At 31.7% G+C, this 72,089-nt stretch overlaps 5 protein-coding genes across 5 annotated transcripts; 3 read left to right on the top strand and 2 right to left on the bottom strand.

Annotated features, from left to right (window-relative positions):
* The first annotated feature begins 4,038 nt into the window (after window positions 1–4,038).
* Window positions 4,039–5,049, top strand: LOC133669938 (RING-H2 finger protein ATL74-like). The gene is made up of 2 exons (XM_062090272.1): window positions 4,039–4,096; window positions 4,202–5,049. The coding sequence occupies exons 1-2, from the start codon at window positions 4,039–4,041 to the stop codon at window positions 4,807–4,809; spliced, it is 666 nt and encodes a 221-aa protein (XP_061946256.1). The 3' UTR covers window positions 4,810–5,049.
* Window positions 5,050–21,458: 16,409 nt separating this feature from the next.
* On the bottom strand, window positions 21,459–30,821 carry LOC133669937 (uncharacterized). The gene is made up of 4 exons (XM_062090271.1): window positions 30,660–30,821; window positions 30,500–30,566; window positions 21,719–21,805; window positions 21,459–21,577 (listed from the first exon to the last, which is right to left on the bottom strand). Exons 1-4 carry the CDS (start codon window positions 30,819–30,821, stop codon window positions 21,459–21,461), a joined length of 435 nt encoding a protein of 144 aa, XP_061946255.1.
* A 2,080-nt stretch (window positions 30,822–32,901) lies between these two features.
* LOC133669936 (uncharacterized) lies at window positions 32,902–34,047 on the top strand. Its single transcript, XM_062090269.1, has 3 exons — window positions 32,902–33,025; window positions 33,257–33,342; window positions 33,526–34,047. Exons 1-3 carry the CDS (start codon window positions 32,902–32,904, stop codon window positions 34,045–34,047), a joined length of 732 nt encoding a protein of 243 aa, XP_061946253.1.
* Window positions 34,048–43,260: 9,213 nt separating this feature from the next.
* On the top strand, window positions 43,261–47,092 carry LOC133669429 (uncharacterized). Its single transcript, XM_062089556.1, has 8 exons — window positions 43,261–43,444; window positions 43,697–43,751; window positions 43,833–43,935; window positions 44,333–45,472; window positions 45,674–45,736; window positions 45,829–46,049; window positions 46,376–46,467; window positions 46,704–47,092. Exons 2-8 carry the CDS (start codon window positions 43,707–43,709, stop codon window positions 46,813–46,815), a joined length of 1,776 nt encoding a protein of 591 aa, XP_061945540.1. The 5' UTR covers window positions 43,261–43,444; window positions 43,697–43,706; the 3' UTR covers window positions 46,816–47,092.
* Window positions 47,093–60,510: 13,418 nt separating this feature from the next.
* Window positions 60,511–64,807, bottom strand: LOC133669816 (probable LRR receptor-like serine/threonine-protein kinase IRK). Its single transcript, XM_062090126.1, has 2 exons — window positions 62,754–64,807; window positions 60,511–62,251 (listed from the first exon to the last, which is right to left on the bottom strand). Exons 1-2 carry the CDS (start codon window positions 64,199–64,201, stop codon window positions 60,802–60,804), a joined length of 2,898 nt encoding a protein of 965 aa, XP_061946110.1. The 5' UTR covers window positions 64,202–64,807; the 3' UTR covers window positions 60,511–60,801.
* Window positions 64,808–72,089: the final 7,282 nt, after the last annotated feature.

The following is a 72,089-nucleotide window of genomic DNA, read 5'->3' as shown; positions in this document are numbered from 1 at the left end:
TTTTCAACCGATTTGAGGTTTTTTTTTTCCTTAAGGAATTAGTTTATAGAGGTTATAAGAGTGTTTTTAGGTAAAAATAAGTTAAAATTTGTTTTTTGAATCCAAAAGTCCCTAGTCTAATTTTCTTGCCACCTCCCTGATGATCGGAAACTGGGTTAGCAGGTTGCACATAGTTTGCTTCTCTTTTTTTTTTTCAATAAAAAGGTAAATGCCATGTTTGTTAACCTTTAGGTCAAATACTCATGTTTTTATATATTTTAATGATAATAATAAAATGAAAAATGAACTAATAATATGCATTGTTGAGAATAAGTTTTAAATATGTTTATTAAAAGAACATGTCAACAAACATAATGGATTCCATGATTAATCAAGCAGTACAAGAAGGAAGTAAAGTGAAAACTTAGTTTAAGTATTTATTTTTAAGTGTTTAATGTAAATCTTTATATCATACTCAATAGCATAATTAAAATGAACTTACACACTTCACTTTACATGCATTAAAGGATTGATAATTAATCTGATATAATCTAAGATAGATGGTTTTAAAAAATCATCTAGGTTAATTAGTCAAAAGTAGAATTTTTCATAAATCAATCAACCATTTGGTATGATCAAATGAATCAGTCAACCGTTTTAGGTATGCGTGAGATTATAACGACTATAAATGACCATATATATATATATATATATATATATATATAAAGAGAGAGAGAGAGAGAGAGAGAGAGAGAGATTTCAAACATATATAATATACAATCTATTCTAAAAGTAAATACACCGTAAAATCATCAATCATTAATTATACTCTAATTGATGCTATTAAACTTTTATAATCTAGCACAAGAGTATTTAATATCATTCTCAATACACTTAAACACCTTCAAATCTTATAAGGGCTATCTTGTGAAATATTGAGATACTAGAAGTTTCAATTATAATATCCATTTTATGAAGAGATTTAATTGGGATAACAAAATCACTCTTGTAAACCTTCAAGAGTTTGGTAAATACTTTTGGTATTGGTGAGATAATTTCTCCAAACTTGCTAGCTATGGACTGTTGTTTTCCTTCACTTTTCTTTTCTTCTTTTGCTTTCACTATCTTTTCTTTTCAAAGCTTGTTAGACCCTGTATGTTAGACTCTTTTAACCTTCACTCCAAGGTTTTTTCACAGTTTGTTTCTCCATGTTTTTCCCTCATTTTCCTTTTTTTAGGCAATATTTATAAGGTTTTGCTAGGGTTTTTGATGGGTTCGAACATAAATTGATCAAATCTTAGCCCTTTGATCAATACATTTCACAACTATAAGCTTTGTACCTATGATATTTTTTTAATTGTGGTTTTGCAACAAACTTGGTTTTTAGAGGTTCTGGTGGTTTTCCAAATTTAGAGATCAATGAGCTTGTTTCTAGCTTTTTGATCTTGAGATAAACGTGATCAACGTTTGATAAGAACCCACTGAAAAAGCTTGAAGTGTGAACACATGAAAAGATTAGTGGTTTTGTGAAATAAGTATCGCAATTATCGATGATTGAGTTGACAACTTTTAAGGTTTCATCAGAGCAACTCTAACGTCATCGTCGTTAAAGACCACCTGATCTTGGTAAAGGGGGTGCAAAACTTTTGTTTGGTTCCAACCTTACTCAAATTGAAGGTTTGTAGCTTCGCGTTCATTCGTTTGAAAGTGCCTACCTGATCAGCCTAGAATCTAAAAATACAGTGATGGCTGATTGGGGACAAGATGTTATTAAGTTTATTAAAGTAAAAGAGTTATAAACATTTGATGAGAGTAACTGATATTTGTATAGAGGGTGTTTCTCAGTTAAATGGTGGTGGTTACAGCTCTACAGGATGTCGAAAATGTTATATTCATTCGTCTGAGAGTGCTTACTCGATCGACCAAAACTGTCAAAGAAAAAGCTAAATGGTGGCTGAATGACGCATTGTCTAGGTTAAACCCTAGAAATTAAGGTTTTTAATTTGGAATCCAGAAGATTTCATTTTAGTCCATATTCTTCCAATTGCTTTTAATTGTACCTTTAATTGCTTCCTAAACTCTTAATTTCATGCAATTTCACCACTGTCAAACTTAATCATCAGCCCCAAAGTTTAGCTCCATTTTCATATTGGTCATTTGTTTCTGATTTGTGCACTTAGACCCTTAAATGACCATCAAACTTTTAATTTTTTTCAATTTGACCCCTGATTTGATCAATTTCAGCCCCTTCAATCATGCGTCTTTTTTCAGTTTGGTCCTTAATTTTGGATTTCTTCAATCAAGTATATAATTGTTATCAAACTTTAATATTTATATAATTAAACCCCTGATTCGATCAAATTAATTCTTTAAAATTACAAATCGACCTTTAGATTTAAATTTATTCAAAATAAAACCTAAATTGACTTCAAATTTTATTTTTTTTCTTGCTATTAAGTCCTCTATAAAATTAATTAATTTTTTGAAAATTCTCATTGAGTCCTTACCTATCCAAATTTATATTTTTTTTTATCCTAAATAAAAATATTTTCACCAAATGAACCCTTTGTTAATTAAAATTAGGTTGTCAATTTTATCAATCTTATACATATTAGTCCATTAACTTGTCCACTTGTCATTTTGGTGTTTCACCACCAACTTGGACAATCCTCTATGCTTTCTAAATCGCAAAATCCCAGGTCTTTCTTGAATTATTCTCAATCTCAATTAGTGGAGAGTATTGATATGTCTGACAGTGTAATAATAGTTGCTTTTCAAAATGTTTTTTCATAAAAAAATGCATCAAAATAATAATTTTTTTAAAAAAATATTTTTGACATCAGCACATAAAAAAGCATCTATAAAAACACAGTTCCAAAACTGCCCTTTAAATTAGCATTAATTTGCTGTGGTGGGTACAATAAAAATGAAATACTATTTATTTATTTATTTATTATAACAATAATGATTGTATGTTTTCCAAATTGGCTCCAGGGTGTGGCAATATTGGCTTCATCTGAGAATAAAAGGATCCAAAGGAGGCATGGAAATTTACTTTTTAAGTTTTAATTAGAGGAAGATAAGGGGGAGAGATATGGTGCTCAAGAATAAGCATTAACCTTAAGCAACTAATTGTGATTCTCTCGACAAGAAGGAAGTGAAAAGGGAACTACAAAGCACTAATATCTTTCTTTCATTTCGTATCTTCTCTCCCATCTGAAAGAGTACAACTACATGCACTTAAACAGCTTCCCTACCCATAATATATTCCTCGCAAAATATTAATCTCTCCGTACCACCATATCAAATCATCAATTCTTTAATATATATAGTTCATTACATGATTAGAAGCAGAGAAATTATTAGTGTACTAGAAAATTATATATCTTAAAATTTTACTTAACAATTTAAGTTTTTTAATTTGATATAATATTAAAATTTTATTAATTAAACAATTCAAATCTCACTACTGTATTTTATTTTATAAAATATAAATACAAAACAATTCCCTACAAATTTAAAGTTAAAAAAGCTAGCTAAAGTAAGGACAGAACATATCTCTCTCTATCCTTAGTTTCATTCTTGGGATTTTCGTGACTTTCGAAGCCACAAAGTGTGCATTAAAAAAAGCACTTACCTTTTCCTTTTCAATCTTTGAGTGATTGCTAATATGGTAATTATTAAAATTTTATATAATTATTATATTTAAAATTTATAAAATTAATTAAGATATACATAAACTAATTTAAATATCTATATTAAAAAAACACTTAAATTGAATTTTTACCAAGAAGATGCTTTTTTAACGTCTTTTTATCTCGTTGGAATTCTGACAGACACTGCCATAACTCAAAAAGGCTCATCTCTCTCGTTTTGGTTGAAAGCAGATCAACAGGAACAGGACTAAAAAAAAAAACTCTCATAATTTATTGGCTTGCCTTCACCTCCTCCTCTTGAAGCATCAAAAGCCATGATTTAGCCTTTAAATCCCTCCGTTACAGTCAGCTCAGAAATCCAGGGCCAAACAGAATTCAAGGCCTTGTTCTATATACGAGTGAAATGAACTCCTTACTTTCAGTCTCCTTTGTGGTTCGATTTGAAGCTAGGAAGCATTGGAGTCATGAATTCTCCAGCTTATTTGCATAAATTCATAGTAGGTCTAAGGAAATTGTAGTAAGGCTAAGAGGGTATTGGTGTGATTCCGAAGTGTTGCTGGATTGAGCCATAATAGCTATGGTTACTCTACATCATCGTCCACACCGGCTACTCCTGGATACAGAATCAAGCACACGACCGGCAGCAAATGAAAGCAGGGCGCGCAACACTTACAGCAGTGATGCCAATTTTGATTCCAACATGGTGATCATCCTGGCCGCTTTGCTTTGTGCATTAATTTGTGCACTTGGACTAAATTCAATAGTACGATGCGCCTTACGATGTAGCCGGAGGTTTGCTTTTGAGACTCCTGATCAGACTGCCGCGCGTCTGGCAGCAACAGGCCTCAAAAAGAGCGCATTGCGACAAATCCCAGTGATCATATACGGGGTGTCAGGGATACATACTATTGCTACGGATTGTGCAATTTGCCTTGGTGAGTTCATAGATGGTGAGAAAGTACGAGTAATGCCAAAGTGTAACCATGGTTTTCATGTTGGGTGCATAGACACATGGTTGGTGTCGCACTCCTCCTGTCCAACTTGCCGGCAGTCACTTCTAGAGCAACCACCAGAAAGTGCTGATGCCGCAGAATTTGAGGTTGGGATTAGACATCCGGGAAATGCATCTGCAGGAAATGATGTGCCCGTTGCAGGAGATCACGAGGCAGGTTGATCCTGCTTTGAAAGTGATATTCGACACCAAAGAACAAGGGAAAAAAGGTCGTCTTTGCTTCTCTATTGTTTAGTTTTTAAGACGTTCAGTTTGTTTATGTAATTATGCACAGTGATCTAGAGATCTTGGTTGAAACTTCAGTGGCTGGCAACACTTTGGTTTTACAGGCATGCCACTTGCTATGTGTTGAAACTTGAAAGGCCATATAATATTATAGCAAATGCACCATATTTTTTGCAACACGATCTAATTAATTTCTCTCAAAATGATCTCTGATTGTGCATGCTGCTTGCACTCTCTTCAAAGAAATTCATAACCCTATTTTTTACTGTTGAAACTTAACTAATTATGTCTTGAATTTACTTTATAAAAATAATTAATTCGAGTTTTATAAATCTTAAAATTATTAAAAATTTATATAATTATTAATTTTAAAACTTCAAGTGACTAGTCGAGATCCATGTAAAATAATCTGGATACCTACAAGTACTTAAAAAAAAAAATGAAATTCATAACTTTAAAAAAGAAACCCAGATTGGACATGGGATTAAAAGAGGCTCATCAGAACAAATTAGAGGCAGCAGTGCTCCGTCCGGAAAAGTGGATTTTTTTATACCTTCACTGAAAATCAAAGCATCTGACTTGCTGCTTATAGTATCCATTTTGAAGTGAATATATGCCTTTCTATGGGAATATCAATTTGCTGCTTATGATCTTTGGTGGCGCCGGCACGTGCCACCCTCATGGCGGATGTTTATCACGGTGGTTATAATGTTCCAAAGGAAACTCAGTTCTTTGATTAATTTGGATTCCTTCCATAAAATTGAAGGAGCATCCAACCCGTTGAAAACTTTTCACGTCCCCTTCACACACACTTTGGACCATATTCCAGTTCGTGCAGAATGCCTAATAACTTTAAATTGTTGTCATGCTAATTAAAATTTTTTAAAAATAAACTAATACCCTATGCTCATTAATTATACTATGAATTGAAACAAAATTACTTTTAAAAATATCAATAAAATAATTAAATTACTCTTAGAAGCAAAAATTCTTTAACTGATGTCAAGGGGATTTTTTGTATTTGCGCTATGGGTTTTTTAGTTATCATCAAATTGACTAGGGGACAATTTGATATTGTAATAAATATAAAATATAAATTAAAAACAAAATGGTTGTCGCGGGTAAAGCACTAACCAGCAGGTAGGAGACATTTGCGCTCATCTAGCGATGCATGCGACATCCTTGAGTATCCAAATGTCGCCTTCCACAATGACATTGAAATCGTCTCAGCGGTCACTTCTGTGAAACCCGAGAACAAATTATACAAAAAGGGGGGATTTATAATAATTTAAATTTTTATAATACAAAAGTAGTGTAACTACAAAAAAAAAATAATGATAATAATTATGGTGATAAAATTTAATAGTTTTGGAGAGAGAGAAGACTGAGAGAGAGAGAGAGAGAGAGCAGATGCAAGGTGACCGACCACTGGAGGGGAAGAAAGGAGAGGAGGAGAACTTATGATTTCCTTGCTTAATTATTTGAGATGTGTTGTTATAATGTGGTTGCTAATTAGAAAAAAAAAATGCACACTTATAAGGAAAAGGAACCCTTTGTTCCTTTAGGTAGGTTCGATCAAAGTAGAAATGAATTAATTAACTTGGTACAAATGACCTTAGGAGGTCACAATGAGACAGGTTGCCATGTATAAGGTGAAGGCATGGTTGTATGATACTTAATCTCATTCTCATCTCACAAAGCCATCTCCTTCCTTCCCATTTCCCAGAAAAATTCTCAATCTTCCTCAATAATTAATTCTCAATCTTCCTTTTCTAGAAACCATCTTCATTTGAGCAACGACAGCAAGGTAAATTCCATCTTCATCTTTGTTTAGTGGGTTTGAAAGTCTATTCTAAGTCTATTCCATCTTCATCTTCATCTGTCCCAGAAAATGTCTCCATCTTTAAGGATTCAGCGTTTAATTCCATCTTTATTCTCTCTTTGCTTCTGCACAAACCGTCTTCATTAGAGAAACGACAACAAGGTAAATTTATGTTGCATACTTTTTTTATTCCGTATATATTGCTTTAGATTTCAAATAATCTATTGCATACTTAATTTATTCCGTATGAATTGCTTTAGTTGGTTACCCAAAAACTCATAATCTTTTGACTGTTGCTTTAATTGCTTATGTTGCTTTAGTCTGGATAACGTGATAAATATCATGGGTTGTTAAGCTTTAGTTGCATCTGTGACTATAGATTAATGAGCAACAGAAGTGATATAGATTAATTGCTTTAGAAGTTCTGTCATAGCGATATAGATTAATTGTTGAGAGACTGTAATGGTTAGTCCCTACTACTACCCCTGTGATTTTAAGCATAAATTCATATCTTTGTTCTGTTTTGTTGATGTTTTGTTTAGATAATGAGTTTTGTTGATTTATTTATTTGTTTTTTGGTTTTATGAATTGTGTAAAGTGGGTTGTTTTTGTTTCTTTGTTCTTCAGGCGTGGATCTTAGATCATTAAAGATTTGTGAGCTTGGGTTGTTGACGTGCAATGTTTAAGTTTAAGGTGATTTTATCTTGTTCTCTAGCAACAAGTATTATATGACTTTTATTGTGCAGCCTAATAGTATTAGTGTATTACAAATTGCATTTTTTTTCCAGATGTAAATATACGTTTCAATTTTTATTGCGCAGCCTAATAGTATTAGTGTATTATAAATTGCATTTCCTTTTCCAGAAGTAAATATACGTTTCAATTTCATGCTAAATTATTAGTCTTTTGTTTACTGTTGATAAAAAAAATATATATATGTATTGCTTCTAATTAATTTGATTGCGAATTTGATAAAATATGTATATAAATTATTGCAAAATGTAGGCATATTTCGTATGTATTGCAAAATGTATCATAGGCTTTTTTCTTGCTTTTGCATTAACTTGAAGAATAGTAGGCAAGACAATCTTATGCTATTTTCGTATGTATTGCATCTGCATGTATTGCAAAATGTATCATAGGCTTTTTTCTTCCTTTTGCATTAACTGACAAAATAGTAGGCAGGGCAATCTTAGGCTATTTTCGTATGTATTGAAAAATGTATCATAGGCTATTTGCAAAATGTATCTACATAGCTGAAAATAATTGCTTGATTGATGTTGTTGTTGTTTTCTTAATTTCAGATGGATAATGGGGAAGATCCTACATTAAATGAGTCAAATCCTTCAAGTTCGAAACCAAATTCTTTGTCTATTCCAGTTTCAGTTACTACCTCCAGTACAAATAGCAACACTAAAGAAGGTAATCTACCTTCTAGATGTAATAAAAGAAAAACATCTCAAATTTGGGAAAAGACTAGATGGTAATTCTAAAACTCCTAGGGTTGCATGTAAGTATTGTGGAAAAGACTATGCATGTCATACTATACTTAATGGGAGTAGTAGCATGTGAAGTCATCTAGGTGTAGGCAAAAAATTTCCTTTTGTCATTAATCGAAAACAAAAAACTTTAGTTTTAGAACCTAAGCCTATAATAGAGGGGGTGATAATGGAGAGGAAAATTTGGTGACTGTTAAGGCAGTGAGTTATAATTATGAAGAGTGTAGGAAAACCCTTGGAAAAATGATTATACTTGATGAACTACCTTTTAACTTTATAGAAAACCAAGGATTTAAATCATTTTGTAAAGTAATGCAACCTAGATTTGATGTTCCTTATCGTTTGATGATTTGGAGAGATTGTTTGAAGATTTATTTAGTTGAGAAGGAGAAAGGATCAACGTTTATGTTTAACAATTGATACTTGGACATCAATCCAAAATATTAATTATATATGTTTGACTGCTCATTAGATTGATGAAGGTTGGAACTTGAATAAAAGAATTTTAAACTTTTGTCAAGTTTCTAATCATAAAGGTGAAATAATTGGCCAAGCGATTGAGAGTTGTTTATTGGAATGGGGAATTAATAAGATTTTAACAGTTCCTATAGACAATACAAGTTCAAATAATTTGACAATAAAATATCTGAATAGAGTAACAATTAGGTAGGCAACTTATATATTGTCAAATGACTTCATGCATGTTAGATGTTGTGCACATATTGTTAATCTTATTGTATGTGCGAGATTAAAAGATATTGATGATTCAGTGGTTAAAATTAGGAATGCAATAAGGTTTGTTAGATCTTCTCCTTTTAGACAACTTGTTTTTAACCAATATGCGGAGAGGTTGAAAATTGGGAGTAAAACATCTGTTTGCTTGGATGTTGCAACTTAATGGAACTCTATATATATAATGCTAGATGCGGCTGATAAATTTGATGTGGTTTTTATGAGGTTAGAAAAAACTGATCTTAGGTATTTAAGTTACTTTGAGGTTGATTCAAAAGGGAAACGAAAAAACTTAGATCCTCCTGCTTTAGAAGATTGGGAAAAGGCTAGATCTTTTGTCAAATTCTTGAAACTATTTTACACGGTTACATTGAAATTTCCTGGCTCGTTGTATGTGACATCTCATTCTTTCTTCCATGAATTGATTTTCATGTACACAAAGCATATCTCAACTTTGTAGAAGTGAAGATGTTTATGTAAGTAAAATGGCCAAGAATATGATGGCAAAGTATAAAAAATATTGGGGGGATCAAGATACACAAATTTTTTTGTTGTATGTGGATGTTGTGTTAGATCCACGTTTCAAATTGAAGTATGTGAGATTTTGTTTTGGAAGATTGTATGATGTTGAAGAGGTTGAAAATTTTACAATTAAGGTTAAAGATACTTTGCTAAGGTTATTTGAGCATTATATGAATGTTGATGAGAATGTTGAGGTTGTTCTTTGTGTTGGAACTAGTATAAATGAAAATATTAATGTTGATTTAACGGTGGTAAATGATGATATGTTGGATGACTTAGCTTCTCAATTCAAAAAACATTTAAAGGAAGAAGGTGGTGTTCAAAAACAATAAGGTTGAGAGGTATTTGGGTGATGATAGTAAGGATCCTAATAATTTTACATTAGATATTTTAGGTTGGTGAAAGTGTAATGCTACAAAATACAAGATTCTTTCTAAGGTGACACAACACGTGTTAGTCATCCCGGTATCTACAGTTGTTTTTGAAGCAGCATTTAGTACTAGCGGTTGTATATTAGATCCATTTCAAAGCTCTTTATCTCCATCAACAGTGCAAGCACTTGTTTGTTGTTAGAATTGGTTGAGTTTAGCACCAATTCGAATCAACATTAGAACCTTTATGGATTATATTGAAAATTCTGAGATAATTGAGTCATCTAATTTCTCTTACAAATTTAAATATAGTTATTTTATAATATTGTTTATTTACATATGTTTAATCTAACATTTTAATTTATGTTTTTGCAGAATTTGGTGAAAGTTTAAAAATCTCAACTGATTGTTTGTAAGTAGTATTGGTGGCTTGGTGCAATCTTAGAATATAATTGTTTTGAGTAATTAATTTATTTTACCTTGTTAATTTCCCTTAACATTTTGCATAATTAATTTAATTCTTTCAATAGTTGAACTCTAATATGTTGCTAATTTGCTAGTGTATTTTTATAGCATTATCTTTGCTGGAATTTTTGGATGCTCATGCTGCCGTTACTGGAATTTTTGAATGTTGGTGTTGCTGTGTTTTTTTTCTTCAAACTATGCTAGATGTTTATGATAATTTATTGCTGGTTGCTAATGTATTCTCTTGTGTTAACTTTTCTAGTGCGAACAGACTTTTAATTTGAGGTGTTCAAATTTGATCATGCATCTTGCATATTGAAATTGATTTATTGCATTGCATCTGTCATATTTAATTCATGTCCAGATTTTAATTCATATTAAAAGTCAGCCAAGCTGTGAATTAATTTAGGTTTCTATAAATTTTAAAGCTCAATTTAATGTAAGGCTAAGCTAATTTAAAAAAAAAACAAAAAAAAACCCATATATGATGGGATTATGTTACCCGGTTTTTTCCCAAAAAAACTAGATTTAACCGAACCGGATCCGGATCAGTTCGGTTTGAACCGGATTCCGGTCCGATTCGGTTAATATTTCTCCAAAATACTGAAATTTGGTTTGGTTGGTTTTTTTAGTCTAAATCAAACCGAATCGAACCGTGAACACCCTTAGCTGTATCTAATGAGGAAGAAGGGATTGGAGAAAAAAATTGGAGATACCCTGCGCATTGACGAAACAGGTCAGGTTCGTCGCCCTGATTCCTGAGGGAGTTCGGACATGATGACAATAGATTCCAGGGAAGGTCCCTTCAATTAAATTAAATTAATTGATTAAATATAAGCACGAGATGCTCACTTCATGATATTTTATTTGGTTTGCTTTTTGTGTCATTGATTTGACAACACGTGTAGCCTCTCTCGGCGGTGTCGTACAACCTTCTGAAATGGTGTTAAAACCCTTTTGGTGGGTGCTTTCTAGTGGTGAGGTACTATCCATAATGAAATGATAATGAATTTTCTATGGACTTTTCTTTCTTCAACTCTTATTATGATATTGACAACTTATTTTTTATTGTCAATTATTGTCATTTTCCACTTTATTTTAATTCTTTTTTAAAATCATATTATTAAATTAAATTAAATGAGCTTATTGAATCTAGTCAAGTAAATTTCTTAGGTCACTTATTTTTCTTGCTTCTTTGAAATTTTGACATCACCTAAATATGCTCTTTTTACTCTGTTTACGTATAGCATAGGTCACTTATCTAGTTAAGACCATTACATCTCATTAATATTTTTTTATCCTTTATTTTTTGGCATTTAAAATAAAAATAAGAATAAAAATTAAGCATAGTTTTGGTGTTACCTTGTCTACTAAAAGATCTGATATGCTTTCTTTTTCTTTTTTCAATTCAGCCTTTTTTAAATTTCTATCCTTTTTATATTTTTTTGATTAAATCCATTTATGGCCCAATTAGATTAGATTAGTTTTAAAATTATGATAAAAAGATCAAATTAAAAGACAAAGCACTTAAATGTAAGACATAGAGAAAATACATAGTTATTTTCAAATTCAAGATAATTTTTATTTTGGTTTAAAAGTTCTTTTTTTATTATCTTTTAGTCATTGAATTTGAAATAAGAGAGAGTTCTTCTTAATTGTGGCAAAAGAGAGAGAAAATCATTGTTGGTCGTATTCCGACGATAAAAAGGCTGATCTAGGTGTACCAAGTTCTATTCGATGATGGGTTCTTGTTGAATTGTCTTTGAACCTTCATCTTACATGAAAAAGTAAATCAAGATCAAGAGAGAGAAAATTTATTGGTTTGGTTTTGTGTTTTTGGACCTTTTTTATTCTTTTTCTATAAATTAGTTTTAGGAGGTTATGAGGGTATTTATTAATTTTTTTAGGCAAAAATATGTTGAAAATAGATTTTTAGGTAAATAATCTTCCACCCTAATTTTCCAGCCACCATTATGATAGCTGAATTTTAGACAGGTGACACATTGCTTACTCTTTTTAAAAAAATTTAATAAGGGGTGTGATAAGTACTTTAAACTATATTTTTATTTAGGTTTTATATCATTAAATTGCACTTAAAGTCTCATTAAATTCTCTAACTTATGCATGTTTTATAATAACAATTTTAATAATATAAAATATCTTTAATTTATAGTAAATACTCGTTTTAAATGCAAGTTTGCAAAATAGGCATATCTCACAATTTATATTATTGATTTATGTGTTTAACTATTGAAATTGAGAAGACAAATAGAGAAGTAAGCTTAGAGAAGAAATTCTAGTTGGGCTGGTTCAATTCAAACTAGAACATCATTCGATTTTTGGATCATAACTGGAGCTGTAGACTTAAATTTAAGTATGGTTTAGCTTGATAGAAAGCTAAGACATAAACCTAAAATATTAATGAAAGTCTAAGATTTAATATTGTCATTTTTAAATTCCAATCTTAGCAACAAAATAGAAGTCTAAATCTGTCCTAGAGCCATTGTTTGGTGTTCAGTCCATATCTCTACTTCTAAAAGTTCAAAAGATCTTTTTTTTTTAAGAGAAGAAAAATACCCACAACTTTCATGAAGACCATTTGTTTAAATTATGATGTTATCATTGACGTTTTATCCAGTCACCAAATCAATAGTTAGCCACCAAATTAATAGTTTTAAGTTTTAGCCTATAAAAGGAGGCATTTACCATACATTTAGGTATCTTGATTCTCATATCAATATCATGCTCTTACTTGTTAGCCACCAAATCAATATTTCTAAGTTTTAGCCTATAAAAGGAGGCATTTACCATACATTTAGGTATCTTGATTCTTATATCAATATCATGCTCTTACTTTCTTTCTTTTCATTTTTGTAATGTTCAAGTTTTATTTCATGTTATATTCTCATTAATCTTTTGTTTATGCTTATAATTTTCTTTACTATACTTAGTTAATTTACATCATAGCAATATTTTTATCTTGTTTGTTTATGTTTTTCTTCTTCATTATGTTTCGCTAATTTATATATATGGTTTTGTATAATTAACCTCCTTGTAGATCGACCCAAGTCTTGTCAAGTTATTTATTACTTTGACACTCTTACACTTAGAATAAGATATCAATAATTTAATCATGTCAGGGTGAATGGAAAATTGTACGCTCATTAAAAAAAATAAGATAGACTAGGTGTGTGGGCCTGGGCTTGCCTCTAAAATCACGTGAATGGCCTGACTTTTTTTTCCATTTCTTTTGGATTTTTTACTTTCAAAAAAAGTTTTTTATTGATTTTTTTTCTTCATTCCGTCCTTCAATATTTGGTTAGTTTCTAATTGGGCTTTATAATTTTTTATTGATTTTCTTTTTATAGGTTTAGCAAGGTCTCATATAAATATCTCAACATTTAGTTTGCGTTTAATTTTGTGAGCGTCTATTTTTTTCGTATAATTAAATAAAAAAAGGTTTAAGAAAAAAATAAAGTTATTAAACTCAGTTAAGTCTATGACCTAGATCGTGGGTTGATAGGTTAACTTGGGTTCATTGAGAATTGAACCTCATAATTTATTTTGATTTATTCTCTATGAGATTATTACGATCACAAATAGACATTTTAATATTTAGTTTGTGCTTGATTTCTAGAGTATTTTTACCAGTTGTTTGTGTTTAATGACATTCTAAAGAGCTTCCAATGGCTCAAATATTTTTTTTATATACATATATTCAAAAAAATTTATCTGACTCGCAGCGCAGTATATGGCATTAACCAAGTAATTACTTAAAACATCTAAAACAACTAGACTTTCATATGTTACTTCATTGTTTAAATGAACATTGAAGCGCTTCTATTCTTTTTTTAAAACTTTTTTTTTCTGTTATTTGAATCATTTTCTATCATAATTAGATGAAATTAGTTTTTCAATTATAGTAAAAATACCAAATTAAAAGACAAAGGATTGAATTGTAAAACACAGAGAAACAACATGGCTAATCTGACATCCGCGATAATTTTTATTTTGATTCAAAAGTTAGTTTGTTTTTCAAGTTTATGGATTGAGTGAGGAGAGAGAAAGTAGCTAAAAATGGTAGAGAAAAAAAGAAAGAAATTTATAGGTTGTTATGATTTCAATAATCTAAATGGTCAACTTTTATATCATAGGGTTCTATTTTATAATAGGAGTTCGATTGTAGTGGTCCTAATAAAAAACAATGTTGTTGTTTCGAAGAAAATTAGGATTTTTTTATAATGATGATATTATTGATTGTTTTATGAAAAATTATGTATTAACATGATATGAGAAATCTTGATAATAATATGCTCATTAATATTAAATGAGAAAAAACATTTTTATATATTTATTTTATTTTTTTAAAATTAAGAGCCCGTGATGAAAAAAAATATTAAGAAAAATATATTAATAAGAAAAGCAGGAATTATACTAGATTTTTTTAATAAAGTTTAAATTATTTATGCTCTAATAAAAAAACAATTAAGATCAAATATCTTAATATGTATTTTTATTTATGTTTTTTTAATTTAGTATTTTGTTAAAATCAACATATTCATTATTATTTATTAACATATATAATTTTTAATTTATTTTATTTAATACAAGTACCATTATTTTAGTTAGGGTTATTTTTTTATGGTAGAAAAACTTTAACAATACCTATCTTTTCTTTTCTTTTTTTGCCATAATAAAAGAATTGTTTCACCCCACGTGTCAAACTAGTTGAGAACTATAGCCACAAGGAAGTCGGGCGGATTAGTTGGAATGGAGTGAAGCCCCTAGATTGGATTGTCTAGTGCTGGTAAGTCTCTGGTGTTTCACTAACCACAGGAATTATTTCAGTGCAGAAAGTTGAAAAGGAAAGAGTCCTCAGTTGAATGCCTCTGTCTCGCTTCCTATCAAACTACTATTGGCCCAAGGAGAATTTTTGAAGCCAGCAGTAGTGCATATTACAGAGAGAACATGAAAGTTTAAAGTCCACTCTTCCCTGCATATTTCCCAATTGGAGTGGAAGAATATGGAACACCAAGAATCATGATTTTGTGCTGAAGGAATGGAATCTCAAGTTCGTTTCTTTCCTCCTTTTTTATTTATTTATTTAATATTTTTTTGAACTTTTGAGGGTCCACAACAGTTCATTTACGAGCTGAGCTGCTGCCAGAACTCGAAGTGCCGAAAGAAGACTTGATATTAAGCATCACTGGACCACCCCTTTTGTATATGAATTCATCCATATCCATCCATCCATGTTTATCTCTACAAAATCTCTCTGCAAATAATTGTTTCTCCTTTATTAGTTGTTTAGTGAGGGATTGAAGTCATGTCTATGAAAACCTACCATGTCAAAAATAAGTCCCCCTAATACAGTACTTTTGCCACTAGCACTACCATGTGTTGGATCCCCTTTTTTTTTATTTTGTATTTTTCTTTTAGAAAAACCCCAAAATAAAAACCATTTAAATCATTTTCTTAAATATGTATTTGGGTAAAAAATTGTTACGGTGAGAGGCGAATAATGCTAATTTGAGGGAATCTAGTGATGACATTGGTGTTTAGATGAGAGGAATGGGCGTTGGAAGCTCCTTAATGTTCAGTCATTGAAACGAACATGAAGAGGTGGGAAAAGTCTGTTAGGTTCTCGAAATCTAGGAGATCATAAGCCTTTCATTTTCATTCGTTATATCCTTCAATCTGTTACAATGCATGTATATATAGTCTTCTTCTTTCTACAGGGTTTCAGGAATCTTCAGAAGAAAAACTAAAACGGTGCGTACAACTGAAAGTGATACTTATTTAACAAAATTAAAATGGTGCATTTGGCTATAATTGAAACAGTGCGTATGGATCTGCTACAGCTAATTCGGTTTGAATTTATAAAATGACTTTATTCTTCTTCTTCTCCTTCAAAGGGTATCAAAAACAGGCAACAGTTTAGTTCACAAATTATTACAACATCATGAGCACAAGCAATTTTGAAGTCTTGCTGAAGAAAAATTGAAAAATAAACTGAGGTTAGTCAAGATTGGACAAACTGAATGATTGAGAATAAAAACGAACAGGCTAGTAGAATTCAGGAGTCTAGCTGAGGGTCTAAAGAGAAAACTAAATATCAAGTAAAATTAAATAAATTGAAGAGCCGATGATCTAAATGAAAGAGATGGAGAATTGAAATGGTTTAATTGATTCAATTAGGAGCTTAATTGAGAAAAAAAAAATCAAGATTAAGAGTTGATGTGATCAAAATTAAAAGAATTAAATGTTCAGCGATTGAAGCGTAATGGACATGGCAATTTGAGGGGTGAAATTGACTCAATTAGAGGTAAAAGTGAAAGCAATTTGAAGTTTAAAGATCCAATTAAAAATCAAATTAAATGATTATGAGATGAAGACCATTTTGTAATGTATTTTGAAGTCTAAAAGTCTAATTAAGGATGACTAGGGGTGAAATTGAAAATATTCTTAAAATTTGATTTGATTTGGGACTCTACTGAGAATTCTTACAAATCAAAGACTAAAACCGAAAAAAGGTCGAGGGACCAAATTGAAACCCTAAAGGAAATAAGGCTGATGAAACGACGCCGCGCGTTTTAATTGAAACTTTGGGTTTCATATTAAACGGCATCGCTTTGAGCACAACAGGGCAAAAAAAGAAAGGAAATAATTAACAAAGAAGAAGACGATGTCGTTTCAAGTCACCATTAATTGTCTTCTCCCTTTACCCCAGCCATTTTTACGAAGAAGAGCCTGAGAGAGCACCAACATTGCAAGCTTGATTCTCCCTTATCCCTCCACCAAACAAGACAAAGAACCCGCCGACCTTGCAGCATGGATTGTGTATTACAACTCTAGCATGATCTTCTCCTGTCTTGATCTCCAAGGCTCCCTGCAAAATACAAGCCAGGATTGCAAGTTGTGGCGTCCTCCCATTGCCGGCTCTCAAAACCAGACAAGAGGACGTCCTTAGCTTGAATCGAAAATATGGATGGCTTTCCTACCATCCCATTTCTCCTATAAAACCCTACCCGAAATGGGCGAGAAAAAGCAACAAGAAAACCCTAGGAATCAGCCAACCTTCATCCCCTTTGTGACCCATTTTTACTTGGTTTAATTGCTGCTGCCAGTTTCCTAGAGTTATTCCTTCCCTCAAGCTTTCAATTGTTTTTTTTCTCTTTTAATTTTTTTCAACACTAGCTGGTAGTTTAAAAGGGAAAAGAAGATGAATTTCAAGTTTTCCGCTTATTTATAAAAATACTATCAATAAGCTTATATGTTATTTTTTGTTCTATTAATGATATTATATTCTTGTATTATATTTTCAAACTTAGATTACCTGAAAGTTTATCTGAAGATAAAAAAAATATATCAAAAGAATTGTTGTATACTTCTAATCTAATTCAATAATCGAATTAAAAGATATATTTAATAGCATAAAATTGATCAATAAATAATTTTATATTAAAATTTTAATTTGTTTATTCAATTATTTCTAGAACCATATCAGTTATTTTACTAAGTATTCAAAACCATTTTTTTATTCTAAAATATATTTATTTTTCTATAATTTCACAATAACATTATCGATTTTTAATTGGGATTAAACCAACACTTCTTTTATATATATATATATAGTTCTTTCTTAACTCTTATTTCTTATTTTCATTATAATTCATCAAAATTATTTTATTTTTCTCCTAATACATCTATTTTAATTTTTTTTTCTAAGTTTTTTATTTGTCGAAACTAGTTATCGATTTAGTATGATATATACTTCATTTGTTTTTTTAGACAATGTGGGTAATTAAGTGCCAACATGCATGGATACAAGGACCCAACATGGAAAACTTTCTTCTTCTTGCTAGGATCACAAAAATAAGGAGTATCTTAACTTTCACTTTTTAGACATGGTTTGTAAGATGTGATTAATAATAGAAGTAGAATGTTGGGTAAAAAGAAAGCTATATAATAGTTTTAAAAGCATTTTGCCTTGAAATAAGAAATTTTATTGGTACTAGGTATAAAAAAAAATAGTAAATAAAAATTAATAATTAATAATTAAGTAGTAAATATAAATGGATAAATAAATAGTGAATTCCACCGTTTCTATGGTTATTTCTATAAATCTCATTTCTAATTTAATCAAGTAAAGAGTATATTAATAAAATAAAAATCAAATAACGACATGCCTCTTTTATAGAGAGAGGGAATGGATAATCTTTTTAAAGGTTTATACCAAAAAAAAAAAACACTCTAAAAAAGTGGATTTAGTAGAATATTTGATTTTTTTTATATTGTACTAGGACTTATCTTTATCACACTTTTTTTTTTCCAATTCAATAAGATTAGATCATTCAAAAAAAGAGTTTAGAAGTACATAAGTCCCCCTTTCCCATTTCACTTCTTTTATTTTTTTTTGGGTTTATTTTTATTTTGTTTGTAACTTATGTAAGTTTTAAAAAAAATCCTTTGGGATTGTTAAATCATCGATGAAATAAAGCAACGGAGCCACCAAAGTATTTTATTTTTCTTAATTCCTCCTAAGAAAAGGGTGATCATTTTATCATTTACTGACCTAAGCTTTATAGACTCTCTATTTTTCTTTGGTAAAAGTGAATTCTCTTATAAAGTTGTATGCAATGCGCAAGTAATGCCTGTATTGTTGTTCAATTCTATCCTTTTTTTTAATTCTTTATCTCTTCTTGTGACCTTCTTATATGAGATAAAGTAACCTTCTATTATCTTGTATCATCAAGGTAATGATTCATGAACCTTTTGTTGCTTTTATGAAGCACAATTAAAAGAATTTTTCTCGGAAGCGGAAGAACTACTAAAACTGTGTGAAATCCTCACAAGGGTTTATGCATAAAGAATAGGCAAACCTTTGTGGGTTGTATCTGAAGAAATGGAAAGGGATGTTTCTATGTCAGCAGCAAAAGCCCAAGTTCATGGAATTGAATGAAGAAATAAAAACTATACAATTTTTGTTTTTGAATTTTATTTTATTTTTTTAGGGCTATATGGACTCGAACCATAGACCTTCTCAGTAAAACATATCAAACTAAGTATTCTCAAAATGATTCGAACTGTTTTAAAGACCTAACATGCATTTCTTTTGAATTGAGCTCTTCCATCAACTGATATAAATAATCAATTAGTCTACCATAATTCTCTTGACAAGAAGATAAAAAGATGGCTCCATGTACTTTGATTTTCTCTTAGATGCATCCAAGGTAGACAAAAAGACTTTAAAAAGAATGATAATGATATATTACATAGATAAGGAAATCTTACATAAATTGTTATTTGATAGTTTTTTGCTAAGATATTTGGATATAGTAAAAGTTAAGAAAGCCTTACAAGAAATCCATTAAGGAATTTGTGCCGCCTATATAAATGAACATATGATGGTCATGCTAGAGAGCATGGTACTTCTGGATGACTATAGATTGAAAATGCATAAATTATATCAGAAGATGTCACAAGTATCCGGTGTACAATAATAAGATTAAGGCACTACTAATTTCTTTATTCAACATGATATCACTTTAACATTCACAATGTGAATAATAGATGTTATTGGGATAGTTAATTTGAAAACTAGTAATGAATATCAATGTATCCTGGTAGTAATTAATTACTTCATAAAATGGGTAAAAGATTGCTCCTATATCCATGTGACTTAAAAGGTGGTTAAGTGATATGTTGAGAAATACTTAATATGTCAATATGACTCATGTGAAAAGATAGTGATAAACAACGCTAAGAAATTCAATGGGAGAATGATTATAGAATTACATGTGAAATAGAATATTAAACACTCAAACTCATCTCCTAATAGGTCACAGATAAATGATGTTGTGGAAGTTGCCAATAAGAATAATAATAAAAAATTTGTAAAATTATAATCACCTATAAAGGTAGGCTTGAAATGCTCCTTTATGCCTTCAATATTGCATAACAGTAAAGACATCAACTAGATTTACGCCTTAGTATCTAGTTTATAGAATGAAAGCAGTAATGCATTTGGAAACAAAGATCTCATATTTAAAAGTCTTAATAGAATCTGAGTTAGAATAGTTTAAATGGGCTAAAATATATAAGTTATCTTGACATGACTAAGTCTACTTGATTAGTCTAAAGACAACCTGACTGATTGATAAAAAAAAAATTGAAGATGAAATTAAAAAAAATGATGAAATTAATAGAAAAATTTTTCTCAATCCTACTCCTTGCTTAGTTTGAGTTTAAAATTAATTGTGTGGATATTGTCACAATATAAAGACAGCCTGGAGGACCATTAAAAAAATACAAGGATGGAATTGAAAAAAAAAGAATAAAACTTAAAAAAAATGGAAAACAAAGGGGGAGGGGGGTGGCAAATGAAATTTTTTAGTGAAACTCAGTATTGATATCCAAGTCTTTTGGTATAAGAAGTAATTTCCAATTAATGGTCCTATAGTTTTTAAAAAGTTTTAATAGCGCCCTTGTCAATGTTGAGTCTGTTTGAGTATGTTTGAGAGTGTGATTGCGGTTGTTTTTCAAGGTACTTTTCATTCAGAAATATATTAAAATAATATTTTTTTATTTTTTTAAAATTATTTTTGATATTAGCGCATCAAAATGATTTAAAAACACCAAAAAATATTAATTTAAAGTAAAGAAAAAAATAAAAAATATTTAAATTTTTTCAAAAATATTTTTAAAATACAAAAACAAACATAACAGTTATTATCACATGTATATGAGTTTGGAAGGAAAGCTAGTAAAACATGAAAAGTTGAAGGAAAAAGAATCAGAAAAATGTTGGGATAATTAAAAATCCCGTCCTCTAAGAGAATTTTGTAGACTTGAGAACCAAAGTTACTCTTAGATTCACGAGATAAAAAAAAAAAAGGTCATAACTAATATGCAGCAAGGGGCAAAAAAAATCATGATTATGTCTGTATATGTAAAGCAGAAAAACTACTGTAGCAACAAAATTCATTTCAATGCTTGTTGAAAAAGATTATAGCTACTAATAAGGAATCTGTAACATCATATCACATTCTTTCATTTCAGAGGCACAAATTCCATTAGTCCTCTTCATTACTTCTAGCTAACTCGTTGGGATCCATGATTTTTCTCTCGTAAAGTGAAAGTGCAAACCTTGCCTCCTACATATTATCAGGCAAATTAGTCTGTACAATTGTGTCCTCCAGGAAACAGATCAGTTATTGCCATACCACGCCCTGCCTCGTATGTGTCATCTACCATGACATCCACCAAAACTTCAGGCTTTGTCTTGTTCTTACCTATGTATTGAGAGGCAAATGTACACAGGTGTCACAGAATTGCACAGAATCAAAGTGAAGGAGGGTAAAGAAATAGATAAATCATAAAGGTACAGAACTTGGCATCGGCAGAATGCAACTTTTACTCAAACATAAACTTGCATATGCGCTTCAGTCGCTTAAGCTTCTTGCCTTTGTTCATGTGAAATCTAGTAGGTGTTCTTTTGGCATCTTTGGTTGTAACCTCTCCTGCAATAAGTAGAACAACTGTCAAGGGTTATTTAACAAATATGCTCTGGAGGGCCAGACAGAAACTTGCATATTTCCGAAAAAGGTAAATACGGACAAGCATTGACTTTGAAAATCTTGACAAGAATTTCTAGCATGGTGTGAGTTAAGCCAATTCCACCCCCACAGCAACAAAAATTCTTTGGAATATCTAGATTTCTTTTCCCAGGTAGCCGACAGACATCACACTACCAGAAAACCGGAGAAAACCAACGGAATTACCGACAGATATTTTCCGTCGGTAATAATTACCAACGAAAATAATTCCGTCTCACAATCTGTCGGTATATACTGACGGACTACATCCGTCGGCGACACGGTCGGTATATACCGACCGTTTCGCCGACGGGGTATACAGTTTGTCTGGAAATATGCAACGGCGTGGTGACGTCAGACGATTTTACCGATGGAATTACCGAGGGATTCAAATTAAGATAGCTGTACAGTGACGTGACACTGTCACCGATGGAATCACCAACGGAGCCATCGGAAAAAACCATTATATACCCACATGTCTGCCGACACTTTCTTCCTCTGTTTCTCCTTCTTCTTCTTTCTCATCCCACCTCTCCCCTCCCAAACTGCAGCTCCCCTCCCAAACTACAGCCAAACACCCATCCCAACTCTCCACTATTCTCAACACGAGCACTCAAGTTTCTTATATCTTGTACGTGGTCACAATATCCGTTTCTTGTAGATTTTATTATTTTTTTGTAAGTAAATCTATCCTTTTTAGTTTTAATATTTAATTGTGAATTTTATTGTTTTAGTATACGTATTTTGTTAACGTTTGTACTTGTTTAATTGTTATTTGTCAAAGAAACTTGTAGTATGAATGTATAATTTTGTAGTTGTTATAGTTTGTTTTAGATTTTGTCAAATTATATTTGTTTGTAGATTGTTGAAATTTTGTTTGAATTACACCGAATTAAATGTGTTGTTGTGATGAAATAAATAATTAATAACTTGTTTAACGAGTCTTGTTTAATTGTTATCAATTCTATTTCGAAGTTGTGATTTCTGTAAATTTATATATGTATAAATTTGTATGTATGAACGTTGATAGTTGATAATTGATAATGAATAATTAACATAAGTGTTGTTTTAGTTTGTTGGATAATGTCGGGGAAAACCAATATTTTTGTTATGTTTTATAGAGGTTCAATAGAACTCATGGATGATCGTTCATGGATGTATCGGGACTCACCCAAGGATTGCAGAGGATGGATTATTGTAATGGTGTCCAGGGTTTTATTAATTTCCCAACATCTATTCCGAGGAATTTTACTGATGGCGGTATCAGGTGTCCATGCAGGAAGTGTAAAAATTTAAAGTTTCTGCATCAAGATGTTGTAACGATGCATCTTCTAACCAAAGGGTTCATGGAAGATTACCTGTGTTGGTATGCTCACGGAGAACTATTTGTTCCTGATGAGAGCATGGAAGAACAGGTGACTGGGTCAACTTTTAGTGCTAGCAACATGCATGAAGTTGGAAATGAGAACAGTAATCCTTACAGGAATATGGTTATGGATGCAATGAGAATGAGTGAAGGTAATGTCAGGGAATGTCCAATCGTAGAAGAAGAACCTAATGCAGATGCAACAAAGTTTTTTGATCTGTTGAGAGATTCTGACGAACCATTATGGGATGGCTGCACGAACCACAATAAATTATCAGCAGTAGCACATGTGTTCACCATCAAGTCAGATCACGGGTTGAGTGAGGTCGGTTATGACAAGATTATTGAATGGGCGAGAAGCATTTTACCTGAAGGGAATAGGCTGAAAGAGAACTTCTATGCTGCTAAGTCCATGATGAAACCCCTCGGTTTAGGATACCAGAAAATTGATATATGCCATAACTTCTGCATGTTATACTACCTTGAAAATGTTGAGATGATCGGGTGCATGACATGCGGGCATTCCTGTTACAAACCCAGAACTGGTAGAGGGAACACTCTCGTGGCATATAAAAAACTTAGATACTTCACAATCACATCTAGACTGCAGAGGTTATTCATGTCACTAAGGACTGTTGAGCGCATGACATGGCACCAATCACACCATGCGGTTGACGGTGAAGCCTGGAAACACTTTAACAGTATGCATCCTCACTTTTTAGCTGAATCAAGGAACATGCGTCTTGGGTTGTGTACAGACGGATTCAACCCATTCGGGTCATTTGCTGCTCCTTATTCTTGTTGGCCGGTCATATTGACGGTTTATAACTTGCCACCAGGGATGTGTATGAGGCCGGAGTTCATGTTTTTATCTATGGTCATACCAGGTCTGAGCAGTCCAGGTCGGAATATAGATGTTTGTCTTTGTCTGTTGATTGATGAGTTGACGCAATTGTGGTCCTCTGGAGCTTTGACTTATGACATCTCGAGGAAACAAAATTTTGTTATGAGAGCGGCTTTGATGTGGACTATCAATGATTTTCCAGCTTATGAAATGGTTTCTGGTTGGAGCACGCATGGAAAGCTAGCATGTCCATACTGTATGGGGAACAACAAGGCATTCACGCTAACAAATGGGGGTAAAGCTTCTTTTTTTGACTGTCACCGTCGTTTCTTGCCACATAACCACAAGTACAGAAAGAACAGAAAGGATTTCTTTGTTAGCAGAGTTGAAAATGATGTTGCACCCCCGCGTCTTTCCGGTGAAGAATTGTTTGATGTTGTGTCAGAGTACGGTGAAATTGTGTTTGGTCTCCAATCAGGTAAGCAGAAGTTTCCTGGTTTTGGTTTGACCCATAATTGGGTGAAACGAAGTATGTTTTGGGAGCTTTCTTATTGGAAGACCAATCTTCTCTGCCATAACCTTGAGGTCATGCACATTGAAAAGAACGTGTTTGAGAACATTTTCAACACCGTCATGGATGTGAAGGGGAAGACAAAGGACAACATCAAGGCTAGATTGGATGTAGCGCTGTTCTGTAACCGTAAAAATATAAAGTTGGTTTGTGATGGGTCACGGGTCGCAAAACCAAGAACAAGCTTCGTGCTAGAGAAAAACGTACAACTACTAGTCTACAAATGGCTTAAGAGTCTGCGTTTCCCTGATGGACATGCCTCGAACATTTCAAGGCTGGTTAATACGGAGGAATGCATATTATATAGAATGAAGAGTCATGACTGCCATGTGTTTACGCAAACACTCATCCCATTAGCTTTTTGTGATTTGTTGCCAAAGAATATATGGGATGCACAAACGGAGATTAGTCATTTCTTCAGAGATATATGCTCCAGCAAGTTGAATGTTGATCACATTGAAAGGCTTGAAAAGAATATCATCGAGACAATATGCAAACTTGAGATGATATTCCCTACATCATTTTTTGACTCAATAGAGCATCTCCCCGTACATTTACCGTTTGAGGTAAAAGTTGGAGGACCGGTCCAGTACAGATGGATGTAACCAATCGAGAGGTTAGATATTACAGTTGCTATGACATTTATAATTAAATGTTTTTATTTTTATTTTAATGTTTTTAATTGATAATTTTTTATTAATATATATATATGCAGGTACTTGTTTAATCTTAAAAAAAAGGTTAAGAACAAGGCGCATGTTGAGGCGTATATTGTTGAGGAGATCTCAACATTTATCTCATACTATTTTGAACCTCATTTGAGAACGAGGATAAACCATGTTCCATGGCATGATAATGGTGGTGAAGTGCATTCAAGTGGGAACTTGTCAATATTCTCCAATCCTGGACGACCCACACCTAAAAATGTCGTGAGGGGAAGATATTTGTCTGAAATAGAGTTCAGACAAGCACACAATTATGTCCTATTTAACTGTGATGAGCTGAGACCTTTTATTAAGTAAGTAGATGTTCGACTTAAACTTTGTCAAGAGTGTACTATTTATGTTTTGTGATACCATACACTCAGATAATTTGGAACGATCTTACATGCAACATCGACGATACTTACTGTCCAATAACTCACAGCTGACTGAATCCCAGATCTTTCAATTACAAGATGAATAATTTGCCACATGGTTTAGAACACATGTAAGTCCTATCACAAACTCATTATCTCTTGCAATGTAATTAATTGTAGTCAATGTTACATAATATTCGTTTATTGATTATTGTAGTATTTAATTTACAAGCTAGGTTTATCAAATGGGAGGTAGTGCTGCTATTTCACTGTCTTTACTATGTCTGAGCCCTGAAAGAAAAGTCAAGTGCTATAACGGGTATTTTGTCAATGGATATGTCTTTCATACTGAAGAATATGGGCATGGAAGAAAGACATACAACAACGGTGTTTGTATTAAGGGATAGACTTCTAGTGAGTTTGAAGTTGACTACTACGGTAGATTGGAAGAGGTCATCGAATTGCAATATCATAGCGAGCAAAATAGAGTTTTTATTCAAATGCTATTGGTATGACACAACTGACAGAGTAGATCCTCACTATGGTCTCGTTGAAATCAACTCAAAAGCTAGACACCACAACGTAAACGATGTTTTTGTTTTCGCAAAGCAATGCCAACAAGTTTATTACACATAAACCCCTTCCTTTAGAAAGGACCGATCAAGAGTTGATTGGTTATCAGTTTTAAAAACAAAACCCAAGGGTCGTGTCGAGGTTGTTCAGGATGAGAACGAAGACACAAGTGTGATAGATGAAGTCTTTCAAGCTAGTGAGTTGGTTGAACTATACCGAGTTGCTCCGTCGATTGACTTAGAAGGAAATTTAAATTTTCGTGTTTTCAACGATTGTCTTGTTGATGTTGACGTAGAGGAGTTGAATGTTGTTCTGAGTTCTACTAGTGGAAAAAAAATGTTGTTGAAGAAGATGATAATGAAATTGAAGAGTGCGATGAAGTTGATGATAACAATTCAATAGAGGACGAAGATGAAAATTCCGACTAACTAAACATGTTATAAAGCCTTATTTTATAATGTAATAATTTGAAACATGAAATATTTATTCTTATTTAATGGTCAGCCCTTGTTATTATGTTGTGTGTGTTGTAAGATTGCAATTCAAGATTTTGTGACAGGGTTACATAAAAAAAATAAGAAAAAATTACGGTTTCACCGACGGCTTTACCGACGGACTATAACTGGTCGGTATTTCACAGAGAGTTGAAAAACAATTATGGGATTGTGCCACAATCACCGACGGCGTTACAGACGGACTATAACCCAACGGTATTTCACAGAGAGTTGAAAAAAATTATGGGATTGTGCCACATTCACCGACGGCGTTACCGACGGATTTACCGACGTCAAATACCGACGGCCTCACCGACGGACTGACGCACATCCTGAAGCGCACACATGTCTGACACGTGTCCGTTTTCACAAATACCGACGGAGTTTCCGATGGATCGAAAAGTCTAGCGGGATTTTCAAACTTTTTTGGTGCGCATTTCAATTAATTTCCGACGGTATTATCGACGGAATTTAATGCCACCGACAACAATTAATTTCCGTCGGTAATACCGTCGGAAAAATTGCTATATATAACCCCCCCGCCTCCCCCCCCCCCCCCACTTGGTTCATTTTCTTCTTTGCTTCCGTTTCTCTTCGTCTCCATTTCTCTTCTCCTCTCTATCGGTTTATATTTAACTTTTAGAAGGGATTTTATTGTTTGGGTGGTAGTTTTAAAAGGTATGTATTCTTTTTTCTTTATCTTTGTATTTTTTTTATTTTAATTAATCTATTTTTTTGTGTTTTTTGTTTTGTGTATTATTTGTTTTGTGTTTATGTTGTTTTGTGTAGTGTTTTTTAGTTTTTTAGTTTTATTTATTAATTTTATGATATTATTGTTTGTATTGCTATAATTGTTATTGTTGAATTTATGTTAAAAATGTTAATTTATATATATAATTACATTTAATTAGTTTATCTTAATTTAGGATATTATTGTTTACATGTCATTGTTATTGCTTGTTATTACATTTTTATATTTATGTGTACACGTTAATTTCTATTTTGAGGTCCATTAGGGTCGATCGTGTTAGGAATGATATTGATTTAGTTAGCTTTTGCTTTTGACCATGTAATTATTTATAAATTAAGAGTCTTGTCTCCTAAAACTTGAAATGTAATATTAATCCGTAAATTTGAATGTATGACTTTAATCTAATGTTTGTAACTCTAAGTACCAATTTAATAATGAATGTTCATAGTTGAAATTGATTCTTTTACTTAAATATCATTATATGATGTTATTGAATAAAATGTTGTGTTGATGATGATGAGTTGGGTTGAGATCCAGGATGATTGGATCGGGATGTGAAATAAAATTGGAAGTGTAATATGATTTTGTCGATAACTTGAGACCCCCCAGTATAAGGGAGACTCTGTCGATTTTTTTTTAAAATAATCGAAGTTAATTATGTAATTATTCATATAAATTTGTGTAGATGCGTAGAATGAAATCTACACCACGTCGTCAAAAGACGATTGCAGCTAGTTCTTCTAGCAGCGAGGAGGACATATCCTTAGGTGCTGATCACAGCGAGGAATCTACGCCAACTTGTGATGCTGCCTATTCTAGCGCGGTTTCACAGCGCAGAAGTGGTGTGCTTTCACTGCGGGGTCAATTCACCTGCAAGTACCAGGCACAATGGAAGGATGACCTCTCAATGTAAGTTTGTTTAGGTTTTAGTTTTTATATATATATATATATATATATATATATATATATATATATATACACACTTATAACATAATTTATGAACAACTAATTAATATTACTAATTTTATTTAATTTCAGGTTCACAAATATTGAGGCTGCAAGGACTATAACATTAGCGTTTAAATCGTCGATGGAGATTCCATTGTTTCAATGGAGCCAGGTTTCCAAACATCTTGAGTGGAAACCTAATATCGATGCATGGTTTAAGCGATTTCAGGTCGGTGTAAATTTTTAATTTCCAGCTTATTTTTAATAAATGATTTTTTATAATTTTATATCTTGTACTATTTTTATTTTATATGAATTATTTATATACACAGAACAAAATTGAGTGGGATAGGGCGGACAACAATGTTGTGAGGAGGGAATGGGAGAATCACGCGGCAACTAGGTAACATCGAAAATAATATTTATTTTTGTTTTATAATTTTATGTTTTAAATTCTAATTTGTTACTATGGAAGTAGGTTGTGTGATTTTTGGTATGACATCCAAAAAAAATCAAAAAGACATGCGAGGGATAACGGTCTTGAAGGATGGAATGAGGTGGCGGTTTGGCAGGAATTCAAACCGCCATTCATCTCGGGGGAAATATGGACGACATATATTGAGCACTTGACCTCAGAGCGGCTCTCACGGCGCTCACAGTCCAGTGCCGACAACTGGAACCGGCAAATTCATGGTTCGGTGACCACGCACACTGGCGGATCCGTCCCATTCAGCGCACATGCAAAGCGGATGGTAAGATTAATTTTAATGAAATATATCGTTAATTAATTTGTCGTTCCTTATAATATATTTAGCTTTCAACCTATTTTTTCCTTACAGGCTGTGTCTCTTAGACGTGACCCGAGTCCAATGGAGCTGTTTGTAGAGACGCATGTGCGGAGTCAGGACCGCCAAAAGGGGGTGCAGCAATTCGTGGACAACCGTGCTCAGCATTTCGTGGTATGTTCGTTCATTCATTTTATTTTGTAAGTTATTAATTTCTTGAATTGCATTTGATGATTTTTTTACCGACGGAATTTTCAGGAGACCTATAATAGCCGATTGAGGGAGAGATATGGGGACAATTCGTCGACCCATCCAGATTTCGATCCATATTTGTGGATGGAGGCGGGATCGTCTGGTGGACCCGATAAAAATCGGGTCTACAGGCTCTCCAACACTACGGCTGAAAACTTGTGTTCTGCTCATAGTGTCTCAACTGTTGGAAGCTCTCCATCAGTATCGAACACCCAGTCTGAGAAGTTCATTGCGTTGAAACAACAATATCAACAACTCTCGACGAATTATGATGAGCTCCGTCAAATAGTCATGGAGATGAGATCAAAGATGGATGACGATACTTGTGCAGCTTCTTTTTGATCGTATGGTCCCGGGAACAACCAGCCTCCTCCTCCTCCCCCTCCTCCTCCAGCTCCGCCGCTATTCTAGTTTAATTTTGTTTTTTAAACACATTAAATTTGTAATGAATATTATTTAACATTACTTTTATATTTTTAATGTTTAATCCATTTTTATTTGTTTATTAAGGTTTTTTACTATTAATAAATTATTTTTATATATATTTTAAATACATACCGACGGATATACCGACGGATAATATCCGTCGGTAGTTCATAGAGGGTTGCCAAATAATTACCAGCCATGCCATAATTACCGACGGAATATCCGTCGGTAATTACCGTTGAAATTGCAAACGGATTTATTCCGTCGGTGATGTTTCCGCAGGAAACTTTTTTTTTGGCGCGCACATATCCGTCTATAAGACTGTCGGTGTTTCGTCAGTGGATGTTTTTTTTATTTGCGACAGACTTAGCAACGAAAATGGGAGTTACCGACGACTGGTATATCGACGGACGTGTTTCGTTGGTGAGGCCGTCGGTAATTATTTCACCGACGGATTGTATTCCTGTCACCGAGAGAATTAGTCCGTCGGTAAAACTGTTTAATGGTGTAGTGTCAATCAAGAAGAGAAACCTGGAGCAAAAGCCATCTCGACATCTTGCATGGTGACCAAACCCTTATCTACAGCTTCCTTCTGCTCCTGCAAAGCAGTCACAAGACAAGACAAAGAAAAAAAAAAACTACAATATATATAGGAGTTGTTAAAAGTAATCGAAAAGAAAATGAAGCATACTCTGCGCCATTTTTTTAAGAGCTTGCGCTTGCGCATGCCAGAGAGAGTGAGGGGCTGGGTTTTGTTCTTAAGCTTCTTAGTTAATGGGTCTCCGTGTATTGCTCTCTTGCTCTCTGCTATTTGTGCTCTTCTTCTCTTCTGCACTACGTTGGACTTCGCCATCTGATCGATCTCTCTTTCCCTCCTCACAGACCTTAACTCAACCCTTAAAAAAAGTGATTTGGTTTTTGGTGTGTTTAAACGAGGTCCTTGGATGTAAAGAGAAGAAAAGGAATCAACGAGAGAGAAGATGAAAAGGAATTAGTTTTTTGAGTTTCTTGAGTTGATTAAAATATGCCTATATAGAGATTAAAAAAGAGTTTTAAAATGTTTTGGGATAATTCTAAAGTATTTTGAGTTAAAATTAAGTTTGAGATGTCAAAATCAATAAATCATCGAAAGTTGCTTATCTATGTCTTTTTAATATTCGAGTCATGTACATCTAGCTCAAACACAAGATCTTTGTTGCCTTATAATCTCGTCTGCATGGGGGGCTGAATTAGGGGGAGGCAACCAAGGGCCGCGTCCTTGCAGAAGATTTTAGATTTTTTTTTTATTTAGTGTTTAAATATATGGAATTTTGTATAATATTTTTTTTTTATTTTAAATAGATAAATTTTCTTAGCGGTGAGCAAAAAAAACTAAAAAGCCAATTAAATCGAGAAAACAGGAAAAAAATAACAAAAAAACCGAACCTTAAAAAAACCGACTAAACCGATGAGAATTTAAAAAAAAAAACCAACTGGTTTGGTTCGGTTTTATAAGCTTGAAACCAAAAAAACTTAACCAAACCGAAAAAACCGAGCCAAACCAGAAAAAACCGAGCCAAACCGGAAAAAACCGAGCCAAACCGAAAAAATCAGTTTTTATTTTAAAATAACCGAACCGAAACCGGTTGATTTGAACTGGTTTCGGTTTTTTAAAAAAAAAAACTAGTTTTGTTACTTTTTTTATAAAAACCAAACCGAAAATGATCATCTCTAGTTTTTCTAATAATAAATTATATCTTGAGTTTTGCTCCCTATCAAATAATCTTAGCTTCGCCCCTAACCAACTTTTTTTCTCGATGAGAAACGTCTATATTGTGATTTTTTTATGGATTCATTAACTAAAATCAAAGTCAATTTATTATTATTATTATTATTATTATTATTATTATTATTATTATTATTATTATTATTATTGACTATGTTAATTAGATTTTTGTGAAATAAATAATTAGTTGAGTGTTTTTTTTTATTGACCAAAATTTAACATATTCATAGGATATATTTAAACTCAAATTTAAACACATGGTATTAAATATAAAAAATGCATATTAAATTTTAAAAAAATTCACAATTAATAATATTATTTTAATCTCATTAATGTAATTTTTTAAAATTAATTTAAATAGATTTTATATATTTACCCGCAACAATGTGTGAGCACTATACTAATATTATCAAGGAACTACCACGTCATTTTATTATCTTTAGCATTAGCTACCTAAGTACTCGCATTACACTGTAAGAGCATCTCTAATGTAAAAAACTAAATTGAAAAAATAGCTTTCTGAATAGTATAATTATAACTTTTTTTATTATGTGCATTTCAATGGTAAAAAGCTATTTAGAAAAGTCATTTATACTTTAATATATTTCATGTTAAATTTATTTTTATATAATTATATAACTAATTTAGATATTATATATAATATAATTATGATGTATTAATTATATAATTAATATGAGTAATTTATAAAAATAATATAAAATTTAATGAAATAATATGAAAGTTAAAAGATATAATTTAAGATTAAACTTAAAATTTAATTATATGAATATTTTAAATTTTCAGTTTTATATGTTACTGTTAAAAATTTAATTTTTTAAAAGTAAATTCAAATTCAAACTTTGAAAAAAACCGTGAATATTTTAAATTTTGATTTTCAATTTTTTTTAAAAAAAATTCATGCTTTGAAAAAATAACCGCCACCATTTTAAATTTTAAAATTTCAAATTTTGAAAAAATAACCGCCAACATTCTAAGATTTCAAAATTTGAAAAAATAATCCATCTATAAATATTCTCATATATCTTAACATTTTTTCTCATCATTCCATTGTTTTCTCTCCAATCAAAAATATATTTCATTAAAATTCATCATGAATCATTCTAATTTTAATTTGTATGATGCTTTTGATTTTGATGATGACACTCCTATGTTCGCTTTTCAAGTTGTTGCTGCTATGGTTGCTGAAGAAGAATCGAATAATCAAGGGCGGAGAATAGGGTATCGTGGCTCTATTCTTGGCCATAATATTGTCAATCGTAATAGAAAGGAAGGTGAGTTAAGGTTATATAATAATTATTTTGCTGAAAATCCTAAATTCACTGAAACTCAATTTCGAAGAAGATTTAGGATGAGTCGTCGTCTTTTTCTTCGGATTGCAAATGCAATGGAAGCTCATAATTCATATTTCAAACAAAGGACAGATACTCTTGGTGTTCTAGGTTTATCTTGTCTTCAAAAGGTAACTACAGCTCACATAATACTTGCATATGGTATTCCTGCAGATCTTACTGATGAATATCTTCAAATTGGAGAAAGCATTGTGATAGAAAGTCTTAGAGCTTTCGTCAAAGCAATCATAGAAATTTTGGTGATTGGTATCTAAGGGCACTAAACGAGGCCGATATTTGTCAATTATTATCAATTGGAAAGTAGCGTGGATTTCCAGGGATGTTAGGGAGCATTGATTGTATGCATTGGAAATGAGAGAAATGCTTAATTGCATGGCATGGGATGTATACTGATCATTGTCGTGAACCAACTATAATTCTAGAAGCGGTGGCTTCACAAGATCTTTGGATATGGCATGTCTTTTTTGGAATGCCTGGATCATGATATTAATGTTCTTGATCGGTCACCTATCTTCGTTGCACTTGCTGAAGGTCATATTGCTCTTGTCAATTATACAATTAATGGGCATGAATATACAATGGGATACTATTTAGCAGATGAGATTTATCTTAATTGGTCAACTTTTATTAAGACAATCCCAAGGCCATTAGGAGCAAAGAGAAAATATTTTGCAAGTAAGCAAGAGTCTGCAAAAAAAGATGTAGAGCAGGCATTTGAGGTGCTCCAATCTTGTTTTGCAATTGTACGTGGACCTATTCGATACTGGGATGAAGAAACGCTTGCAAATATTATGAAAGCTTGTATAATAATGCATAATATGATTATTGAGGATGAAGGTGCAATGAACCTTGGATTTGACCATGAACGTGAAGTCAATTCCTTTATATCAATGTCACATGGTGAAATACCAGAACTACATGATTTCCTTCAAACTCATAATTGAATCAGGGATAAAACAACTAGCTCTCAACTACAAGAAGATTTGGTTGAACATTTATAGGAACAATATGGTAACGAGTAGAATCATTAGTTTTGAACTTCTTATGTCATCATAATTTTCAAGTTTTTTATGTTTTTTTTTCCATTATGGTTGTTATCTTTTAAGTTAATTAATCCTACTTATTGTTGTTAAGTGTTAGAAGAACTTCAAAAAAGTATTATGAATTGATACCACTTTTATAACAATATATTTAAAATAACCAATAAATTTCTAAATATTTAATTAAAAATATATTACATCATACAATAAATAAATCTAGTTAATTAAAAATACATTACATCAAACAATAAATAAATCTAGTTAATTAAAAATTAAAACCCCTCTTTTGCATAATTTCTAACTTTCTATTTTGAAAATACACTGCAGAAATTGGATCCAAATTAGAAATATTCATTTTCATAATTTGTTCTTTTTTCTCAATCCTGTCCAATTCTTGTTTCTCTTGACTTTGTTGAATTATCATAGCTTGTTACTATAACATAATTTTTCTGTCTTGTTTCTTCTGATCCTCAATTTCAACTAGAATATCCCTGAATTGTTGTAAGAGATTTGTTATAGTTGTCTCCCCAACTTTATCTTTTTCTTGTTTACGTTTAAGTCGTTCCTTTACAGCCTTCTGACCAATTGGTCTATCTTGATAAATCAATGGTTCATTGTCTTCTCCTAAACTAACAGAATCAGGGGTAGATGGAGCTGATGAAGTCGAACTTGTATTGACATGACTTTTTTTATTTCTTGTTTGACCTTTGATGTTGATTAGCATGCTCAAATTGCCATTTGGGTTATTTTCTTAAGATAACCCAACAATGTTCTAGTTGAAATCGTTTGTCAATGCAAGAAGCATATATTTATCGAGCATCATTAATCTGGTAAGCAAAAAATAGAGAAATTAAATAATGTTAAAATATATGTTAAACAATTTAACATGAAAACGAATATTAAAATTATCTTGATTCTTCGATCATTTCACTTTGTTCACGATTTTTAATTTGAGTAACAAATCCAACAAATTTACCGACTTCTCTATTTATTTCTTGCCATCTATTTGAGATGCTTATTTGGAAACGATTATTCAAGTTTCCTCCATTCTCTACAAAGTAAGCATGTACTCGAGCCCAAAACTGTTTTGTTTGTTGTTCAACTCTTGTAATTGGATCTTTGCTTTTATTTAGCCATGTAGAGACAAGTAAACAATCTTCCTCTTGTGAGAAGTTTTTACTTCTTTGTGATTTTTTTATTGTATGGACATTTAAATTCAAGTATGTTAAGTCATCAATTAATTGATTAGAATCACTTGGTTGAGAGAGAATATCTTCTGACTCACTCATAAGAAAGTTGGTGAAAGAGCTTGGAAAATTTGAATCCATCTACATTAAAAAAAAAAACCTCAAGTTAAAACCTTATAGGAGAGTGTAGAAGAAGCGCACATTCAATGTCTAGCAATTTTATAGTTTACATACATGTGAATTAATAACAAGCATTGCATCCTACTTGTTCTAACATTACAATTTGACTATTTTTTGGAATTAAGAGAGGATTGATATACTGGTTTAATTGCATTTTCAACAAGACAAAATATAATTAACCTCAAATTAAAACAGACAATCAAAAATAAATTTTAAATATGTCACTCTATATTTTTATCAATATCAGCTACCATTATTACTTCCTCTTAATTTTCAAAGATAACAACATAAATAAAAAATTGTTTTCCTTAACCCATATCAAAACCATAAAATAACAAAGAAATAAAAATCATCACAAATATCAAATTAACAACAAAAGATCTACAAAATCAAGAGATATAAAGAGAAAATATAAAAAGCTTTTAAATAAACATACCTTTTAATTTCAGCTAATTAACACAACCGATGTTATTAATTAATCAGAGAATAATTGATTCTTGTTTTTCTAAATTTGAGAGAAGAGTGAGGCACAATACAAGATTTAAAAAAAAAACAAGTTTCCTTCCTTGCTTTTAAAGAAGAAAAAAACATTGTTGACCAACGACGATAAAAATTGCCTTTGGCAACGTTAATTCCATTTTAACTATTTTACAAAAACCTGTAGAAATAGCTCTTCCCAAATTGAATAGCTATTTTGGCTTCTCTTTTGCCTGCTGCGTTGGAATGGTAAAATAAAGAAACAAAAGTTAAAAGGACATGTTTTTAAATTTACCTCTCCGGTTGGAGATTCTCTAAGTATGATTCTAAATTAATTTATAATATAAGAGATATTAGTTGAGAATTGGAAAGTTGAAGCATGTCTTTAATAAAGTAAAAATTATATGAACCAATAAATCATAAAAAAATGTTAACACTAACTAAAAACTAAATAAAAAAACTTAAAAATAGATGAATATAAAAATATTTGACCTCGTGATGTTGGATACTCTTCAAATTTTTCTTTTATTGAATTACATGGCAATAAAAATAGATTTTCATAAGAAATATAAATTTTTTTAATTATGTAGAAAAAAATATAATGCATTCTTATAATATGATATGATTTTTTTGTTATTAATGCATTATATATATATATATATATATTAAACAAAAACTTATCATAATTTTAAAAGCAAGTTTAATAAAAAAATAAAAAATAAAAATAAATTGATAATTTGGACTCGAGTGTATTAAAATATAATAATGATAATAATAAACTTGAGAAAAAAATATATAAAAATTTAAGATATAAAATTAGAAACAAAATAGATATTTCAATCATATTTAAAAAAATTATGCATAATAGGTTCATATATAATTAATCGGAAATCAAATGTTAATGTTACCATAAATGATGCTAATATTATTTGAAAATAATGACATAATTAGATAATTATTTAGACATCATTTAAATAAATATATTTAAAAATAATCTAATTATAAATACATAAAGAGAAAAAAATGACATAAAAAAGATGAAGAGTTAGACGCTCTTTAAAAGATTGGATCTGTGCACCTAGTTAACATGATAAACTAAGTACACTTAATTTTAAATTTTTATTCTTAAAGGATGAAAGATACATCATCCATACTATTTTTTTAATTATTCATTTGTCATCTTTTTTTGTCACAGGAAGTTGTTCTAATGACTAGAAAATTAGGGTTTAAATTTTTGGATTCAAAAACCTAAATTCCAACATTTTTTAATAAAAAAACATGAAAAAACCTTATAAACCTTTACAACCTTATTTATACCACACACAAAAAAACATTCTAATCGCATTAAAAACCCAAATCAAATAAGAAAAAAAAACTTCTTATACTTTGATAAACTATATCCTACATTATTAAAGATAGAAATCATTTCCATTAAGTTCCTTTCTTAAAGCAAAATCCATATGCACCAAAGTCAAAGTTTTTGGTGGCCAGAATTTAACCACCTGAAAACTTTATTTTTAATTTTTTTTTATGCTTTCTCTCTTTTCTTTAAATATTTAAGGATTGAGATGTAAAACAAATAAAATTTACCACTTAAGAAAAAAAATTCAAAACTAGAAAGGATCACATGTAAAACTTTTTTATATTCTTATAAAGGAAAACTTCATAGAGGCTATTCTTGATGGTCTTTGTGTTATTCTTTTCTTAAATAAAAAAAATGAATAAAATCTTAGGATCTAGAGAAATTAAGGAGTTGAGTTTTCAGGAGTGAGAGGCTTAAATTGCTGAAAATTTGTAACTAAAATTTCATTGTTGTTCTAGGAAGAAAATAAATGCATAAGAGGTCTTTTAAAAAAAAATGCAATGAAATCTTGAAATTTTGATGCTTGTTTCATTGTAGTCCTAAACTTTTATTTTTAATTACATTAAGGTTTAATTTTGGATTGTTTCTTCAATTGAGTCCCTAAATTGAATTAATTGAACCTTCTAATTTGACTTATTTTTCTAATTTAATCCTTGATTTGCAGTTTTATGCAATTTTGACCAATTTTTCCCTAATTCTTACCTTTTCTCTTTAATTTCACCCTTGATTGAATTAATTAAATATTTTAATTTGGACTTCTTATGTAATTTAGTCATTTGTCTTTTAATTTTGTTAATTAAAGCCAAATTAAATAATTTTTTCTTAATTACTTTTTAATTGAGTCCCTAATTGCAACCCCGAATCATTCATGAATTTTTAAAACTTCCCCAACTCAATTATAAACTTGTTAAACTCAATTATTTATCCAATTTCTATTCTTGATTGTATTTTCTTCCTAAAAAATAATAAAATAATTAAAATTGATTATATTTATTGAAAAGACATTTTTTAAAAAAAAATTCTATATTTTGAAATATATAAAAAACGAAGGCTAAAAATTAGGTTATGACACTCATGTTGAGATAATCTTCTTTGCTCAAATGTTATTAACATGATCCAAAATCTACTTCATGTAAAAATGCATGCGGAACCAAGACCATTGTAATCAATAACTCATAGTTTGAGGAAGTTGGAACAACAAATAAGGCAAGATCATAAATTAAGGACAAGCTGTTTATATATCATAGAACAACAAACAAGGCAAGATCACCGACTAAGGGTAAGTCGTGAATAAAGTTAAAACATCAAACAATGTAGGATCATAGGTTGATGGGAAACAAATTGACATTGTTTTGATAATAATTAGTGTAAGTATGGGTAGCCATAATTACTATGAGAAACCCATGCGCGTCAAAATATAAGTAAGGTATCCCTTCTAGCAAATCTGAGTGGGCTAGTGAGTTAAATAACAACTGAGTATCCAAAAGAGGGCAGTCAACTTCAATGGACACCACGAAGATTGAATCTTTAACAAAGACCTATATTTTAAATAGGTAAGTATTTATTTTTTTCTTACTCAATAAAATCTTATGAGATTCATATGAAATCCTTGCCTTTAAGGTGCACAAGGCTCAAGCAAATTTGAACCCATGAGGTTTTAACTTGTTTAATTTTTTTTTGTAAAGAGGGTGGTCACCTTCAAGTTGACTTGGTTTTAATTTCTTTTTTTAAAAATATTATATTTTCTTTATAAGTTTACTATACAAAGTATATGAAAAGGAGTTTTTAATGACTATGTACCATAAGAATTTTAAAGAAGTGGCAGTTATCATAACTCAATTTTAACCCTATTTTTTCATAAAAATATAAAACAAATCAAAAAATAATAATAAAAACCATTATTTTCATCACTTGTGTTTATTTAATTTTGTGTATCAAGTTAAGTTAGAAATAGTGATAAATAATAAAAAAAAATAATAGAGAAGGGTAAAAATATAATTGCGGACAAAAAATGGATAAATAATTGAATTTGACAAGCCAAAGATTTAGTTTAGGATTCAATTAGGGACATAATTGAAAAACATAATTTGATTTGGATGAAATTAAAAGAATTAAAGGATCAGGGATGAATCTATAACAAGCAGCCAAATCTAAGGGTTCAATTAATTCAATCAAGTATGAAATTGAAAAAAAAAAATTATGGCAAAATTAACCAAAAATACATAATTTTTTAAACTAAGGATTAAACTGAAAACAATCGACAAAATTAAAGGGTTAAATTAATTCATTTAAGGATAAAATTGAAAGTAAAAGCCTACATTGCTATTAATTTTATGGGTTTTATAGTTAATATACCTCCATACACGTCAGTGTAACAAGTTGACTATTTAAGAATTGTGATGTGTTTTTCTTGGGTATTTTAATCATCAAAATGGGTACCAATGTTATCATCCTCTAACTTAACAAATATTTTATCATAATGAATGTTGTTTTTGGAATATCAAAATGAAATTCAGATTATAAATTATAATTTTCTAGATATAAATTTGAATTATAGAAGTGACGATTAACAAGCTAGATTAGACAATCAAGAAAAAGGTGAATTGAGTTTAAATGTTATAGTCTTAAATAAAAAGATGATGAACACTTAGAAGATGAAGATGTGACTCTAAAAAATGCTTCGTTTGAGTTAGAATCCATCGCAAATGATATACCAAACCAATCATTAATGATGTTTCTAACTTAATATCTAAGTTAGTCAGAAAATTACCATATCGTCACATTAAAGGTATTCCTAAACCCACATATGACTTAAACTTTCTAGTTAAATCAAATATCATATGAGTTATTATGTATATAACCATCATTTATCAAAATTAAATATATCATTTAGAAATTAATTATCTTTTGTATCTATACCTAACAATATGTAGAAAGCCTTAGTTGACCCGAGGTGAAAAATAATTATGAACAAAGAGATGAAATCCTTGCAAAATAGAACTTGAGAACTCATGGTCCTCCACCAGGAAAGAAACCAACTATGATTTACATGCTAAAGTATAATTTGATGGCATAATTGAATGCTTTAAAGCAGGGGACTAGTAGTGAAAGGTTACATTTATGATCAATTACAAAGAAACATTTACATTTATAGCCAAAATTAACATAATTTGAGTCGTATTATATTTAGTTAAGAACTTAGACTAGCTATTATAATAATTCAATATGAAAAATAATTTTTTGGTGAATTATCTAAAGAAGTCTACATGGATCTCCTAAAAGGCTATATGATTCCTGAAATGCACAATCAAAAGGTAGGCAAGTTGAAGAAATCATTGCATGGATTGAAACAATCTTTGAAAGCATGGTTTCAAAGATTCATAAAATCCATAGCTTACCATCCGAGCAATTCAAATCACATATTATTCTTGAAAAAAATAATGGGGTTAAGATATAGTACTTATTATATATATTGATCATATAGTAGTTATAGAAAATGATCTTGAAGATTACTTGGCTAGAAAATTTAAAATGAAAGATCTAAGTCTTTTGAAATATTTACTTGGAATCAAAGTGTCTCAATCTCATAAAGTAACCTTTATATCTAAAAAAATATATGCCTTAAATATTTCTATAAGAGACTAGTATGTCATTATGCCAACTAGTTAATACACTAATAGAAGAATTCTTGAAGTTATATACTGAGTTTAATCAGGTACTAATTGATAAATTAAGATATAAAAGAATTGTAGGGAGATTAATGTACTTTGCATACATGAGACCATATTTGGCATATATATTAAGTATTGTTAGTCAATTTATGCATAATCCAAGAGATAAATATATGAATGCAGTTATGTATATTTTGAGATATATGAAGGTTGCATCTAAAAAGAGAATTTTATTCACTAAAAATACAAATTGTCAAAACATATATGATATGAACCCGAAAGTCTAAACCTTATAACCCACAATCAAGAGTTAGAATACTCACCTAAAAAAGATAAAATTATATTAGAGAACCTAACTCAATGACTTGAACTAAGAATCGAAGGTGTATGGTTATATATCATAAAGATGATATTTTTGATAAGTTCTAAAAGTTCACATCAAAGAAGAAGAACACTCACATTATTCAATCCATAATGACAACAACAAAAAATTCTCTTTTTAATGTTATTTCAGCTTTTTATTGTTATTTTAGCTTTTTATATAATATAGCTTACAAAATAAACCCTAATTAGCTAATAAGTTTAAATTAAATCTACATAAGTAATTAATTTAAATCCAAAATTAAATAAGACAACAGTATAAAGCCCATGCTTTGTATATAATGAAGCCTAATTCATAAAAGCCTTATATGTTTTATATATAATAAGGCTCAAGCTACACAAGCCTTTTATTCTTTGTTATAATAATGTCCAATCCACATAAACCTTACATATTAAACCCCATAAATGTTACATATTAAACAACCTCATTTCTTGCTTAGATTATATTGATCAAGGAATGATGATAATCAACAAACAACATTACAAGATCCATTATATACGCTAATTGAATCTATTACAAATACAACTACTCTTTAGAGCTTTTCAACTCTTGGAACAAAAAAGAGGTATGTAATTGCGAGCTTTTTGAAACTATATAAGTTGGTATATTGATCAATTATCATTAGGTCACACATTTGTTTCCATCATTGTATTTTATTTTATGATCGTGGTTGGTCTGATTGGAAAGAAATTTATTAATGTACATACTCAAACACGTAGTGTTTATTATTATTATTTTTTGTCTAATTAAGTTAAGGCCTATAATCTTAGGTTGATGTTTATTTTGAATATATTTGATGCAAACTAGTTCATTACATGTAATACTAATTGAAAAGTGTTGGTGTGACCTTAAGATCTTGATAGTTAGGTTATTTTGTATCTTGCTTCCTCGTCAGCTTATATTAATAATATTAATAATGTAGTTTAATATGTTTGAGTAGGTGTTTCATGTTTGTAATGTCACTTTCATTGTAGATTTTGTTATTTGTTACAAACCATTGAAGCAATTCATAGTTTTAGTGTTTAATAGGATTGTCATCATAATAAATCCAGTGTGAAAATACTAAATTCATTTAGTTAGATTTTGATGCAACTTTTAACCTAATCACTTTTATTCAAAGTTCTCTTTATGAAAGTATAAACAACAATCCATGAAAGATCTTGAATTGAGTTGCTAGTAAAAATTAATTTGGTTATTATAAAAAATATATGTTACAATATCATATGATATTTTCATAACGGATTGAAATGAATTTAAAATAAAATTTGATAGAATTTTAAATTTTTGATTAATGCATCAAGCAATAGGAGCAACATCAAGAAAAATGTTTTGTTAGTAAGAAAAGATAGAAAAAGTCTCAGTTTGAACAATTTGTTAAAATATAAAAAAGAGGGGAAAAGATAAAAAGAAAAGAAAAGATGAGATTATGATTATAGGAAGCCAAAACAAGCATAAGAGGAAGATATATTTAATATTTATAGTTTATCAAAACTATTTATCATCTTTAATATAGCAATTTTTTATTAAAAAATTGCCTTGTTTTTTACAAAACCTTCCCCTCTTACTTTTTTTCTTTAAAATTTTTTCTTAAAAAACAAAAACAAAATGAAACTAGAAAAGAATATATGAAAGAACTAAATTATAAATGAATTAAGAATCCAAGGATTATTATAAATAATTTCTGAAGCTACAAGGACTAATTTATAAGTTTTACTAAACCACAGGACTAAGCTATACTAATTAACTACTTAGCATATAATAAAAAAAGAGGTGGGAAAAAGATGGGGCCCAAACAAGCATCCCTCCAACATCATCGTATTTGAATTTGAAATGAAAAAAAAATAATTCTTAATATAATAGTAAATTGAAATCAGACAACAAATAGGCAAAACAAAAGTGCTCTCTTTCTCTCCCTGTCACGGATCAAGCCACTCCATCTCCTAGTTCAAAACCCTAACTCACCACCTCTCTCTCTCTCAAACCCAAGTAAAAGTATTCAACAAAAATACCCTTTTGAAAGAAATCAAGATTGGGCCAAAGGGTTAGTGAATCTTGTATGCCTGTTTCTTTAATTTTGCTTTTTGGTTCAAGTCTTCATTTTTATTGGGGTTCAAGAATTTTTCCTTTTTGAAGTTTTGTTTTTTGGGTTTGGTGCTAGAGTTGTTAATCGAATTGGGTTATAATCTTTTTTGTAAAAGTTCGGCTAATAAGTTTGTTGCTAAAGTTCAAATTTTTTTTTTCTTTTCCTTTGGGTTCTTGAGTTTGGTACTCAAATTCTTAAATTTTAAATTAGGCTCAAGGTAATGGAAGATCGAGGTGACGCGGGGAGACCTAGATCTGATTCCAAGGTTGGTTTCTTGCTTTCTTGGGTGCTTTTGAGAAGTTTAATGTTTATGTTTTTGGTTTTCCTGAATTTGGGTTGTTTTTAGTTGGCTGGTGAGAAGCGAACAGGTGGTGAGTTGAAAGAGAAACCAGAAGTTGCTCGAAAAAAGATTAAAATGCGTGAGCTTGAATCTCTGCTGGGGTCTGAAGGTAATATTTTTAAATATGTTAATTGTTTGCTGTTGCTGTTAGGTTTTTTTTTGACACTGAATTTGGGTGTATCTGGTATGTTAGAATGCAGTTAAGTGGAAGTGCAACAGACAATTTATTACTCCTAGTAATATATCTACCTTTTCATTTTCAAAATTGGAGCTTTTCTGCGTTCCTGCTTTTAAAGATTGCACATATCCTTTTATGTTGTTTTTTTGTTTGCACTTTTGAAATTGGAGCAGAACTTCTTAATGAAATAATAAAATGCTTGCTGGCTCAATAATGTCAGAACAAGACCGACAAGAAACATTTAATTAAAAACAAATTACGATGCCTATTGAACTTCTGACTCACACATATGTTAAAGCCCTTTCTTCTGTAATTTATAATGCCACAGAAGCAAGCTCCAGTCGCTTGAAAAACAAAGAAGACAGTGACCACTTTCAGCTTAGTGAACAGATGTCCCAAGTTACGAGTGTGCCTGTAACCTTGGACCTTGATGCATATCAAGTAGAAAGACGTGGAAGGACCACATTATCAGTTGAGTTCACTGCTGCTTCTAGGCCACTTGATCTTAATAGTGAAGCTTGCATTGCTAATAATTTGGTGAGAAATGATATTGCAGAACATGCTGATAACTGTAATGAAGTCCCCTTGCTCAAGAAGCATGAGGACAAACATGGCAATAAATGTGTAACCTCTGTTGGCATTGGTTTGGATCTGAATGCAGAGGATGATAGCTCTGTGAGCCAGGAGCTGTTCCGAACTAACAAGGATCAGGATAAGTCAAGGGATGTTTCTGAGTGTGGTAGTACTACTGGTCCAGTGCAGGAAAAAGATCCATTAAGAATGTGGAAGGAGGTGAAGCAAAATGGTTTCCTCTCATCTTCACATGGAGGGATTTCAATTCAAAGTGGTTTTATGTCATCTTCTCATGGAGGGATACCGATGCCAAAGCAATGTGGGAGGAAACCTGAAGATGACGTTCACAAGAAAAAGATGGAACTTGCAAAGAGAGAGCAGGTTGATAGGCTTGCAAAGAGAGAGCAGGTTGATAGGCTTGCAAAGATTGCTGCTCCAAGTGGACTGCTAAATGGCTTGAACCCTGGGATCATAAACCATGTGAGAAACAAAAAGCAAGTCCATTCCATAATAGAGGCCCTGGTGAGGTCTGAAAAACTCGAAAATGGTTGTCTTGAAAGTAAACAAGCAATCCATCTAAAATCTGGAACTAAAGAAACCAATAATATGAGTGATTCTGGAATACAACGACTCGGTTTTTCTCATGGAGATGGGAGTTTGACTTCTTTAATTGGGAGCAAGCAAACAAGTGGGTGCTCGATGTCCAATGGGCAGGGTGATTTCAACGTAGTAGGCACAGTACATGCCAGAAATTTCGTTTCATACTCCGGTGTCAGCAAAGATTATGTATTGGCATTGAAGTTGTCTTCATCAACTAGTGCCTTGGAGGAGTCTAGAACGGTTCTGAATGAGGAATCAGCAAACAGCACCAATGTTTGTTGTCTTTCTGTGAGAGGTGAGTATTTAATTTTTGTTTCAGAGGGAATTAACAATTTAATCATGCACATTTATATGTGAAATTGAGTTGGTATAGAAATTGCAAGACACTAAATGAATTGTATATATCCATAGAATTGGGGTATTCATGACATTGAATTACACAAGTCCGAAATCAAAGAACACCTTAGCTGAAAGTAATTTGCTTTTGTACTTTCAGCGGCTTCAGTCTCTTCTCAATGGTTGGAACTGCTTCATCAAGACATTAAAGGACGAATAGCAGGTAGGGCTTTTATAACGTGAATGGTTACTAATTACTATTTAGTATGCTACTTGATGTCCTTGTGGCAATAAAACCATCTTCTAAATTTTCAGCATTGCGCCGAAGCAGGAAGAGAGTCCGAGCTGTGATTACTACCGAGTTACATTTTTTAATATCAAAAGAGTTCTCGGCTATTGAAGTGGACAGTTCTTATATTATGCAAAGTTCTTCAGAAGTAGTGTCCAATAATACAACAGCTGCCCTGCATCAAGCGAGATGGAGACCATTGTTTGATCAGTTGGATAAAGCACTTTATGAAGAAGAGAAACAACTTGTAAGAGTGATAGCAGAGACCTTCTTTTCTTTGTCATTCTATTAAATTCTACTGGTAATCTAGGAATGTGTGTGTGAACTCGACTCTAGTTATTCTTGTGATTTGCGATGCTTTGGTTTTGACACCTCTGACTGGACAAATTCAATTGCCTGTATTTATAACACAGTTTCTGAATACAAAAGTTGTTTCTTTTTTTTTAAAATAAATCTTCACAAGCTTATGATTGTTTCCTTCTGTGGAGCTTATGATTGTATAGAAAGTTTATTATTTTAATCTAATTTCCTTAACAAGCTTATTTAGGCTCTCTTTTCTGGTTTGAATTTCAGGAAAGATGGTTGTGCCAAGTAAAAGAAATGCAAGTGCACTTTGATCAGGGACTGCAACATTTGAGCTATAAAGCAATTTTAGGTTACCCCAGGTAAATTATTGCCATTATACTTCTGTCAAATCTGTGGCTGGATCGGGTATAGTATCTTAAATTGCATGATTGAACTCATATAATGGGCATTGGAACTGTGATGAGTGATTATCGTGTTGACATTGTCATCAACATACACAATCTGTTTTGTCAGCGTTCTTTAATTCATGCCTCTTCATATGGCAAATATTCTGCAAGTTACCTTTATAATTCTGTAGTTTTCTTCAATGTTGCAGGACTGAGAAAGCTGATAGCTTGCAGAAGGAATTGGCGGTCAGAGCTGCTGCAGCTTCCATCTATTCAACATGCAATTTCCTGACTTCAAAGGAGAACGTATCTTGTTTCTGATCTTATGAACAAAAGTGTCTTCCTCCTGTCTATTTTACGGTGTTGAATTCCCAAATATTAGCAATTTACTGATCAGTTCTTTAGCCTTGGCAAATCTATAACATTAATGCGCCCCCCCCCTCAGAATTATCGTAGTGTAGATTGTTATAACTTATAACCCTGGTCGATAAAGGATGTTGAAAATTATCAATCATGGACACTATCAGGTACTTTGATGTATTTTTCTCTTGGCCTAGTTTCGAGTGTAGTATGAAATTGGATCTCATTTTTCATGAAATGACACTCTTTACTTTTTATTTTTTGTACTTCTGTTTTTCTGTTAAGATTAACTTAACAAATCAAGAAGATGAGGGTAAGAAACAGAATGTTGTTAGCATAGAAGAGTAAGAGGAGGGAGAGAAATGAGATCGAAATTGGACTGCAATCTATTCATATCCAATGTGATCTTTACATTGCATTTTTATAATGATCAATATCAATTACTAACAGATTAATCCAACTAACTCTAACTAACTAATAAAATCTTATAACTAATAACAAGTGGCGTGTCCTTGACGCTTTCGACTTTCAACTCATCTTTGCCTTCCCACAATAACCTTCTTCTTCTTGTTGTTTCCCACCATTATTTTGCCATCCTGAATCATAACAATACCTTTTCCTTGAAAAGATGGAATTGAATTTATGTAAGTTTTCATATCATGTCTTCACGAAATGAGTTGGACCATTGAATTAAACCTGTCATTACAACTCATTTGTTTTCTTTAATAAGCTTCCTCTCTAGTGTGGCTACTAGGCAAACCTTAACTCTGCCTTCTTTCTTATTGCCTTCGATCATGTGTAATTCTTTCACATTGCATTTGTGTCTCGGTATGAACTTATCCCCACACTTGAAACACTGCCTTAGTCTTTGCCTTTGTTCATGCATGGTCTCTTGAACTTTTTGTTTTTGCTGGTTATCATTCGCATAATTAGTTTGAAGATTACCTATTGGTCTTCCTGTTTGCATCACAGTTGCTAGCCTAGGCATAAACTTGTTTTTTCTTGCCAATAACACATTGTTTGACTCCTCTTACCATTTAACTTGATCAAAAGCTATCATCAATGTCACCAACTGGTTCCTAAGAATTCTTCCTAATGATTAATACTTTCCACTCCATACATGTAGCCTTCAAACCAGATCTCTACCTTTCCCTTTAAATAAAGAGATGCTAGTTCTATGCATTGTTGAAAAGAAGTTGTGTTGAGCTTAAAAAACTTCTTGCATCTCCTCAACCAACTCCTAGGATTATCTCCCCAAAATGTTGTTAGATCTATTCTTGGAAGGGCAATATCATGCACCACTCTCTGTTGCTCCTAGCTATATGTTTGATCTCCCTTAGCAGGACCTTTTCCCCTTGATAGCATTCCCTCTAGACTGCCATTTGCTGGAGTCTGTAATATTCCTCTGGAAGTGCTTCCCAAATCTTTTCCTGTCATTTGATTAGCAAGGAACGTTTGAAATTGAATCGATAGGGCTTCAATTTGTGCACTAATCTAATCAATTCTCCTGTTCTGTTCACTGAATTGTTCTTGCTATTTAGTTTGTTGATCAGCTAAGGATTCCTGAAATTCTTGTTGAAGGATCTACATCCGCTCCTCCAATTTCTTGTAGTGTTCTTCAACGTTTTTCAGCTTATGATTTTCCACCATAATGTCAGATCTTAAGGCTCTGATACTAATTGTTAAGATCAACTTAACAAATCAAGAAGATGAGGGTAAAAAGCAAAATGGTGTTAGTAGAGAAGAGTAAGAGAAAGAGCAAACACCATAAGAACCTAGCCAAACCTGCACATAAAAAAACAAGAAAAAAAACATAAAGGCAAAAACTTAGAAAAAACAGGGGAAAAACATAAACATGAAAGAAAATGTAGAAAAAAAGGCACAACAACAATCACTTAAGTCAAACTTGTCATTTGTTTTTATATTAAAATCAAGTCCCATTAAAATAAGCCAAAGCTATCATTTTGTAGTTAAAACCAATTTATCATAGCAAATCTAGTTTAAAATAACTTATCATGGTCAAATTCATCATTTCATGGCTAAAGTGTTTTTTAGAGTGAAGAAAGGAAATTTTTCGTGGTCAAAATTGATTATTTGGTGGTCAAAATAGTCTTTTTATATTAATTTTTACATTATATATATATATATATATATATATATATATATAAAGAAGAATTGAGAGTCCTTGAAAAAAAAACATATCTAGCCATTAAAAAGAACAAATAAAAAGAAAAGATCACAACCATTAGATCCACTCCCTTAAATCCTAGCCATTGATTTAAAAGGCTTAACATAAGCTCATCCACACCGTATTAACACCCAGACTAATACCATCCATTCATTTCACAAAATCAAAGCCCTCCATCCATAAGCTTGGTTTAGGCTCACTCACACCTGGTCACTACCCAAAGAAACCCCAACTATAAATTCAATTTAAAAACATTCAAATTTAACCATCAGATCTGATACTGTTAGGGGATTTTAATAAGAAATAAGAGTCGTTAATGTTCCCTGATAGAACTGGAAGGATGAGATTGTGATCTTGTTTTTTAGGATTATCTAAGAAGAATGATTTTCCCAATGTTTTCTAAGTTTATGTTTGAATGATTAATCAATCATTGGTTTGCATGTTTGATAATTTAATTTGCTGTTATCATACATGATTACCTAAAAATTTATTGACTGATTGTGTATAGTGCTTCTTCAAAAAAAATATTTCACCAAAGTAAAATCCTAAATTTTGCATTATGATTGTGAATGTGTGATTCAAATCCAGATACAAGAGGATTCAATAAATATCAATAAACATTGATTGTACGGGTTGATTCCTGATATAAGATGACTTGATGAATATTGAGTACTTGATTATTTTTGTGTCTTTATTATCGATATGGGATGATTAAAGGATTATTAATTCTTTTTAAAACTTATATTCTCTGATTGGTTCACAGATGAGCGATTTATTTCCTATCAATCCTTTTTAAAATGTTATTTTAACTGGTCGACCTAAGATTTATTTGTTTTGACTAGTTGATTTCAAAACTTGTGTTTCCTAATTAGCTCATTTATGAGTGATTTATTTTTTGCCGAACCTTTTCAAAATCTTATGTTTAATTGTCCACCCATGAGATGTTTGTTTTGATCAATTAATTCTAAATAACTTATGCTTTTGATCGGTTCACTTATAAGCAATATGTTTTTAACTGATCTTTTTTTAAACTTGTGTTTTCCAATGATTCGTTTTTTGGTGATTTGTTACCGATCGACCAGTTGAAAACATATTTTTCATATCATATTTTTATATATGCTTAAGTGCACATATGCGATTCCATCAAGTTAGGCATTTCTCCTTACATTAAAAACATGGTAAATCAAGAATTTCATCTTGTTACATTGATAATTGTAGTCTTATTTGCTTATATGCTTATGTATTTGTGTTATTGTGTGTGCTATTGAGTCTTGAGGCCACCATCTTTTCAAGGAAGGGATTCCTACATTTTTTCTTGTTTATTTATTTTAATTCACTCTATTCTTGTTTACATTATAACTACAGATTTCTCTTCCTACTAATATATGCACTGCAGCCAGCCTTAGGCCAGGCATTGAAGGGGTATTGGTTGTTGAGTTCATCTTCCCTCCTTGTAACCAACCCCTTATCTAGACTCTAGTAGATCAGTTATTAGGTTCATAGGATCATTAAACCTAGGTGGTGACTTGTATGATGTGTGACCATCATTTTTCTCATTTCATAGGAGGGCATATCATAAACACTAACCTATAAACGCAAGAGGATCAAAGTTAAGTTGCGACCAACGATAAAATGACGATCCATTAGGGACTATAATTTTCAGGTTAAGTTGTGCATGCATATCATAAGCATCAGTTTTGTTTCATGCTTTTGTGTTTATATGGTTTATTTTAGATTCTTTATTCCTAACATTCTTTTGAATGATGGACTTGCATGTTGTTTTTGTTTGCATATTGTGCTATGAATTGGTGATGTATATATTGTTGTGTATTTATAGGTGATCTTTTAAATTATTCTTTATATCTAAGACTGGATATGAAACCATGCCCCATACACACTCATACTACATGTTTTTCAGACACTGACCCCTTTTTAGGAAGTAGTGGCTTCCCGATAAGCTTATTCTCGGCTATATATCACAATACCTTGAAGCTTCTAAAAGCTAACAAGGCTAAGATAGTTACACTAATGAGCTTTGCCACAACCCATGTCTATTTCTCTTGTCTAGTCTTGATAGCTAATGACTACTGAAGGAGAAAGGTACCTTTTGAGACTAAAAGCTTACCCTGATCACATAAACAAGCTAGATCCAAACTTTAAGGGTTTTATACCTATGTTAGGGAAAAAAGAATGGGCCAAATATAGTTGAAACCTGACTAAATTAAATGGTCATGATGATTTAGGATGGGTGATCGAAAATTTCAATTGTAAATGGTATTAGAATATTGAGTTCTATTTGAGTCTCTTCAACAGTAAGAGGGTGACTTCTTAATATAAAGGTTTCGGGGTAACCTTCTAGATTTAGATCATGTTCAGCCAATAATTAACACCACTCAAGAGTTGTAAGAATGTTATCATAACTTGCAGCTAAATTAGCAACAACGGTGCAAAGTTAAATATAAGAATACAACTATTTTGCTCTAAGTTTCCGTACAAAAAACAACTCTTAAGGCCCTAATTTTGTTATGAGACTCATATTATCAGTGTTTCTTTATTGGTTTTAATAATTTGACTCCCACTATAGAACAATACTAGCAAATCCTCCAAATGTCAAGCTCCCTTTATAAAATATACTTTTGATGTTAACAGAGTGAGGTAATGAGCCAAATTAAAAAGCTGTTTAATAAAAGAATAAACTTAGCTAGGGTGAGTGTAAACCATCGACCCAAAATTATAAACTAGTGTTAAGTAGGGTAATTCTCAACCAAAAAATAATAAATTAAGAGAAAAACTTTTATGATTAGGGGTGAAAATCCCCATTAAATTAGCTTAAAATCTTGGATAAGATAAAATAATAAATTAGTACATGAATTGTCAGCCATGTGATGAATCATATAAATCCCCAACTGAGAAGTAAAAAATTAAAAGAAACTTTTGTGTGATGAGTGGAGTAAATCCTTGGTTATTTAGCGAAAAACCCTAGATGAAATAAAGAATGATCTTGTGCGTGAAAATACTAACAATTGGTGTGAACACCTTGTAGAATAATGTAATTTTTAGCTAACAAATAATAAACTTTAGAGGAAATTGTATTATAACCACTTATGAAGAATCCCAAAACAGCTATGTTAAAATCGAATGAAATAATAATAAAAATTTTGTATGCCAAAAATACAGACAGGCAAGGATTTGGCAGAGAATACATACAAGATTTAAATGGGTGGCATTTTATAATTCTTGATAAAATCTCCCTTTCTTTCAATAAAACCAGCTGCCCATACAAAACGAGAAAAACACAAAATTTATGATTTTCTCTTTCTTTCTTCTTCAAATTTACTTGGGTTATGAGTTATGAATTGTGATTAAATGATTTTCATCTATGATATCAAACCAAATTAGAAGAAATGAGAGAGAGAGAGGGGGAGAGAGAGAGAGGAGTTGGAAACTTGGGATTTTATGTTTGGATTAAAATTTCCCAATTCTTGAAATTAAGGTTCATAATATTTTTATGATTGGATGTTTAATTGAATTATTTATTATTATTTTCAGGTTATGACACTATATAGAAATGGTTTGAATTGGGTCATTGGTGTGAAGAATTGGAAAAACCCTGAATTCATGAATTTAAGGTTTATGTAAATTTTGATTGATATGCTAAATTATGTAATTGGTAATTATTTAACGTTTAGATGATATCATTAAAGATAAATTGAATAAATTGAAAATCAATTTTAAGAAATCAAGACCCTAGTGGCCAATTATGTTTGGGTATTCTGAAGGATTTAGGAATTTGAATAAATTAGGTTGATTTTTTTGTTTTAAATAATGTTTTGAAATGCTTGAGATTGTGTATTAATGTTGAAATATGGAATTACAAGGAGTTAGTTAATGTTTTTATATGTTAGAAAAAGGAAAATGTGAGAATTTGTAAGATTATGTAATGTGAGTGTTTTAATGATTTTGTTATGTTTAGATTTGATTAACATGATGATGGGATTGTGTTAGTTATGTTTGCAATCCATGTGAAAAAGAATGCCTAAACATTAGAAAATGTTTGTTAACGGTGAAAAGATGAAAGTGTGGGAAGTTGAATGTGTGAAAGATTAAATAATATTGTTATACTTAATTGATCGGTGTTATGATGGTAATTGATGAATTTAATGTAAATGAAAGGAGATTGAAGTTAGATATGAGATTTTAATATTCTCTTGTGTGCAGTCACACTAAAACAAAAATATGTATATGAAAATTTATACTAAACACATAAAAATCATATTGTGAAGGCTTAGAGCAATGCATGTTAAAACCAAAAGAAGCTAAGACCTATACAATTGTTTTTTTTTTTTTTGTAATATGTGTATTTATATTTATGGCTAAATTGATTGTTAAATAAGAGAATATATGTTTGGCCAAACAAGATATTATATTGTTATCATTAAGAATTTTAGGAGAGGCTTTTGGAATGAAACTCCCTTAAAAGCACGTCCAACAAGAGCTTCAGGTAAGACTCATTCTTACCTTTTTAATTAAACTGTTGTTTGTGTAAATGTTGAAATACAAATTTTATGTTTATTTGTATATATCAAGAACAAATGTTCATTATCGGAATTGTGGTATCATGAAAGATAATATCAAGAATTATGCCTTTGGGGTGGAAAATAAATGTCAAGAGAAATTACGCATTAGTAGAAAAAATATTTCATGAGAAATTATGTCTTTAAAGTGAAAAAATGATGTTTTTAGATAGAGTAATAACATTAAATAAAAACACACACAAGACTGCAACAATAAAGACTAATTAGTTTAATTATTGAAATACTCATAACAATAAAATTTGATAACATAAATGTTAAGTTGATTGAAATGTCAGAGATTAGTTAGTTTAATTCTTGAAATGGGCACAACGATGGAACCATATAATGTTAAAAATAAGTCGTCTGCAACAAATTAAGTCGGGTAAAACAACAAAGACTACTTAATTATATGTCAATTGTTTGGACGAAGACTTATCTATTTTATATCCTAGTCAGTTGTTTGGACAACGACTAGTTAATTAGTTTTTAAGTCAGCCATTTGGACAAAGACTTACAAATTATATGTATAAGTTGGCTATTTGGATGTAGATTTATCTATTTTATATCTAAGTCAGACATTTGGACGAAGGCTTAAATAATGTTATTTAAATGACAAATACGGGGTTGGGAATCAATATTATGTAAATGATGTCTAAAAGGTAGAAAAATAATATTATGTAAATTATGCCTACAAGGTAGGAAAATAATATTATGTAAATGATGCCTACAAGACAGGAAATTAACATGTGAAATTTTAATTGACCATAAACAGTGAAATTAATTTGTGAAATTTAATTCGACCCCAATGACAAAACATATATGTGAATTTTTAAACCGACCTCAATGGCGGACTTGTTATATAAAATTTTATGTCGACCACAATGATAAGGGTTATTACATTTTAAATTCTGATTTATGAATATTTTAAAAAGAAATTGGTGAATATAAATGAGGTAGAATACGAATTACAAATTATTAAAATGAACCAGGTAGTGTAAAGTTAACATGTAGTTTCATTTATGATAAATCAAATAACAATTGGTTGTTGTAAATTACAAGCCATCAATGTTGAAATGGCTTATCGAGTATGGTTGACAAAAAATAGAGTTATAAATATTGTGTCGAGATTTACAAACATGGTTAAATGAGAGTGTTAGTTATGATCATTTAGATGGATAAAAGGGTGTCTTAAACTAATAAAATGAAATAATAAAAGTATAATTGAAATAAGGTATAAGTTAAAACCTTGTATCTACGAGTATACCTTGCAGACTATACCTTGAAATAGAAATTGTGTTAATTACTAGAGGTTTTTTATAATTGTTCTTATCATTGAATGAACGAAGGAAGTTTAAAAATTTCTTTCTAAAATTATCGAAACATTGTTAATCCAAGTTGGACAAGTAGCATGTCGGTTGACATAACCATCTATATTATCTCGAATTCATAATGTACTTCATTATATTATTACTTTAGAAAGTAAAATTGAGTTAATCTCAAATCTCATCATAGTGTCGATTGAGAACAATAAAAAAAATATATTTGAAATTTAGTTTGAGAAGATTATGGATTTAGGTAAAAAGCAATTGTCAAATAAATAATTCTTCTAGTGAGAATGATAGAGAGGAAGCTTTAAACAAATAAGATAGGAATGAGCAAAGAAAGTATAATTGTTCTTATCATTGAATGAGTGAAGAAAGTTTAAAAATTTCTTTCTAAAATTATTGAAACATTGTTAATCAAAGTTGGACAAGTAGCATGTTGGTTGACATAACCATCTATATTATCTCGAATTCATAATGTACTTCATTATATTATTACTTTAGAAAGTAAAATTGAGTTAATCTCGAATCTTATCATAGTGTCGATTGAGAACAATAAAAAAATTATATTTGAAATTTAGTTTGAGAAGATTATGGATTTAGGTAAAAAGCAATTGTTAAATAAATAATTTTTCTAGTGAGAATGATAGAGAGGAAGCTTTAAACAAATAAGATAGGTGATTGGGGGAAAAATGAGTCAAATGTGAAAAAGAATCACTTGAGCTTGTTTTCAGACATGAGTATGAATTTAAATTTCACAATGAAATTTTATAAGAAGGGAAGAATGTAAACCCCCAACCCAAAATTATAAAACCAATGTTAAATAGGGTAGTCTTCAACCAAAAAAACAATAAATCAAGAGAAAAACATTTATGATTAGGGGTGAAAATCCCTAGCAAATTAGTTTAAAATCTTGGACAAAATAAAATAATAAATTGGTACGTAAAATGTCAACTCCGTGATGATTCATGTAAATCCCCAACTAGGAGATAATAAAATTAAAAGAAAATTTTTGTGTGATGAATGGTGAAAATCCTTGATTATTTAGCTAAAAACCCTAGATTGCGTGAAAATATTGATGGTCGGTGTGAATCCCGTGCATAATAATGTAATTTTCAACTGAAAAATAATACAATTTAGAGGAAATTATATCATGACTATTGATGAAAAATTCCAAGATAATTATAATAAAATCAGATGAAATAATTTTTTTTATGTATGCTAGAAATATCGACAGATAAGAATTTGATAGAAAATACATATAGGATTTAAATGAGCAGCATTATTATAGTTTAACAAAATCTCCTTCTGTCTCTCAATAAAACCAGTTGGCAATGCAAAGGGGGAAAACTCAAAATTTGTGATTTTATACTGATTTCTTCTTCAAATTTACTTGGGTTATGGGTTATGGAGTGTGATTAAGTGATTTCCATCTATAATGTCAATCTAAGTTAGGAGAAGCTAGAGAGAGATATAAGAGTTAGGAAGTTTGGATAGTTAGAGAGAAAAAGTGTGAAAAAGTGAAGAGAAAGGGAGAAACCAATTAAACACACACTATTTGGTTGCTTTGTATATGGTACTAACCAATTTATTTCATGTGTGGTGGATTTTTACTTTTAGATTGAAATTTTTTCAATTCTTAAAATTAGAGTTCATAATGTTTTTGTGATTGAATATTTAATTGGGTTGTTTATTATTGTTGTTGGATTATGATAATACGTAGAAATGATTTGAATTGAGTCAACTGTGTGGAGAATTGAGAAACCCTCAAATTAATGAATTTAGGGCTTATGTCTATATTTTGATTGATATGCTAAACTGTGTAATTGTTAGTTATTTGGGGTTTAGATGATATCAAGAGGATATAATTGAAGAATTCAAAAATCAATTTTTGAGAAATCAAGACTCTAGTGGCGATCATGTTTGAGTATTTTGAAGGATTTGGAAATTTGAATAAATTGGATTGATTTTGATGTTTTAAATAATGTTTTGAAATGCTTGAGATTATATATGAATGCTGAAATGTGGAATTACAAAAAATTGATTTTGTTATATGTTAGAAAGAGAAAAATATGAAAATCTATAAGATTGTGTAATGTGAATATTTTAATGATGTTGTTATGTTTCAATTTGATTAATATGATGATGGGATTATGTTAGTTATGCTTGCATTTCATGTGAAAAAGAATGCCTAATCATTAGGAAATATTTGTCAAGGGTGAAACGATGGAAGTGTGAGAAGTTAAGAAAATGAGTAAATTTTGGTGCTTTTGATAATGATGTAATACTTAAATTGATTGGTGTGATGATGCTAATGAGTTAATCTTTATGGTAATTTACATGAAATAAATTAATTGATAATATTTTGTTAAATGTGTGAATGAAAAGAAGGAAATATAAAGATCGATGGAATTGTGTAAATGTTAGTGTTTTAATGATGTTGTAATGTTTAAAAAGTGATTAGATTTTGCAATTTTAAGGGTCAAAGTTGAAAAGAAAATTGTGAAATGCATTTATTGAGAAAATTGGAACGTTTTCTAATTATGAAATTATGCACAAATTAATTAATATGTATGCTTAATTAGTTATGATTGGGATAGAATGTTATATGGTTGAACATTTACATATTGGAAAGGGAGTTTTGAAAAGTAGAAGAAAGGAATTCGATATTTTTTATGTGGGGAGGTTTAATTAAACTAAATTTTAGGATAAATTGTGTTGATAATTGATGAATTTGATGTAAATAAAAGAAGATTGAAGTTAAATGTGAAACTTTAATATTTCTTTGAGTGAGTCCGAACTATAAGAAAAATATTTATATAACAATTTATGCTAAATACATAAAAAATACAGTGTGAAGGTTTGGATTGGTGTATGTTAAAATGTCAAAATAGGCTAAGACTTGTATAGCAATATGTGTAATTATGTGTCCAACTAAATTGGTTGATAACTAAGTGAACATGTGTGTGTTTGGCCAAATGAGATATTAAATAGTTATTGTTAAGAGTTTTATGGTAATAAGTGAACATGTATGTGTTTGGCCAAATGAGATATTAAATAGTTATTGTTAAGAGTTTTTGGTAATGTGTGTATTCACTTCCTCAAGAACACTTCCAGCAAGAGCTTAAGGTAAAAGTTGCCCTTCCCTCTTTAATTAATTTAGTTATATATGTAAATGTTGAAATTCAAATTATATGCTTATTTGTATATATCAAGAACAAATGTTCATTGTGGTTTTATGAAAGATAATATCATAAAAATTATACCTTTAGGACGGAAAAAAAATGTCATGAGAAATTATGCCTTCAGAAATATGTGAAATTTAAATCAATCGCAACAACAGTATTATTTTGTGAAGTTTAATTTAACCTTTATGATGAAACTTATAAATTCAACTTTTATATTGAAATTAAATCATTACCCAACCATATTCAATACTTACAAGCATTAATCAAACACAATGACAATTGATATCCATTCATCAATCAAACAATACACTTTCATTCTCACGTAACCTTGACATAACATTAACATTTCCAATTCATTAATGAAACTTCTTTGGATGTATTTCTTATCTTAAATGGAGTAATGGATGTAAGAAAAACAAGGCTCCCTTCACTTCCCCTCTCTTTCCCTTTCCAAAACCCTGACCCTTGAATTTCTTCAAAATAACCCACCAAAACACTCAATTTTCTCTTTTGATTACTTGTTTATCCCTTACTCTAATTTTGTTTTTTAATGGATTTAACAAGAATTAAGAAGGAAAAAAAATCAACAATTTCTCCCCCTCTCTTTATGTAAATTGCGTCCAAATAAAGAAAAATGAGCATTTATAGTTAATTGTTTTCATTAATTATATATTAACCTCATTTATCTTATATTCCGAGTTTTCCCCCACTACCTTTTTTTCTTGATTAATTTATGCACTATCACTTTTTATATCCAATTTCACTCATCTTTTTTATCTAAGTATTTTTTATTAATCTTGTCCGATTTATTTCTGAATTAAATAAATTCTTTTATTTTCACTCGAGAAAAATTTTAACTGAGTTTTTACAGAAAAAAATGGCCATCAACAAAATATCCGACATATTTTTAGCACACGCACCATTAGTAATGGAGACTACGTCATGATGATGAAAACATTGTCATTTGAAGCTAGAGTTTAGCTACTGGAAAATGTTGTATGCGCCATTCAAAAACCATAAAAAAATGCAATTGCATCCGCGTCAATTACACGTGCGACCTTTGTTTTTATATTAAATAATAATTTATTTATACACAAATACTAAACTGCCTCTAGCTATCTTGATAAATAAAAAAAATAAAAACACCCCATGACCCAAGGCAAAAACAATTCTAATGTAAGGAAAATATGATAATTTTAGTGTTTTAATTTTTTGCTTTAAAGGGTACAAAGTAATTTCATCGTTCAAATAATAATAATAATAATAATAAAAAACCCATCATGCCATTGTTCTCAAGGTTAATGTTTACAAAGACAAAATCATCATTGCATTATTTTAATTAATAATGGCAAATAAGCCCAGAACAATAATAAAAAATACACGGTTATATGACTACCCTTGAAAATGTTTTTGCTGCCTTGGAGAATGTTCTAGTGCTATCATAAACTAGCAGTGCCTAGGACAGTGGTAACGAAGACACAAGGGTGGGTATGGAACTATGGATGGATGATATCGATCAACACTTGGGACAAATACTACTGTGGTGAAGCAATTGCAAGTACAACACAAAAAAGCTTGTGTCACTTCAACAGCCAAGAGACTTGGCGGGCAAAAATAAAATAATAAGAAATTAAACCACCATGTGCTAGTTGATGATGAAAAGGCCATTTTATAAAACCTCCATTGGTTATGGCACTGCTGGTTTGTCAAGAACAGGGGAAAAGAAGGGGAAAAAGAAGGGGTTTGGCACTGACATTACCAAAAAGAAGGGAAGGAAAAGGTTAAAACCCATGTGAGATTAGCTTTGTTAAAAGGAAAGGAACAAATAATGCATTTAAAAACAAAGGAACAAACAGCTCAAGAGTCAAAATCCAACATCTTTATATTCCGACAGCATCATCTTGTGTAACTAATATTCCATTCCCGTACCTCCACAATCTTGCATGGGCCCTTTCTATCCCTTTCCTCCCCTTTTTCCTATTCCTCTTCCTATTATTCAATTGACCACTAAGATTACTCTCTTCCAAGTGGGTGCTGTGCTGTGCTGTGCTAGGAATCCTTGGAATCCTCAGGGCTGGAGTCACTTTTGACTTGTAAGAAAGTATTTTAATACCTCCACCGTTGCTATCATTGATAACACTGGATTTTTAAAGATCTCCATGCTGGGTGGGATTGGGATTGGGATTGGGATTGGGATTCACGAACAGAGCAGAACTACAACCACAACAGGAGTTGCATACGGGATGTTCTATCAAACCAACACTTTTGGCTATGAAGAACAACTACAGGAGTTCGAATGCACTCAAGTGCCAAGAGCTAAACTAGCGTGTGAAATCAGTCAAACCATTTCTACTATCAGCTCATAACCAGAAACAAAATCAAGATACAAAATGCAAGACTGGAGAATTAGAAGCAACTTCGTGACAATATCCAAAAGGGTCCCCTATTTGAGCCCGGTGAAAAGGAATCCGGCAACCTAACAGCAACATCGAGAATAAACCACAAACATAAACTAAAAAACAATCAGGAGAAGAACTAGTACAAAACAAAGGGAAAAAAGAATCTCCAACAGCTGATTTTCTCCACGTTGATTAGTTGAATAAACCGGATTCCTCTTCCCCGGATAACCCCGTTATAAATCCCAGCTCTTAATTTCTTAACATAACAATTCATGTTCATCCTGACTCCTCTTGGCCTTCTGAAGGACATCTGATCAGGTCTAATATATTAACTACCTCTCCCATGTCTGGCCGGTTTGATGGAACTTGCGATGTGCAAATCAAGCCCAACTTCATAACTGGAACAGCCTCATCTGCTGGGAAATTTCCCAGGAGCCTTTCATCAACACATTCTTCCACCCTGCCTTCCTCCAATGCACCTCTAACCATGTCACAAAGCACTACCACATCATCTTCCATGTACTCGACAGGTCTCTTGCCAGTAACAATCTCCAGAATCAAAACCCCAAAACCATAAACATCACATTTCTCGGTTATCTTTGCTGTTCTACAAGCAAACTCTGGTGCCATGTAGCCAAGCGCACTCTGAATTTTGCTGCTTAAAACATAGCGGTCTAGCATTGGCAACAGCCTTGCTAGGCCAAAATCACCAACTTTTGGTTCACCTGAAACGTCAATAAGGATGTTTCTTGATTTTATGTTGTAGTGGATGACGTTTGATTGATGCAAATGTGCCAAGCTTTTTGCAGTCCCTAGAATTATATTGAACCTCTCATTCCATGACAGAAAATGCCCACCTGGTCTGTCATGCAGATGCTTATACAAACTACCACCAGAGACAAATTCATATATGAGAAGCTGTAAGGATGGAGTCCAATAATAACCTTCAAGTGCCACAAGGTTTTGGTGCCTGATTTTCCCCAATTTCTTAACTTCCCTTTCAAAATCTTCTTGGGACTTGACAAGACTCGATACAGTAAGTTTCTTGATTGCAACAGGACGCCCATCTCTGAGAACAGTTTGGTACACTGCTCCAAACCCACCTCTCCCAAGTTCACAATCCTTGTTGAGCAGAGCATGTGCTTCAGTGCTGAAGTCAGTGTCACCAGAAAACATGACAAGTTTGCCAGAGTTGGCATCTGTGGTGGACGAATCGCTAAAGCCATCACCTGCAGATAACGTGAGAGCAGCTGCAGATCTAGATGTTGATGACCGAACACGGAGATTAAGCACGGTGATGGCAATCACACCTACAACAATGACAGCAGCAGCACCAATGGCAATGAGAGCAGATATGCTTAGAATGATTCTTTTGTGACCAAGATTTTGAGGAAGTGAGCCTGGAGTAGAATCAGAAGAAGAGTTTGGATTGAGAACAATGGGTTTGGGAAGGACTGCAGGACAAGACTTATTGACTGCAGCACCACAAAGGGATGGATTTCCAGCAACACATGAAGGTGATATGGTGTTAAAGAAACCGCCTGCTGGTAGTTCACCTTGCAAATTGTTGTGGGAAATGTTAAAGGAGGAGAGGTTGGGAAGGTTTGCCAACTGCTTAGGTAGGGTGCCTGTGAGGCTGTTAAAAGACACGTCCACATCTTGTAGGTTTCCAAGTTTTGCTATTGCTACAGGTATTGTTCCAGACAAGTTGTTTTGAGATAGGATTCTACCTCATCGAAAGAAACAGAAAAACAAGAACGAGTTAGACTGATGAAGACAGTACCATCTTTAACCAATATTTACTTTTTAAGGAAAAAAGAAAACAAATGTCAAGGGACAAGGAACTTTTCCTATTTTGAAACGAAGACACATACAACAATGCAAACAACTTGAACATCACATTCTTTTAGTTACGCAATAAGGTACTGCAAATTTAAACTCTAAAACTAATTGGTGAAAAAAGGAGTCCAAAATCATAATCTAGAGACTGTACGTATAATCCTCGAAAGCAAACACCATCAACCCTAACAATAAAGCAGTACGTACAGTAGCAACTGTCGTCGTTTATGAAAAATTTGAGATCTTACCAACGCAGAAAATTGTGGCTGTAACTGTTTGACAAAGAGCAATTGAAACAGAATTCATTAACTCATCTAACTCTTGCCTCTAACAAATTGAACAAGGACAAGAAAACAAAAAACATAACAGATTGAGAAAGGAAAGCTTACAAAGTCGTTAATGAAGAACAGGTCCCTATTGAACTTGGGATTTGCCCCGACAGCGAGTTCCTCTCCAGTCTCAGTTCCTTCAAAGCAAAAGCTCCTCCAATTTCCATAGGAATGCTCCCATTTAGCTTGTTATCACTCAAATCAAGAACATCCAATTCCTTCAAATCTCTAAAAGTCCCCGGAATAGGACCCATGAGCGAGTTTCTTGACAGATTCAAGAACTGCAAGCAGCTTGAAACCCCGATGGAAGGTGCAATCTTACCAGAAAAATCATTGTGAGATAAATCCAAGACTTGAAGCTTTGGAGCAGAGCTAAATTTTCCACTGAGCTTATTCTCCAATTGCAAAACTTTCTCCAAACCTGAACCAAAAATCCACACAGGAAGGTCGCCACTCAGCAAATTCTGGCTAAAATCCAAAACCAAAAGGTTTCCACAATTGGTCATAGATTCTGGTAAGTTCCCACTTAAACTATTTGCAGACAAATTAAACACCTTCAATGATTGAAGATTCCCAATTGAAGTTGGAACCTGACCCGAAAATCTATTCCCAGAAAGATCCAAAGTCTCAAGGCGATTGAGTTCACCAATCCAGTTTGGAACCTCACCAGTGAACATGTTGTTACTCAAACTCAAATAATTACACAAGCCAAGATTCTGCATTGTGTCTGGAACAGTCCCAGAAAGCATATTATCACTGAAATCCACAGACCTCAATAACAAACAGCTTCCAATCCCATTTGGAACCCCCCCATTAAACCGATTCTTGCTCAGGTTAATATTCCTCAAATTGTTCAATACTTCAATCCCTCTGGGAATCTCACTATCCAACAAATTACCAGACAAATCAAGTGAGCTTAACCCAGTCAAACCCCAAATCCCGGCAGGCAAAGACCCTGAAAACTGATTCGAACTCAAATTTATGGATGCTAAACTAGCACATGAGCTCAAAGTACTTGGAATCTTCCCTGAAAACTTATTCTTAGCCAAAGAAATATCCCTCAAAGCTCCACAATCCTTAAAAAAGTCCTCCGGTATTGTCCCGGAGAGACTGTTTTCACTCAAATCAATGATTCTAAGGTTTTCAAGGCGAGTAAGGTTAGGATTAATGCTACCAGTAAGGCAGTTTCTTGATAGAGAGAGCTTGTGAAGGAACTGGAGCTGCATGAGGCCACGACCGATCTGACCTGAGAGAGAGAGCCCATCAAGAGAGAGCTCAGTGACCCGGTTGGATCTGGGGTTGCATTTGACACCAAACCAGTTGCAGGGAGTGTCATCATCTTGGTTCCAAGATGAGAGCTTTCTCTTTGGATCTTGAAGGTCTGCTTTAAACACTATTAGACCCAAAACATCATCATTTAATGATGGGTTAAGGGATCTCACACATTGAGTTCGAAAAGATAAAACCAAGAAAGCTAATAAGCTCAGCAGCTTTTTTGTCCTTGACATTGATAATTCCTATCAAGAAACTCAAAAACCACTACAGCCCATTGAAACTAAGTAAATAAAAATAGAAAAAACAAAGGGAAAAGCTAAAATCTAGTGATATTTCTATTGGCTTCAAAAACGAAAAAAAAGGGTTCTTTTTTTAACGTCTAGATTTGAAGTAGAGAGACAAGTAGAACTCAAACTTAGCAAAACGAGACAACAACCCAAACATTTCTTAGCTTAAGTGAGAAGATGATGTTATAGTTCTCCCTGCGCCTGACCAATGCCCAGAACTGTCCCTAACTTTTGGCTTCAAGTTTCACGAAAAAGATAAAAACTTCTAGCAAGTAAACAGATGATCTGATAACCAAATAAGCATCAGTAAGCTGGTGCATTTAAAGCTGGGTGGACAGGACACTCAAATGGTTCACCAGATTCCGGTGAAACAGTTAGGGTTTCGGTGAGAGTTGCCGTTTAAAAGCATCGAGAAGTGAGAGGGGAGAGAGAGTTTGCTTCAAGGGTATGTTGGTGTTTGAGCTGTGGTTCGGTCCAGAGAGAGAGAGAGAGACAGGGGGAGGTGTAATAAAGTTTGTGTTTTTGTGAACGGGAAAGGGCAGAGAAAATACGAAGCAGGTTGGTACGTGGGGGCTATTTAATGAGATTTGTAGACACGTGGCTACTTATATAAAGTGGATGGGTTTTCCACGTGGCTTTTACACGTATTCCTTTCCACTGTCAGTGAGAATTCCTTAAAAATTGGCGATGGATCATGTATTGCTGACGGGACCAGTGTGGTGATGAATACAGGTGGATTGGATTTGAGTTTATTGTTATATATAATTTAGTTTTTAATATTTTATAAATTTTAATTTTAATTTTTTATTAGATTTACACGGGTTGAATATATTGGGTGTGAATAATTTTTGTGAATATATATATATAATTCTCATAAGCGACCTATAATATAAATTATAGGCATCATGACACCATAACATTAAATTTAATTTTAATATTTTGAACCATCATTAAATTCTAGTTACATCCCCTTCCCCTTTAACAAAAAAAAATGTCATTTTTTGTTAGCTTAAAAGAAATCTAACATAAAACTTACTAAAAAGAATTTTGGAGCCAAAATATTTCTAAGTAAATAAAAATAACAATTTAATTCATAAACTATCAAATATAAAAATAAAAAAAGTATAAAGTATACAAGTTGTCGAGTTGATTGGGTTTAAAAAATCTCAACCTGCCATCCAACTCGTGATATTCATTTCTTAGATATTTTGACCCATTATCTGTTAGTGAATATGGCATATAATCAATTAATTGGTTATATGTAACACTGATTTTATTCATTTAAACATATTTATTAATAATAAAGGCTTTCATTATTTTTTATATTCATTTATATTTGATTAATGAATTTAATGTTTAATTAATAAATCTAGAGTAAAGATAAAGTATATAGAACAAAAATAATTTGCAAATAAAATTATAAAATTGTTATAATTATAAGATTTTTATTGCATCAATGAATTATTCATAAATATTTTTTTATCAATGCTCTATAAAAACTAGATATTAATTAGAGTTGTTAAGACCGATACATATTATGTTTTTTTATATATATATACAAAAGGAAGCAGCTGCTATCATGAATTAAGATATGAGGAATACCTAAAACTAATATATAGATACTTGTTATATGACATGTACATTGAATTGAATCGCATGAGAATTTCATATGGAAAGATCACATATGTATATGGAAAGACACATATTATGTAAGTGATTCTTATACCTAAGATCACCAAGTTATCTTGTATAGAGAGTGTTGATTTGATCTTGACTATACCTTGTTCTAATCAAAGGTAACAAATGAGCAGATATTGAGTATAACATAAACTACATGGAGGCATTTGATTAATCAAGAGAGAATTAGTCACTCTAGGTGAATTAGAGAAAATATTTTATTTGTTCTTAAATAGTATTGATTGTTAAACCCTTGGCCAATGTAAAAAAAGAGTTGAAAAGAGTTTTAAATCTTATTTAAAGAATCAATGACTATAATGTTGAGAATAAAAATAATTTAACAAAGCAGACATACTACATGCTTGGAATATTCATGATGAAACTAATCATTGAAAGGTTAAGTTAAACCATTTATGATTTTTATAATATTTGAAGGGTCATGACAGGTTGCTAGATATTATACTTACTTTTCAAATATAAATCAATCAATTGTTAAATTGATAATAAATTAAATTGTTTAATTTATTTAATCCTACTTCATTTAGATTGATGATTTGTATTTGTACCAACTTGTTAAGAAACCTAATGGAAAAATTTGTTAGAAATTAAAATGGAATGATTAATCAAGTGTGACTTGATTGTAAATAAGTTTTAAAAATTAAGAACTAGAATATAATTAATACAATGGATTATAATTTTAGACCAAGGAAAAATCAAATAGAAACTTGATTGAATACATTTATAAAATTATCCTAAAATAATGTGTGATATTATTTAAGGAGAAAATTAGTATTTTTACATTTATAGAGTTTTTAGGTTTCCATATAAATAGAATGCTATGCTTCTTATTTACAGAACAATACAAAACACCTAAAATATAAAAAATAATAGCTAGTACTAAAATGTATAACAATTCCTCTCTTCTAAAAGGGTTTATGAGATTTCTCATTGGTGGTTCGTGTGGATTAGTGTTAGAGAGCGGGTACTTGAACAACCTATGGTTTTCGATAACTCAACTTTAAAGTAATTATTCAAAGTTGGAAAGAGCATTTGATCTTTATTTAATATTTGTATAAACCCTAAACAACTCTAGATCTATCTAATGAGATTCTTAGGACTTTAAAAAAAAATTAAATTTACCATATTTGCTATGTATATGTCTTTCGAGAAACCTGATATTATTTTCTGTAATATCCACATTATTCAACTTTGATTATTTCGTTAAGTCAAATAATGTAAATATTATATATGAGCTATTTTTTCAAACACCTCTAATCTTGGTGTATAGTTGAGAGGGCTGGTTATGCCAAAAGAAAGATACTCTCACCCTAAAACATTCTACTTGAGATAAGCTACATTACTAATCTTGTCTTCTATTCCTAATAGTCTATCTACCATTAGTTTATCTATATGGGTGGTAATGGATCTATTAATGTGAGTTAAACCCAAAATGAATAGTCCATTAGTTTATCTATACGGGTGGTAATGGATATATTAATGTGAGTTAAACCAAAAATGAATGATTAAGCCTAATTATTTTAAAGTCTGGTTAATTTTTGTCACCCCTAATTATTATCTTTTGACAATACTTGATGAATTGACATGTCTACGTCTGATTATTCCTAATCATAATCTGCGACTAATGGTCTATCAAGCCATACCAATGGGCTTGTATTAGGCTCATTGAACCCAACCTGAATTTTAGAAAGAGTCCATAGATAATGCCTTGTTAAGGTTCATTTATCCTATAGTACCTAAGATTCACTCGCAATATTTGTTTAATCTATTTGCATGAATGTCCCTTATGAACTAAGTTTTGACAATGCCCTTTTGGGGTTCACTTGTCTTAAAGTGTGTTATTTAACAATCACCTTCTTATGATTTAGCTTCTTGTTTATTGCTCCTTATCAGTGTTTGCATACGCCAGTGCTATGACTCTAGTATATATACATCATAACAAATGGATAACTTTCAAATTTTATTATTCTTATTGCTATGGATTATACATGCATATATGAAAACTTATTAAAGAGGCCAATACTCATAATTGTTTGGTGAATATTAAACTTAGAAATCTTTAAGACTTATTTTATTTTTTTTGAAATAAAAAAGACGGGCTACTCCTCTCAATATCCAAAGTAATGATCTATACTAAGTTCATATACCCTAAATACCAAGAGTGAATAGCAAAATATTTTAGACATGGTTTTTTTAGATAGAAAAAGGAATATGATTTGGAAGATTTGGAATGTCAACCCAATGGGCCTTATAATATGGGTTAAAACCCAATAGACCTTGCAAACTTGTTCCAAGACCTAATATGCATGTATGAATGGGTTTGATTGTTTTTGTTGAAAAAATGATAAAGATCCACCAATACTGCCTTCAGCAACTTCAAGATTAGAGTTAAGACATAATGTGATTATGTCATAACATATGTCGTAGATGATTAAGAACATATTAAACATAAGATGGAAACTTGTATGGGTTTTAGATAAATATAATACAAGTGAAATCTAGATAAATGTTAAAGATAAAACAAAGGATTAGATAGGTCTTTTAAAAGACCTACTTTGGTTGTGTTTGGGACTGACAAACTCAAAGAAAACTAAAATGTAATAAAATAGGCAAACTTATAGAAGAAAGGTGTCATTGATATAGTAACCCAGCGAAGATTTGAAATCCAACATAACTAATGGTTTTACAATACCCACATATCTTATCCTAATAAAAACCCTAATTGTTCACAACAAATAGGTCCTTGCAGCTACAAAAAAAGGAGTTTATATTTCTTTTTTTTTTTCATAACATCTTGATACTATCACGGGTCCAGACATTGTTTATGTCAAAGAACCATCTCAACTCAAAAGCTTAAGCTGTTAGATGAGGTCCCAAGATGTGATTTATATTATTCTCTAACACACCCCTTCAAGTGAAAACCCTTTGGGCTTGAAACTTGCATAGGCTCACATTACCATGTGTTTTATTTTTTATTAAATAAATGGGGATGGTGATATTCGAACTCATGACCGTTTGGCCATCAAGACTTTGATACCAGCTTCTATGGAAGATCATACAATAGATATTTGTTTGTGGAAACTCCATGAGACAGGATTTCCACCAAGAAAGATCACATAAATAGTAGTCAAAGTACGATCATCTAAATTTCCAGCCCAATCGGCATCAGAGAATGCATGTAGAGAAGGATTGCGATGTCGGCGAAGATGAAAACCATGAAAAATTGTGCATTATCTAAATTTCCAGCCCAATCGACATAAGAGAATGCATGTAAAGAAGGATTAAGATGTTGGCGAAGATGAAGACCATGAAAAATTATGCCTTTTAGATAATGCAACAAACATTTAGTGGCAATTTAGTGGGATTCAGAAAGGCAATGCATGAATTGAGATAACTTGTTGACAGCGAAAGAGATTTATGGACGAGTAAGATTAAGGTATTGCAATGCCCTAATGACACTTCGATACTCAATGGCGTTGGCAGGAGGTGAACCATCATTGAGAACGAGGGAACCTGTGGTAGGGAGAGGGGTTCCAACCTCCTTAGCACCGTCCATGCGAGTGCAGACCAAGAGATCACAAATATATTTGTGTTGAGAGAGAAATAGACCAGATGATATGGGAAGCACTTCAACACCAAGGAAGTAATGGAGTGAGCTGAGATCTTTGACTAAGAATTTGGTTGAGATGGTGGCGATGAATCTAGCGATGGAAGGAGGATCACTACAAGTCATAACTAAATCATCAACGTATATCAGAAAATAGATTAGCTGGTTGTTGTGATGATAGATAAAGAGAGAGCGATCAAAGACGACATTTGTAAAACCATAAGAGAGTAGAAAGGAGCGAAGCTCATGATACCATACCCGAGGGGGCTTGTTTGAGACTATAAAGAGCTTTACAAAGCTGGCAGACATGGGTAGGAAATTGTTAATTAATAAATCCTAGAGGTTGAGACATAAAAACTACTTCAAAGAGTGTACCATGAAGAACTGCGTTATTGATATCAAGTTGACGAAGTGGCTATCCATTTGTAATAGTAAGGCTAAGGACAATGCGAATGGTTGTGGGTTTGATGACTGGACTGAAAGTTTCTTTGTAATTAATGCCCGATCATTGGTGAAAACCTTTCACAACTAAATGTGCTTTGTAACGAGCAACCGTGCCATCCGAGTTTTGCTTGATCCTGAAAACCCATTTACAACCAACCAGGTTTGTAGATGAAGTGTGAGGGACAAGGTCCCACGTGCCATTACGTAGTAATGCATTGAACTCATCTGACATGGCAGCTCGCCAATTTGGGTCACGAAGAGCTTGTGAAGCACATGAGGGTTCTGCAGAGTCAGGGAGGTTATGTCTGGTAGTGGCATAGAGTTGACGGTTTGGTTTAACAATGCCATGTAGGGAGCGAGTGATCATGGGGTGTGTCCGATGTGTTTGTAGGAGATGGAGGTTGTGGGATGGTAGAAGAAGCCCCGAGGGTAGTAGCTTTAGAGCCCGAAGAAGATGACATGGAGGGAGACCGTGGAACTGGGCATGACATTGCAAGAGGGCAGTGAGATGGTTGGTAGTGCATGGAGCTAGTGATGAGTGGGACGGTGATGGAAGATAAGTCATCAGAGGGAGGGGAAAGAGTGGGGATGAAAATGGATGGTTGGGCAGTAGAGAGAGATGGAAAGACTAATTCATCAAAGACCACATGACGTGATATAAAGATATGATTTATGGAGGGATCGAAACATTTGTAGGCACTTTGGGTTAGGGAATAGCCTAGGAAAATACAGGGACGTGAACGAGGTTCAAGCTTGTGATTGTTGTACGGACATAACCAAGGAAAACAAAGACAACAAAAAATACGGAGTTTGAAGTAGTTTGGAACGTCATCAAAAAGGGCTTGAAAGGGAGAACGATTGTTTAGAATAGGTGTGGGAAGTCAGTTTATAAGGTAGGTGGCAGTTTGGAAAGCATGAGACCAAAACTTAAGAGGGAGACCATACTGATAAAGGAGTGTGAGACTGGTTTTAATGATATGAAGATGACGATGTTCGACAATGCCATTATGTTGAGAGGCATGTGGTGGCGTCATGAGATGAGAGATGCCAAAGTTGGCAAAAAGAGTTTTGAGTTTTTGAAACTTGCCCCCACCGTCCGAATAAATGGATATTATTACTATGTCAAAGAACCATCTCAACCCAAAAGCTTAAGCTGTTAGGTGAGGTCCCAAGATATGATTTATATTATTCTCTAATAGTTTGTCAGTTGTGAACCAAACTCATACCAAACACCAAGAGCATACAAGCTATCAATTGAAAGACAAAGTAGGGTTATATAGTTTAGGCATATAAGAAAACTGTGAACTTCTTTTTTTAATTATATGAGTAGGAATGACTTGTATGATTTTGACTTTGTCATGATCCACTTCAATACCCATATTGCTCATAATAAACTCTAAAAAATTTCTTGAATTCACCCTAAATGTATATTTTGAGGGATTCAGCTTTAATTGATACCTCCTCAATCTTTTGAAGAGCTTTCTCATAGTGGGGACATGATCTTTGCCTTCTTTAGATTTTTCAATCATATCCCATGATTTCACACTTTCTCCTTAACTTTAATCAGTATATTGGGCCTCACCCTTCTCGGCTTTTTCTTGTTTGACTTACAAACTTCAATAAGGGGTAACCTATGTACTCCAATATATGTATCCTAGCCTTAACATGTTATTGTAATACCATGCAAACAAATATATGTAATCTTTTAATAGGGAATCAAAATACTCTTTTCATTTATCAAGATAAACATCCATATATTTAGATCTTTTTGATTTTGTTCGGTGCTCACATTTATTAATTTTAACTTTTCTTTAATGGACTTACAAACATGTTCTAACTACTTAAATAGCCTAGTCAACTTCTTAATATCACTTTATTCTCATTCCTTCTTATCTGTGACAATTAAGTTTTCATCAAAGCTAATGTCATAACCCATTTTTGGGTTATTCCCCAATTCACATTTTTTCCCTATTCAAAAAACAAAAAAAATAAAAAATATTATCAAAAAAATATAACAGTGAAAAGAGGATGTCAGAGCGCCCTAAGAATGATTAAAAATTGGTTGAGGAGGTTCAAAAGCAAAGATTA

The sequence above is a fragment of the Populus nigra genome, chromosome 12 (assembly GCF_951802175.1).
Source record: "Populus nigra chromosome 12, ddPopNigr1.1, whole genome shotgun sequence".
In the NCBI taxonomy this organism is placed as follows: Eukaryota; Viridiplantae; Streptophyta; class Magnoliopsida; order Malpighiales; family Salicaceae; genus Populus; species Populus nigra.
Note: the sequence above shows the minus strand (reverse complement) of the source record. Positions and strands in the feature narration are given on the sequence as shown.

Coding starts and splice junctions, on each gene's coding strand:
- LOC133669938 (XM_062090272.1), top strand. CDS start 4,039: ATGAACTCCTTACTTTCAGTCTCCTTTGTGGTTCGATTTGAAGCTAGG. Junction 4,097..4,201: donor TGAAGCTAGGAAGCATTGGA/GTCATGAATTCT, acceptor TGCTGGATTGAG/CCATAATAGCTATGGTTACT.
- LOC133669937 (XM_062090271.1), bottom strand. CDS start 30,821: ATGGCGAAGTCCAACGTAGTGCAGAAGAGAAGAAGAGCACAAATAGCA. Junction 30,567..30,659: donor TCTTAAAAAAATGGCGCAGA/GTATGCTTCATT, acceptor ACTGCTTTGCAG/GAGCAGAAGGAAGCTGTAGA. Junction 21,806..30,499: donor CGAGATGGCTTTTGCTCCAG/GTTTCTCTTCTT, acceptor TACTTATTGCAG/GAGAGGTTACAACCAAAGAT.
- LOC133669936 (XM_062090269.1), top strand. CDS start 32,902: ATGTTCGCTTTTCAAGTTGTTGCTGCTATGGTTGCTGAAGAAGAATCG. Junction 33,026..33,256: donor CAATCGTAATAGAAAGGAAG/GTGAGTTAAGGT, acceptor GTATTCCTGCAG/ATCTTACTGATGAATATCTT. Junction 33,343..33,525: donor AAGCAATCATAGAAATTTTG/GTGATTGGTATC, acceptor CTATAATTCTAG/AAGCGGTGGCTTCACAAGAT.
- LOC133669429 (XM_062089556.1), top strand. CDS start 43,707: ATGGAAGATCGAGGTGACGCGGGGAGACCTAGATCTGATTCCAAG. Junction 45,473..45,673: donor TTGTTGTCTTTCTGTGAGAG/GTGAGTATTTAA, acceptor TTGTACTTTCAG/CGGCTTCAGTCTCTTCTCAA. Junction 46,050..46,375: donor ATGAAGAAGAGAAACAACTT/GTAAGAGTGATA, acceptor TTTGAATTTCAG/GAAAGATGGTTGTGCCAAGT.
- LOC133669816 (XM_062090126.1), bottom strand. CDS start 64,201: ATGTCAAGGACAAAAAAGCTGCTGAGCTTATTAGCTTTCTTGGTTTTA. Junction 62,252..62,753: donor TGTTCTTCATTAACGACTTT/GTAAGCTTTCCT, acceptor TCGATGAGGTAG/AATCCTATCTCAAAACAACT.